The sequence below is a fragment of the Manihot esculenta genome, chromosome 17 (genome assembly GCF_001659605.2).
Source record: "Manihot esculenta cultivar AM560-2 chromosome 17, M.esculenta_v8, whole genome shotgun sequence".
Taxonomy (NCBI): domain Eukaryota; kingdom Viridiplantae; phylum Streptophyta; class Magnoliopsida; order Malpighiales; family Euphorbiaceae; genus Manihot; species Manihot esculenta.
Window position 1 is genome coordinate 25,384,107 of NC_035177.2, and position 72,089 is coordinate 25,456,195.

General features: G+C 38.5%; 5 protein-coding genes across 5 annotated transcripts; 4 read left to right on the top strand and 1 right to left on the bottom strand.

Annotated features, from left to right (window-relative positions):
* Window positions 1-10,445: 10,445 nt before the first annotated feature.
* LOC110605337 (protein LIGHT-DEPENDENT SHORT HYPOCOTYLS 10) lies at window positions 10,446-16,462 on the top strand. Its single transcript, XM_021743838.2, has 2 exons — window positions 10,446-11,175; window positions 16,139-16,462. The coding sequence occupies exon 1, from the start codon at window positions 10,580-10,582 to the stop codon at window positions 11,141-11,143; it is 564 nt and encodes a 187-aa protein (XP_021599530.1). The 5' UTR covers window positions 10,446-10,579; the 3' UTR covers window positions 11,144-11,175; window positions 16,139-16,462.
* Window positions 16,463-18,194: 1,732 nt separating this feature from the next.
* On the top strand, window positions 18,195-19,678 carry LOC110605336 (trihelix transcription factor ASIL1). The gene has a single exon (XM_021743837.2). The coding sequence runs from the start codon at window positions 18,593-18,595 to the stop codon at window positions 19,454-19,456; it is 864 nt and encodes a 287-aa protein (XP_021599529.1). The 5' UTR covers window positions 18,195-18,592; the 3' UTR covers window positions 19,457-19,678.
* Window positions 19,679-25,142: 5,464 nt separating this feature from the next.
* LOC110604628 (TBC1 domain family member 5 homolog B) lies at window positions 25,143-26,666 on the bottom strand. The gene has a single exon (XM_021742885.2). It carries the CDS (start codon window positions 26,300-26,302, stop codon window positions 25,763-25,765), a length of 540 nt encoding a protein of 179 aa, XP_021598577.1. The 5' UTR covers window positions 26,303-26,666; the 3' UTR covers window positions 25,143-25,762.
* Window positions 26,667-28,346: 1,680 nt separating this feature from the next.
* Window positions 28,347-29,551, top strand: LOC110605360 (peroxisome biogenesis protein 7). The gene has a single exon (XM_021743873.2). The coding sequence runs from the start codon at window positions 28,415-28,417 to the stop codon at window positions 29,369-29,371; it is 957 nt and encodes a 318-aa protein (XP_021599565.1). The 5' UTR covers window positions 28,347-28,414; the 3' UTR covers window positions 29,372-29,551.
* A 5,340-nt stretch (window positions 29,552-34,891) lies between these two features.
* Window positions 34,892-37,432, top strand: LOC110605338 (F-box/LRR-repeat MAX2 homolog A). The gene has a single exon (XM_021743839.2). The coding sequence runs from the start codon at window positions 35,200-35,202 to the stop codon at window positions 37,279-37,281; it is 2,082 nt and encodes a 693-aa protein (XP_021599531.1). The 5' UTR covers window positions 34,892-35,199; the 3' UTR covers window positions 37,282-37,432.
* The last annotated feature ends 34,657 nt before the right edge of the window (window positions 37,433-72,089 follow it).

Consider the following 72,089-nt stretch of genomic DNA (forward strand, 5'->3'; position numbering starts at 1 on the left):
AGAGGAGACAGGAGGGGTACACCTAGAGGTCTGATATCAGCTCTTCAGGCTCGTAGGTTGCTTAGGAGGGGATGTCAGGGGTATTTGGCTCATGTGAGAGAGCTTAGCAGTCAGGTTAGAGAGCCCGCCTCGGTGCCAGTGGTTAGAGAGTTTCTAGACGTCTTCCCAGACGAGCTGCCAGGTTTACCACCTGCTAGGGAGATAGAGTTCGAGATAGAATTGATGCTTGGAACTCGACCGATCTCTATCCCTCCCTACAGGATGGCTCCAGCCGAGTTGAAGGAATTGAAAGAACAGTTGCAAGAGCTGGTAGACAAGGGCTTCATCCGACCGAGTACCTCACCCTGGGGTGCTCCAGTTTTGTTTGTCAGAAAGAAGGATGGATCCCTTAGACTTTGTATCGACTACAGACAGTTGAACAAAGTCACTACCAAGAACAAGTACCCTTTGCCAAGGATCGACGATCTATTCGACCAGCTAGCAGGAGCGGGTTGTTTCTCCAAAATAGATCTGAGATCTGGGTACCATCAGCTGAGGATCAGAGATGAGGATGTGCCAAAGACAGCTTTCAGGACCAGATATGGGCATTTTGAGTTCCTTGTAATGCCGTTCGGGTTAACCAACACCCCTGCAGCATTCATGGACCTCATGAACAGAGTGTTTAGTCAGTACCTGGATCACTTTGTTATTGTCTTCATAGATGATATCTTGGTATATTGCAGGAATGTAGAGGAGCATGCCCATCATCTGCGGTTGGTTTTGCAGACCTTGAGGGAACATGGCTTGTATGCCAAGTTCTCTAAGTGTGAGTTCTGGCTGAGGAGCATTTCGTTCTTGGGGCATGTAGTGTCAGAGAATGGGATTGAGGTGGACCCCAAGAAGACAGAAACTGTGGCTAACTGGCCTAGACCCACTTCAGTGACAGAGATCAGGAGTTTCTTGGGTTTGGCAGGTTACTACAGGAGGTTCATTCAGGACTTCTCGAAAATAGCAGCTCCTCTGACCAGACTAACCAGGAAGAATCAGAAGTTTCTGTGGACCGACCAGTGCGAAAAGAGTTTTGAAGAGCTTAAGAAGAGGTTGACTTCAGCACCAGTTTTAGCTCTGCCATCTAGTGATGAGGACTTTACAGTCTTTTGTGATGCGTCCCGTGTGGGACTGGGTTGTGTACTGATGCAGAATGAGAGGGTGATTGCTTATGCTTCTAGGCAGCTGAAGAAGCACGAGTTGAATTACCCCACACATGACCTTGAGATGGCAGCAGTAATCTTTGCGCTCAAGATGTGGAGGCACTACCTCTATGGGGTAAAATGTGAGATCTTTACAGATCATAAGAGCCTGCAATACATCCTGAGTCAAAGAGATTTGAACTTAAGACAGAGGAGGCGGGTAGAGCTGCTGAGTGACTATGATTGCAAGATTGAGTATCATCCGGGTAAGGCGAATGTCGTGGCAGACGCCCTAAGCCGGAAGTCACTAGGCAGTCTGTCCCACATCACGGCAGAGAGGAGACCAGTGGTGAAGGAGTTTTACAAGCTCATTGATGAAGGTCTACAGTTAGAGTTGTCTGGTACCGGTGCTTTAGTGGCCCAGATGAGAGTGACACCTGTGTTTCTGGAGCAAGTGGCTCAGAAGCAGCATGAGGACCCAGAGTTAGTGAAGATTGCCAGGACTGTTCAGTCGGGCAAGGACAGTGAGTTCAGATTTGACAGTAAGGGGATCCTCCGCTATGAGAGTCGATTGTGTGTACCAGATGACATAGGGCTTAAAGGAGACATTATGAGGGAGGCTCATAATGCAAGATACAGCGTTCACCCCGGAGCCACCAAGATGTATCAAGATTTGAAGAAAGTTTATTGGTGGGCAGCGATGAAGAAAGAAGTGGCACAGTTTGTGTCAGCCTGCGAAGTGTGTCAGAGGGTGAAGCTGGAACATCAGAAGCCGACTGGAATGCTTAACCCGCTACCTATTCCAGAGTGGAAATGGGAGAATATAGCTATGGACTTCGTAGTGGGGTTACCGGCGACGTCCAACAGATTGGACTCCATATGGGTGATTGTGGACAGACTCACCAAATCTGCTCACTTCATTCCTGTCAGGAGTGGCTACTCTGTGGACAAGTTGGCGCAGGTATATGTGGATGAGATCGTCAGGCTGCATGGGGTTCCGGTTTCGATAGTGTCAGATAGAGGGCCCCAGTTCACCTCCAGGTTTTGGCGGAGTCTGCAGAATGCCATGGGTACTAGATTGGTTTTCAGTACTGCCTTCCACCCCCAGACGGACGGACAGTCCGAAAGGACCATCCAGACTATCGAGGATATGCTTAGAATGTGTGTGCTGGACTTTGGCGGTTCTTGGAGGCAACACCTACCTTTGGTGGAGTTTGCCTACAATAACAGCCATCATGCTAGCATCGGGATGGCTCCATATGAAGCTTTATATGGGAGGAAGTGCAGGTCACCTGTTTGCTGGGAGGAAGTTGGAGAAAAGGCCTTGGCAGGGCCTGAGCTTGTAGAGATCACCAGCAGGGTGGTACCCATAATCAGAGAGAGAATCAAGACTGCTGCAAGCAGACAGAAGAGTTATGCTGACATCCGCAGAAGACAGGTAGAGTTTCAGGAGGGGGATCTGGTATTGCTCAAGATGTCTCCAATGAGAGGAGTGGTTCGCTTTGGGAAGAAAGGTAAACTAGCCCCACGATACATCGGACCCTTTGAAATCTTGCAGAAGATTGGGAATGTGTCGTACAAGCTAGATTTGCCTGCTTCAATGGCAAGAATCTATCCGGTTTTCCATGTTTCAATGTTGAGGAAATTTGTGTCAGATCCGGGCAAGGTTCTTAGTGAGCCTGATGTGGAGATCCAAGAGGATCTCACCTATGTTGAGCAGCCAGTGCGGATCATAGACACCCAGATCAGAAAGCTAAGAAACAAGGAAATCCCGATGGTGAAAGTCCTATGGAACCACCACAATATGGAAGAGTGCACCTGGGAGACACGGGAGTCCATGCTTCAGCAATACCCTTATCTTTTCTGAGGTTTGTCCCTTGTGAGTTCTATGTGTTTTATGTGTATGTTATGTGTATGCCATGCTATGTGATTAGTTGAGAAACATTCGGGGACGAATGTTCTTAAGGGGGAGAGAATGTAATACCCGGCTAGACTCCGGTATCAGAATTCCTACCGTCCGGTGGAATCTCGGATGTCGGAGACCTCTAGAAGGGTAAAACCATGTTTTCATGAGATGTTTTAATGTTTTTGATGATTTTGAATGAAAAGGAAATGAGTTTTTGAATAAAAACAACCTTGGAGGAAAGTTCAGGTTCGGCCGCCGAACCTCAAGTTCGGCAGCCGAACATGGCATGCATGCGGAGGCACATTCGGCCCCCGAACGTGGCTTGGCCAGCCACTATAAAAGGGTCCCTTAGCCGAAAACGGGCGAGCTTTTCCCCATTTTCGGCCAAGGTGAGCTCTCCGCCGCCCCTCACCGATCTTTAATGCTTTTCCTCTAGATCCTTCAAGTTTTTCACTTGTTTTAACTTTGTTTTGAAGATTTGAGCTTTTGAGCAAAGTTTTGGAGCTTTGAGGTTCAAGAACTCAAATCTCTCCCAACTCCAAGTATGGTCGCCTCTACTCTCGATCTTCAAGAGGTAAGAGTCGATCTCTAGCTTATACTATATTTTAAGTAAGTTTTATGGAGTTCATGGGGATAGAATGCATGTTTAGGTTTTAGTTATGTTTATGGGTATAAATGTATGTTCATGAACAATGTGGCTTGCAAATGCTTGTGTATGTGTGTTGTAGTTGGGGTTTAAGTTAGTGTGAGACCCCTATGAGCTTGTATGCATGTTTTGGTTGAGCTAAATGCATGATGGTATGAATTTGAGGCTTTTGTGCATGTTTGAACCAAGTTTCTGCCATTTGGGAGAAACCAGGTTCGGCAGCCGAAGGGACTTTCGGCCGCCGAACCCTCTTGTGGAGGCAGCCTTCGGCTGCCGAAGCTTGCCCCCGAAAGGAGACTTTCGTCTCTGTCTGGGAGTTTCGGCCGCCGAAAGTGCCGCCGAACATGCATGAGTTTCGCCTCTGTCTGGGAGTTTCGGCCGCCGAAGGTGCCGCCGAACCTGCCTGACTTTCGGCTCTAGAGGGACTTTCGACCGCCGAACCTGCCGCCGAAAGTGCCCTGTCCAGCCTTCTTTTGCATGTTCTTGCATGGATGTTTTGAGATGTTTTAGGGGGTTTTTGGGGGATGTTTTTAGAGTTATGTTATAGTATGTTGGTCCCTCATTTGAGTCCACCTGTGTAGGTTTGGACCCGAGGAACCGAGGACCCCAGCAGTGAGTTCAGCTGCTTCTGTGTCTGTCAGAGCTAGCCAGAGGTGAGTGGAATGACTCTTATGCTTTTAAATAAATCAGTTTTGAGCATGTTCATGCATCACGGATGCCATGTGATATTCTAGGATGCTTGCATTAGAAATCACGAATATGTTGCATTGCATAATATGTTGATGATGTGGATGAATGTTGAATGATCCATTAGCCCTCATATGTTATGACATGATGATATGATATGGAAGTCCAGGTGTGGCCTGCACTACGCCCCTGGCACTATGTAAGAGAAAGACCGGATGTGGCCTGCACTACGCCCCCGGCACCATGGATTATGTATGTTATGCTATGTATAAGAGAAAGACCAGGTGTGGCCTGCACTACGCCCCTGGCATGATTGGATTATGTAGAGGGCTAAATGGTGACAAGTTCATCCTTGATATGATTAGTTGTGATGTGATGCATTTCATGTTATCATATGTTTTAAATGCTTTACTATTCTGCTCACTGGGCTCTAGTAGCTCACCCCTCTCCCAAATTCCCCAGGTTTGCAGGTACGGGTTAGACAGAGAAGTCAAGAAGAGTAATGAAGTCTTATGTATGTAATAGTTAGATAGTGGACATGACAGATTGTATAATGATGTATAGATATGTAATGTAAGGATATTGAGATTTTAAGTGTGCTTGACCATAGTTTAATGTAATCCCTTTTGAAACATGATCTTAATGTTATTGATATCCATGTTTAGCCAACTCAACTCTTGTTATGCCACCCATTGGGGGCATTGTTGAGATCCCACAGAGGGGTCGAGTTTATGATTATGTTTATGTTTAGTGCATGCACAGGTTGAGTTTGGCGTATGTTAAAAAAAAGGAAAAGGAAAAGTTTTAAATTTTTATGTATGATTGTTGATCATGTATGGGATTAAACAGGTTTACAGGTTGCATGTCAGGCTTGCTACGGGTCCCGGCGGCCTTAAGCCGATCTGGATCCTAGCGTCGGTAGCGGTCCGATTTTCGGATCGTTACAATCTTGTTCAAAGCTCACAACTCTTCAAAACAAGGAGAAAACTCATGAACACCTTAAAAGATTTGAAGAAAAACCATGAAAACAACCCAAGGAGAGCATGAACCTACCCTTGCACGAAAAGAGAGTGAAACACACTCTATTTCCGGTCAACGGGGCTTTTATAGGTGGCCAACCGCCTCTCCTTCGGCGGCCTAAGCTGCATGCAAAACCATGCAACGTTCGGCAGCCGAACTTCACATTCGGCCGGCGAAACCATGCAATGTTCGGCTGCCGAACTTATCCTTCGGCGGCCGAACCTGAAATTTTCTTCCTTGGTCTTTTCCCTTTCAAAACCCAATTCCTTTGCATTCAAAACCATAAAACACTTAAAAACATTTTGAAAACCTCTTTTAAACCCTTCTAGAAGGTTCCGACATCTTGGAATTCCAGATTCCAATAGAAATCCTGCCGGAAAATAAGAATTCCGATGCCGGATTCTAGCCGGGTATTACAAAAATAAACACGCGAAACAATAACAATCGAAATCAAATCCAAAAGAATAAAGAAGGCAATAAAGATTAAAGTAGCAACTATCCCACGAACATGTAAAATGGAGAAACGAAAAAGAATAGATCACCGGAGAATAAAGTCAGAAGCAAAATCAATGGAAAAAATACTGGAAAGTTCAGTTAAAGAAGGTCAACAGGAGCGATGATCACCAGATGTAGTGATAATAGTCCTAAAGGTTGAATACAACATTGCGCACTGAGCAATCCTCCCATCGGAAATTAGAATCAAATTCCTTAAAGAAAAAGTCCTTACAGAAAAATCTCCCTTACCAATATTGTTACTAGAGATTAAAGAAAAATAAATAACAAAAGACAGTTTATCCATCCATGATAAAAAAAAGACTCCAAAAAACAATGATTTTAAAAAAAATCATTTCATTCACGCTCTAAGATTATAAAAAAAGAAAAAACTCTACAAAAATTGAAAAAGCAAACAAAATAAAAATTAAAAAATAAAAAGCAAAAGCAAACCCTCACGGACGAAAAACTAAAATCCTTCTCCTTTCTCTCTCCTCTTTTAGAGAAAACTTATCTCTACGTAAAATTGAGAATGTTAAACAAGTATTAATTAATTTTCTCATTTTGTTGTTGATTTCCTTTTCAATACTGAAATTGCTGTAAGGATGGTAGATAATAAGACGTAAGAAACTCATAATTTTATATTATAAAAAAAAATATTTGATGCATAATACAATTTATATATTTAAATACGGAGTAAAATCAATGCTATTAAATTATTGTACAGTAGCAAACAACTAACCGCACAGACTGTATTCTATTACCACAGCTCAGCAGCTATACAAACTTGCAGGCAATTATCACATCAATTTTAAATTTGCCCCCAACAAAATAAAATTTGAAAAATAAATTTAATTAAATAAATTTTTATAAATTTTATATTATAAAAATTTTATTTTTTTAAACTGAAAATTAGGTATTGAGAGAATAGTACCTCAGATCTCTTAGATTTATTCAGATACACTTATCATCAGACTAAACCTGTGAGTGCTATAAATATCTTACTTTATATAAAATAATAATTTGCTGTCATTATTTTTATAATTATGTAGTAGTATGTATACATAAGTAGGGAAAAAACTTTTCATATGGATCAAAATTTCATAAAATATAAAAATGCTTCTTACATTAAATCATCTTTTTTTTATATATATATTCATTGAAAAGAAAAAGATATATATATAATTAAGAAACAGAAAATCAAAAAATATTGTAAAAAGGGAAAAAAAATAAAAATAAAGGAGTGAAGTTGACACCACATAAAGGAAGCATAAAAGGAAATGAATGAGAAAGGAAATAGAGAAGGACAAAGACAAAGTGATGAAACGTAAGAAAGGTAGATGTGCTTCCGACAATGACTACTTCTCTCTCCATTTTATCCCTTCTCTTTTACTTTGGATTCTCTTATGTTCGCCACCACTCTATTAATCCTTCTTTAATTTTATTTTCTCCATATATATATATAGTCAATAATTAACATTTTTATATTGATTCTTCGTATTTAATATATATAAAAATAATTTTAAAATTTATAGAGTATAGTTCTAAGAATAATTTTAAAAGTGAAAGGATTTTGTACTCACAGGTTTAGTCTGGTGAGTATTTCTGAGAGATCTCAGGTTCTATTTTTTTAATTTTTAATTTTTATTTAAGAAAAAGAATTAAAGGGTTTCAAAAGAGAGAATTTCTTTTAAAATTGCACATGTATAGTGGTTAAGGAACATGATTAAAATGCATCCAAATGATGATTCAATGTATTTAAGAGAGAAGCAAGGCATAAATTTTGGATGAAGTAAGAAAACAAAAGCAAAATCGTCTCTTCAAATTGAAAAAATGGGCAATTTGGGGCCATCTCTATCATACTTTTTCATTATTGTGGCCTTCAAAATCAAAAGTCAAGTGTTTCTTAATTCCTTCTTGTGACTGTATTATGCTCACTATCATGCTTAGCATGACTTAAATCTCATCTTCCTTGATTTTGATTTTCTTCCCAAACTCATTTTTGCTCAACCCCATTATTCTTATTCTTATTATTTTTATTTTCTTTCCAAGGTACAATGAAATCTAAAAGCTAATAATTCTTTCTTTTTGAATTTCAGTTTTAATTCAAATTCATAATTTTATACAATATCAAAAATAACTTAAATTAAGAAATTTTACTGATCACTTTCTCTAAACTAATCCTCATGCGAATTTTATCAGTAAATTAAGATAGGAATTTGAATTTAAAAAAGTCACCATTAATATAAATTAGTTTTTGTCATTATTAATTAAAAGATTAAATAAGATTAAATATCTTATTCTATATCTGTAGGTACTAATTTTTCTTTTTATTATTGAGCATAAAATGCCTGGGGCTATTATGTCGTATTGCCTAGGCCAGAGTATTAATTAGCACCATCATAGATATGAAATTAGTCCTTTAATAATTCAAATTTATAGTCAAATTTTCCTGCGTTATCCATCTTCAGGTTATTTTCTTTGCCATGTCTTGCTTTTCAATGGCTGGTTTCTGTCTGGAGTCATCATTGGTTGTATTTTCTGCTGTGGGTTGATCCAATTTTTATTGATTTCTTAGCGGTAGACTCAAGACTGTTCTTTGAATAGCACTAGCCTGATTTTCCTCTATTGATAGTTCAGTTTTTTCTCACCTCTAAATATTATGTTCTACAAAATAATTATTTTTTTCTCTTTGCTTTTATCTGCTAAATTTTTGCATCTCTTCTTTTACAAAGATCTTTTAATAGCTGATTTTTCTTTTTATATTTAAATCATCTCATGTTTGAACTTTACGAATTCGCTACACAATTTTATTTTCAAAAAGATGGAGGACATGAAGTGAAGCTCACCAAAATCGAGCCAGTGATCTGAATTGGAAAACAAGTGGTACGAGTAAAGGCATTCCCGTCATCATGAGCCATCAGAGGCATATACTGAGATGTTGGACCCATTTCACAAAAATGTCTCGCAAATTTGGATCACTCTTTCTTTTCAGTGTCTTGTATTTTCAACCTTCGATTATATTTTTATAAACTCACTATAATGGAATTATTCTTCTCTGCTTATTTACCCAAATATAGTAAATTTCCTTACCACAATTTGCTCATTGAGATTCGAGATCAAGCATATTGCCCACCAATGTACAAATCCATTATTAAAGTAATATTACGCTTAAATCCACTCGATTCAAAATAATTAATTTAAAAAATTAATTAACTATTTATAAACCCTTTTTAATTTTTTAGTAAATTCAAAATAATTAATTTAAAAAATTAATTAACTATTTATAAACCCTTTTCAATTTTCATGATTCATAGATGTAAGATTGCCTCAGTCTCTCCCACATAAATTTTCATTATTTTCTTATGAAAATAGCAAACTTGAAATTTCATTTAAATAAAAGTTACGTTATTCATCTGCAAGCTAAGCTTGCAATCAGTTAGTAATCATTTCTGCATATCCACCTTATGCGAACCTGAGCATTCCCAGGTTTATAATAATGGCCAGCTGCAATTTAATTTGTAATATAATAAGGAAAATAATTAAGAAATCAGGGTCTAGGGCTAAAAGAAGATCACAGCAGGAGCGTTATAATTACTTCATTCAAATATGATATAAAGTGATTAATGTTTAATATATTCTGGACCCATTTATATATACCCACTATGGAAAAATCCCTTCTCTCTCTATACATACACATATCCAACTGTCTATATGACCTTGAAATTCATGCAAGAGACAGTTTCTTTTTCTCTTCTTATTTAAAAGAAAAAAAACATTGAATGTGCATTTTGAAAAAAAAAAATCTGACAGAGAAATGAGCTTAAAATTTCAAGACAGGATTCATGAGGCATCTGTTGTATTGCTGGGTTTTTTCATGCCAACTCGAGTAAATTTTGAAAGGAACAAACAAATGAGGGAAAGAAAAGGACAGCAACTACTTAGAAAATATTACCCACGAAATAAATAACAACAAAAACCGATAAGGAAACCAATTCTAAACATCAGCTGTTCCGCTAAAATACCATTGAAAGATTAATCCACCAATGAAGTTAATTAAATTATTTTATGTGTAATTTTTTTTTATATTTATATATAATTATTTTATTATAAAATAGTGTTATAATATTTTTTTTTCGTCAATTACCCATAAAAAAATATTTAAAAAGTAAACACAAAATTACAACTTTAGAAAAAATTTTCATTTTCTTCAAACGTAGGTTGTGAAAATGAGTTACTAATTATAATCGGTTGCACCGACTAACGAGTCATGGATCGAGTTTCGGACATAATGCAATGATCATAATTTAAAGGGAAATAATGGTAATGATATTAATGAATTGATGATGGCATAAATAAATTATAAATAATAATTTTATTTAAAAAAAAAAAAATAGTTAGTGCAAAATAGTATCAATGGAAGAAAGAAATGAAAATTGAAAGGGAGGAAGAAAAAGAGAGAACAAAGCACTTTCATGGGACCCATGATATGTCTCCTGATAGACTCATAGATGTGATTTTCATCTTTCTTCCCTCTGCACTACACTATTCTTCTTTCACATCCTCTTCCTCTTCTTCTCTCTTCTTCTCTAACCTCGCTTTTTTTCCAATTGCTTGCTAAAATTACTCAGGAATTTCTCTGAAAAATTAAAGATAATTATGTCAGGTGACAGGCCTAGAGATTCCGCTGAAGGGTCCTCGCGATCCGGTGGTGATCATCATCATCAGCAGCAGCAGCAGCAGCAGCAGCAGATTCCTCAACCGGCTCCGTTGAGCAGGTACGAGTCACAGAAACGGCGAGATTGGAACACTTTTGGACAGTACTTAAAGAATCAGAGACCACCAGTTTCACTATCACAGTGTAACTGCAACCATGTCCTTGAATTCCTTAGGTATCTTGATCAGTTTGGGAAGACTAAGGTTCATCTACATGGGTGTGTGTTTTTTGGACAACCAGACCCTCCTGCTCCTTGCACTTGCCCTCTAAGGCAAGCTTGGGGAAGCCTTGACGCTCTAATCGGACGGCTGCGAGCTGCTTATGAAGAACATGGAGGATCACAAGAGACAAATCCTTTTGGAAATGGGGCTATTCGTGTATATTTACGAGAAGTGAGGGAGTGTCAAGCTAAGGCAAGAGGGATTCCATATAAGAAGAAAAAGAAGAAGAAGATTCAAATCAAGCCAAGAGAGGATGCAAAGCCCTCGATGCAGCAGCCAGCTTAATGATCAACTCCTTCCGCTTCTGCAGATGAATGGTAACTCTGCCTTAGCATTATATACAAATTGACACAAACACACACACATATACACAGATATGTCTATTGATTATAAATCAGTACTATGGTTTGCTCGAAAAGATGCAAAATGTACAGCAATCTTTATCTAATTAAATAACAAGAAAACAAACAGATCCTTGAAAATGGGATTATAACAATTGAACTAAAAATTTAAGAAAAAAACATCTTCAAGTAGAAAGAAGCCATGTATAAAACCCTAAACCCATATCGCAAACCCTAATCTGGGGATGAATATAGAGACTATAAGAATGAATAGTGAAAAAGAGATGGAGACTTAAGCTTGGATTGTATAGGGATCGATGATAGTTATGATTGATTTGAGTGAAAGAATAGACTCTCTCTCAAATCATGCAAACCACTGTTTATACGGTTTCCAAAATTAAATATATCTGAGTTGCTTACTTTTTTGTTTTTCCCCCTATTTTTGGCTTTTTTTTTTTCTTGATTCTCTGTGATTTTTTGTGCTCCCCATGAATGACCATGTGATATGTTGCATGTGATTTCATATCCTCTCATTGACGTCTCATATGTCTATCCCATACGTTCCCTATAATATTAATTATATTATAAACACCATTATCTCCAATGGCCATTTCTCCATAGATCGGTGCTTCTCAATTTTGTATATATAATTCTTTCTTTCTTTATATTGTGGAACAATTAATAATCTTTTATATTAAAACATTTACTTTCATTATTAGCAATCATTGTTACAAACCTCGTTTTGTTCTTGGTTTTCTCATGTAATTTTTTTTAATCAATGTCGGAGTGTCTGTTTGGAGAGGGTATTTTTTTGTTTAATCCCTTTAATTACTTGTTCCAATTTTGTTGTTGGTCTGTGTTCCACAGAGTCCAGTCATCATCACACATTGTTTTGTCTTTGATTTTATTCATAAAAAGAACAAAAGAGATTTTTTGATTTAATAGAGTTATTCAATATAATTAAGGCCTTTTTAATTAGATCTTATATAAAATTATCGTTTAATTTAGTTTTTTATAAAATCATAAATCGAATCATATTATATCGTTGGTTAATTTAGTTTTTTATAAAATATAAATCGAGTCATATTTAAACTAAACAATCGTAAAATTATCGTAAAATTACAATCGTTTTATATATAACAGTTAAATATTAACTAAAACACACTTAAAATTTACTACAATTAATAATTATACTCAATTTTAACTAAATAATAAGTGTTTAGAGAAGGATTTTTCTTGCTTTCTTGTGAATATTACTCTAGGTTAAGGTTGAGGTTGTGATCAGAAATCTTATTAAGAAAATATTATTAGAACTTTTTTGTTATAAAAAACTATTCAATTTACATGAAATTACCACTGTTATTATGATCAACATACAGTAAATTTAATTAAGTTAAATTTAATTAATTAATATAATTAAAAACAATTTTAACACCAATATCGATCTCAAGCAAACTCTTAATTAATGGCCACCTTATGAGATATGAAAACCAATTACACTCAAACCTTATTCATTTGTCCATAAAAAAGAATTCAAAACAATCACTTACGATAAAATTTAAAAATCGAAAATATATTTTATATAACGATTGCCTATTAATTATTGATTACAGTGAAATTTATATAAAATTTGTCATAATTAATAAATATAATATATAATGATTGTGTTATACAATTTTTGAATGATTAATTTCCGAAAAAAAAAAGTGTTACATTTAAGAAATTATTAAGCATATCTGAACCACTAAGTTGTAGTATTATTTGTATGCATATAAATATGGCATTTTTCTTAAATATGTAAAACATATTTTCCACTTATATACATATTCTATAATTTTCCAACACATCATATATACATTTATACAATAGAAACAAATATTTTGAAGTTCAAAATTAAATAAAACTCTTCTATGACTATTTTTAACTTCTTGTAATTACATAAAAAAACATATAAAGATATTTATAAAAATTTTAAATTTTGATAAAATAATTCAATTTTTCAGAGTAAAGAAATTATATTTGAAGTTTGAAATTATAATTGGAGGAAGTATGTCCCAATTCCAATTAACCGTAGGATGTTCTGAAATTTAGAAAACACGATTTACAGTGCGAGTGTAAGCTTAGTTTAGAAAGATCACGTTTTCTCTTATCTTTTTTTTATTTTTTATTTTCTAGCGATGCATAACTGTCACCCCTTATTCTTTTTTTCTTATTCTTTAGTGACGCATAACCGCCACCCTATTACAGTGCCACCTGTTTCTATTATTCAGATCCATACATACGGACATACCAGTATACTCATTTTTGTCAGGCGGCTATTTAAAGGATCAATAAGAATGGACAGGCAGATATGCCTGTACAGAATGACTATTATGCATCACGATCCATCCAAACTAAGTTTTTTCACACACATATAATGAAACAGTTCGACCAAACTGACTCAAATAACTTTTGGACCTACTTTCCACTTGCCCAAAATGGTTAATCTGGCTATTATATAGAATTCCGATTTGCTGTAAACTGCCGATGTGGGACGCGGTACAAGCAAGCAGCTGAATCTTACACTCTCTCCTGTTAAATTTACGACGTCCTCATCGCAACTGAATCGGATACAATTGCTAAATCAGGACCAGACCTTTGAGTATTATGGTTCGCTAGTATCTCGGGTGGCTCCACCTCGTTTTATACGGATAGCCCTTTCCTTGCAGGTTCACTAGTTTTGCACAATTTTTCTGAGGTCAGGGTGGCTCTGATATCAATTGAAACAGTCCGACCCAAACTTATCCAAATAACTTTTGTATCCACTTTCCACTTGGCCCCAAATGGTTAATCCAAATTATTTAGTAGTTTCGTGCTGACTATTATATACAATTCTGATTTGCCGTAAACTGTTGTTGAGTTCTACCCTCAATCTTTTTTGGATTGCCCGTTGCTTTATTTGACTCAATGAGATCAGAAACAAAGCCGTTAAAGTCAATTCTTACAGCTATATCCAATGGGATGCTGATAAAGAACTATTTAGACTCCGTCAAGAATTTTAACCAATGTCGTTTGGCTAAAACGAAATAAAAAAAAAGATAGGATAGAAAATGAAAAGTCTTATTGAAATTCCTCAAAAAATTGAAAAGTGAGTTTCTAATAGTCAATGGAGCCTATTTATAATAAAAACAAAACTCTAATATACAAAATTATGAAAATATCCAAAATATTCAAAAAAAAAATAAAATACAAAATTGACCTCTAAACAATGGAATTTTGATATTGAACTTTGTGACAGGTCTATAACTCTTGTCACACTTTTCGTCTCGAAATTATCTTTCTGAAAAACTATCGTGAATCTCTATCGGATGTCGGCAGTAAAAATTAAGTCCAATCTAAATCTGTCATAAAATTCAAAACTAGTTGCTCTATGTCACATATGTTTGTCTTGATGTTGTAAGAATTTATTCGAGTTAGGTCCTATATGGAGATTCGATTACTCAGCATTTCCCCTCGTGAATGAGTCCTCAGACTTTTGAAGCTTTGTCAGCCCCAGTGCTTCAAAACGAAAGAGTAGAATTAATTGATTTTTAATAAAAACAATGATCTAAACTACTAAGTGGGGATTTCTTCTACTTAGAGAATAAATGACTTTGCAAAATTAAAAAGTTTTGCATTAAATTGCATAAGGTTTAATTTGAGCATAATTAGGCCTTTTTAAGTTGGTATATGATTGTTATTTAAATTTAAACTTTAAAAATAAATATAATATCAATAAATTAATAAATATATCACCTCACCCACCTGCAGGTTTGTCTCACTTGTCTTTGCTGATGAGCTGATAAATAAATCGTTATTGGCCTTCAATAAGCCAAATTTAGGCGAATATGCATGTATCTGCCATAATTACCTCTCTTTCTCTTTCTCTCCCCATTGATAAATGCCAATTCTAACGTATAGTGGGTCCACATAAACTTTTATATAAATCCTACTAAATTTCTACATTATGGATTTATCTACTGAGATAAATGTCGGTATGCTTTTAATTTAGAGATAGAAGATAATTGTTATTAATTTGTTAAGATTTTTTAAAAAAATTTGATTCAAACGTGAACCTGAGATGAATTTGGAAACAAAATTAACTCATAACTAAATAATTTATTATAGAGGTTTATTTCTTTCCATGGAATTACTGTTTTAGGCATATATTTATAGCAGTTTAAGCATTTTCTTCGTTGGATTTGGTGCGTTGCTCATGTATTCTTGCTTATATCAAATTTAAAGTCCAATCCTTTGATGGGAAAAATTGTGAAAAGATTGGAGAAGGAAAATTTAGGGAAACAATGTTAATGTATTATTAGGTAGCTATAACACTGAAGGCAGAAGTAAATATACAAAAGAAACAAACTGCAGGCTGAGTACAGACATGCATGTCTAGCTGACATAGGCTACCATGATGAAAAAGTACAAGATTTTATGATAAAATAAGAATAGTCTTTCTCTCCAACATCATGCCTATGCTCACTGAGCTTCAAGCTTAAACAAGTAAAGCTCGCTTTTTTTTTTTTTCTAGTTTTTGTTGTTGATCTATAATATCCCTTTTCTCTTCTTTTGGTTTCATTGAATATATATATAGATAAAGGGAGAGACTACGTTGAAGAGGTTTTTGATATATAGTTTTGGAGGAGGATTTCAGGGATGGAGTTAGGGTTTATGAACAACATACTTGCTCTTTTTTTGTTTTTTTCATAAATAGTTCAAGAAAATAACCAAACCATGCTAAGGCTAGCTAGCTATAGGCTGTAGAATTATTATGAACTATATGCATGCAGAATACAGTGGATATTTGCTGAAGAATGAACTTAGATATAATGTTGCAGTAAAACGAGGAGCATATAGAAATGGGAAATGCAGATGAAGAAAATTAATAAACTCTTTGTCTCTGTTGTGAATCTTGCAGGGTCGCAAAGAATAGGTCGGCTGGACGAAGATGCTGGTTATAGAAATGGGAAATGATTCTCTATCCTCTCAGTGAGTATTAGTTCTCCCATGGCAGTAGCAGATATCCATATATTTGTATGTATACATATTATCAAAGTGCAGAGTGAGCTACTTCTGAAATAATATTGTGGTAAGTTGAAAATGGTCTGAAAAGGATTTATAGATTACAGGAATTTCATTACCAAGCACTTTGTAGTTTGTAATGGCCTTATTAATTACGCACTAGACATATACGATGATGTTAGAATCCTTTAAAAAGCATGAAATTCCTCGATTTCTTCTACTCTACTTCTTTGCAGCAGACCCTCTCATACTGTGAAAAGTGCAGAGTCGGCTTCATTGATGAAAAGTAATTATTGGTTCTTGTAGATAAATAGTTTCCTGCAAAAAGTCAATGATCTATAAAATATAGCAAATAGCCCATCTTTGCTAGATGGACAAAAATTCTACTATAATGGAAGAAAAACGAGACCTTAAAGAAAGAAAATAATCCAAAAAAAACGGAAGAAAAAGAAGTGAAGAAATGTAAATGTGCCGAGTATCCATGAAAATTAAATTAATTTAATTTGAATGTAAATTTAATTTATATTAGTATTATTTGAATTCATTTTAAATTTAATTAAAAATTAATTTAAATTATTTAAATTTTTTTAAATTTAATTATTATTATTTAAATAAAATTTAAAATTATTTAATTTTATATATTTTAATTAATAATTTATATAAAAAATATTTTTTATTAATAACTTTCATTTAAAAAGTTTAATATTTTTAAAAAACATTTAAATTTTAATTTTTAAATAAAAAAATATATAAAAATTTATAAATATTATTCTAAAATATATTTTTTATATTAAATTAATTATTTATATAAATAAATTCGAAAAGTGAATATTGTATGTATAAAATTTAAATTTGATCCGAATCTACAAATAAATATTATTTTTTTAAATGTGAATCTATTCTAAATTTAATTATAATTATTTAAATTTATCTTGTTAAGATTCAGTTAGATCGAGTGCTCGATCCGTTTCCATTCCTAAGACATGTAATTTAATATAAGGAAGGGAAATAATTATTTTGATTTTAATAAATATATGATACATCCATAGCTACAATAAATTAATGAAATAAAATCACTTTGAAAGGGCAATGAAATTGGAGGCCTTGTCAGATGGTCGATGGGTCCTTAAGTACATCAGCCTCATGCAATCAATAAAAATGGTGATTTTGTTTTATAGTTATTATATTAAAATAAAATAATTTTAACTTATAAAAGATTAAGCTTTATAAAATTTATATTCTTTTTCATAAATATATATAATTCATGATATATATTAAAATAAAGTCAAACTGATGACTCGACAATTCAATATATGTAAAAATATAAGATAATAAATAATATTATTTTTATTACACAATAAATAGTTATTTAGATTGTTATTGATTTAGAAATGTTATTTTATGATATTGATTTTTAATGCTCTTTAAATTAGTTCAAATAAATATTTTACAAAATAACTATATATAAAATAAAATATATTAGCTTTATAAAATTGAATATTTCTTATATTATGTAATTCTCAAAAGACCTATAAGATAAACAAGATTAAGGTCTAAACTCTGAGTAAGTCAGACGACTCCATTCCGTTGAATAGTCACAGGTGGAGCCACCTGCAGCAAAGTTTCAAAACCGCAACGCTTACACAAAATCAAACCAACAGGTACTCGACAGTTGTCAGTGGAGCCGATAAACTCCTCCGGCTCTGGCACCCGGCGTACATTGCGGTTCACGACTTCAACCCCACATAGATGCGACCGCCCTTCTCATTCCCTTTTTGTCCTTATATTATTTTTAATTTTAAGCACATTAAAAAATGATAAATTTTAAAATAAATAATTAAGTAAATATTTAAATTTATAATGTTAGAATGCGTTTCTATGCAGTTTAAAAAAAGAAGTTAAATAAAATAAAAACATTATTATTATTATTATTATGAAAATGAAAGGCAAGGAGTTTTGGGAAGAAAACTATAGAGATGTGGGAGTCATAAACAATGGTTACCAAACGGAGACGGAATTTGGCCGCTAAGACAGTAACGTGGTAGCCGAGCCAAATCCCGATGACGCAACCCAAGTCACCCCACCTATTCCCTCTTTACTTCACGCGCTTGTCCACGTCCCGGCGACCCAACCCCTATCTTTTATATCCCCTACTCTTGCGCCCCATGCGTCCGGCGCGTCACCTTCGCCGCACCGACCCCGTTTTCTTGTTTTTTTCTTGGTCAGAGATCCCCCTTTACTCTTTCATCTTATCTCTCACATCAATATCGCACGAACCGATAATAACCTAATACACCACCACCACCAAGAAGAATAGGACCGCCACCACCACCATCTCCATTGAAGAGAAATGGGTGATCTCACAGATACCTTAACGCCGTCCACCACCCCTCACTCCCGACCGTTACCTATCCGCGAGGATTGCTGGAGCGAGGAGGCTACCTCCACTCTTGTCGAAGTTTGGGGCAAAAGGTATTTGGAACTCAACAGAGGTAATCTCCGTCAGAAGGACTGGCAGGAAGTTGCCGATGCTGTCAACGCCAAACATGGCCATACGAAGAAGACTCACCGTACGGATGTGCAGTGTAAGAACCGGATCGACACCATTAAGAAGAAGTACAAGATCGAGAAGGCTAGGGTTACGTCCTCTAACGGAACGCTAACATCGTCGTGGCCTTTCTTCGAGAGCTTAGATACCTTGATCGGATCTAATTTTACCGCTAAGAAACAAGCTCCTCCGTCTCCTCCGGTGGCTTTGCCTCTGACTTCATACAGGAGGACTCCCTCTTCCACTCCGCCTACGGCGGCAGTGGCGTTGCCCCAGAAGAGGCCGTTGGATGATGGCTATTTCAGGAGGAATTACTCCGCCATGGCTGCGGCAGCTGCAGCCGCAGCTGAATCGGAGAGTGAAGAAGAGTTGGAGGAGGAAGAGGAAGAGGGAGGAAGGGAGAGGGAGAGGGAGAGGGAGAATGAGGAAGATGAGGAGGGAGAGGGGATAAGAAGATTAGCTCAAGCTATAGAGAGATTTGGAGAGGCTTATGAGAGAGTGGAGAGCGAGAAGTTGAGGCAGATGTTGGATTTGGAGAAGCAGAGGATGAAATTCGCCAAGGATTTGGAAATGGAGAGGATGAGGATTTTCACCGAGACACAGATTCAGCTTGAGAAGATCAAGAAAGGCAAGCGATCTGGGTCCAATGGTGAGAGAGATTATTAAGATTGACTCTGATTTACTTTGATCCTTTACTTTTATGTAAATTTTTGTTGTAAGTTAGGGCCTGGAGATTTCATGAATGAATATTATTGTGGATTTTATGCCCAATTGCTAATACCAGAAGAATCTTGGACCTCGTATGAATAGAACAATGCAATGGAACCTTGCCCTTAAAATTTAGGCATGACAAGTTAAGATTAATGAAATTCATAGATGTTTGCACAAGTTCATTATTTTGACATACTTTTCTATTCTTTTGAGTTTATGTGGAATTGATTTCCTCTGTTAGAATAGAGTCTGGAGACACTCATGGATATTTTTTTTCAGGGATGTTAACTAGTTTTTTAAAAGATTTTCTTTGTTTTTGAGTTGTTGAATGGTCAAAAGCAGATATTTTTTTTTAAGTAACTACATATAATTAATGCTGCCATCCAGATCATGTATGGGTGGATTTTAAAATGTAACATGTTCTCAGTTTATGCACTTGATGCTGTATAATTTTAAAATCTTGCAAGTACCTAAACCCTCACTCTTATCCCACTTGTTGTTGCTTGATATTAATCAGTGAGAGCTGATCTAGCTCCCTATCAGCTCTTTTAGCGTGGATAAGAATAAGAATTCCTTTATGTATAGGGGTAAAGTTCCAGAGTAGCCAATGGGTAGGTGATTTGAGCTTTTAGAGCAATCAATTCCATGTGAAATGGCTTTTGGTGGTAATATTCATTGGTGCACCGCTTTTTTTGCTTTGATGTATGTAATTTAGCATTTGCTTGTTGTTTGTAGTGTCCCTGTTAATAGTGATTGATGTCTATCATCCATATTTTTTCCTTGCTGGGTGAGGGTTTTGAGGGAGTATCCCCTTTGATTGTGTAGGGTTTTGAGAGAGTATCCCCTTTGATTTAGCAAAACTAAGGCAAGAAAATTCACCCTAAATCCAATGTTGTCATTTCTTTAACAATGTAGGTAAAATAGCCAAGCCATGTTAATTACTTGATTCCTGCACTTCCTATATTATTGTTTCTTCTATCATTTTTTTTTGGAGTGTGTACTGTTGAATAGCGCTTGATTAGTATTTTAAACGGGCAATAATGTATATGTTGAATAATTTCATGAATTGGTTGTGTTCTATGAGCGATAATAGGTGGATAACACCAGTCCAATTCTAATTCTAATTCTAATAATCTTGTCACGCCATGGTGGTCTAATCGTTCTCTAGTTGATATAGGAATTACATCCTAGATTTTTTTTTAGATGTTATTGCTATATATCCATATCTATTATTTTCTTTGATGCAAACCATATGGGTGTATTTCTTGATGGTGAAAAGTATAATAGCTGTGGGCTTCTATCAGCCTTGAGTTGATGAGTTGGAATTATCGAATTTATGTTATAAATTAGATGTGTATAAACATGCTGTCATATTTTTTTATTTTTAAATCTTTGTCCTCCTACACTTAAATAACATGCAAATCCTTGACTTCTCATTTCTTTATCCAGCCAGTCAGTAAACGTCTCAATTGTCATTTCTTGCCTATAGGCCCCAACTTACCATGGAAGAAAACCTTTATGCTTTGGATTGGATGGCTGATTTGAAACAAAATTCTTTGTTAGGTAATGGGTACTTTATTTTATAGAATTAGGTATTGTTGTGTAAAAATTTTGTTGGAAACTAGAATCTGAGCATATAGAAGTAGCAGCTAGTTTATATAGGGTTCGAGAAAATTTTTTTTTCCCCCAATTTATATAGTCTGTTTATCTAGACTATGGAGACAGTGGAGGTCGTAACAATGTCACAGGAGAATGGATGATTGCGTATATGATGATTAGTTTTGTTTGACAACCCCATCTGCAACTCTGGTTTCCAGAGGCTGTCAGTATATTTCTAATCAAGATGTTAATTACAAAAGCTAAGGGGTATGGAGAAATTCACGCTTAATCTGGAATGATTTGGGAATTCGGGGAAATATTTGGATTTGAGTCACCACTGTGATGAAATATGCAAGCTCCAGTAATCATCTGTGTATGTTGAGCTAGTTCACTGTCTTGAGAGCGTAACCCTGCACTGCTGCAATTTTTTTTGTAGCAAGTTCGCTTACCACTCTCTTTAGCTAGTTATGTCGGAAGATGTTCGTTAATTTCTTAATCACATATGGTTGAGAAGAACATGAACTTTGTTAATTGCAAACCCCAGAACAGAGCATCCTTAACTGACCCTCGCCACTCTGTCTGAAGCTGAATCGAATTTGAATACTCCATGAGAAACAGACAATGTTAGTTGAATCTACACAACTGTACTCCAATAACATCATCCATGAAAATGAAACCGACCCCATGAGCTCCACCATGGGAAGGAACAGATTTGAACTGCAACTACACCGTCCATTTACTTAGAGCCACATGATTCAACCTTGGTCCTCCCAGAGGAGTCGTAAAACACATATGAACTTACCTTTATTCTCAGCCTGCAGCTGCTCGGTTCAGAATTTTCTTGCATGGATTCCATCCATATGATGTATGACGAGTCTCATATTTAGTAGCATAATTTTGGATTGGTACTTATCGAACTTAATGCATCTTTCATTCCACTCAGCATCAGATTTCTTACTAATCTCTATACTACCAATCATAGTTGCAAGAAAAATGGACAAATCATGGAAGTGAAACTGAAAAGTAGGGTGTAGATTAAACCAGTGGTGAGTGAATGAGCCCATCAATCAATCTCTCTCCCACATGTTGTACGAGGCAAAGGGACGACAAAATAGTTGAACCATTTTCAATCCAACACTACCCACTTTATGAAAAAGGAAGATGCAAGATCTAAAGCTACATTTCTAGCAACATAGAGCATATAAAAATAAAATAGAATTATATAATTTCCATTTGAAAATCGTTGCAAGTTGCAAAAAGTAGGAGGCGCCGCTGCTTGAATTATTGCATTTCTATAATTTCTAAGATTATGCACCACAAAAAGAATACTCTTTCTTTGTTTTCTTTTATTTTCTATGAACATTTTGGCCAATCAGAGTATGGGTTTATTTGAATTGGTTCTGAAGGTTTTTTTTTTTTTTAAGGGAAAAAATTGTTATGGAAAAACGTTTGAACTTTGATGGCCTATAGTGATATGCGTCCTTGTTTTATTTGGGTATTATATATAAATGCATGAATCATGCAAAATTATTGGGATCATTTGTGTATGTTATCTTTTTGGATATTTTGCTCTTACTTACACGTTATGGGTTTTGTTTAAGGATTTTTTTTTTTAAATTGATTTGATTTTAATTTAGATTTTGAATTTGAAATATTATAATTTGACAAATTTCCACATTATTTTAGAAAAAATGTTTGATGTTTTTGTTATTTTGTTTTATTGCAACTTTTAAATGAATTTAATTAGTTTGAAAATAGCAGTATTAATTTATTATCCCTAAAGTTTTTTTTTTAATTTTCTTTTTCACTTTATTAATTTTTGTGGGCTATCTAACTAATAAAGATAGTCGAATAACTGAAGCACTTCCTTCCATGGTGCATCCTCCCATGTCTGTCGGCAAACAATGGACGAAAGAAAGAATACAAAACAGTTAGTTAAATAATGTTCCTTTCTGCCTAAACTCTTCTTTTTAGTTCATTATTATGGCAGAACAATTAATGAAGAAAATTATCCCTTTTCCCATTTCATAAATCCCATTAAAATTAGATTGAAAAATCCTAATCAATGATTTCCCAATTTGAAATTAACTAATATTTCAGTTAAAATTTATTACTTGAAATTGCAATATAAAATAAAGTAATTTCAGTAAATAATCTCGATTTCACTTTTCTAATTATTAAATTACTTATTCTAATATTATTTGATAAAACTTGATATATTTGAGATTCAAAAAATAAGATATACGATATGCGAATAAGTTTGATCGGGGAAAATCATATCCCTTCCCTTTTATCTTTTTTTTTTCTGCTCGTAACGTCTAACCGTTTTTTTATTATAGTACCACATGTCTGTCACTTAGATCTATACATGGAACGTGTTATAATCCCTTCCCACACCAGGCGGTTATTTAATTCTCCTGGCGCGTATGCTGGTAGGGCTGCAAAGTGACTGAACTCGCTTTCCTTACCTTCTGTCACATCACTGGACCAGATTTTTCAAGGGAAGAGCCCCGTGCGTAATCAATCCGATCCATTTCTGATCACAAGACTGGATCGTGCGTTGTTGAACTGACCTACTTGTATACGGCCATGGACTTTAGACCTTATCTTGCTCCGGGGCTAGACAATCATCAAAACTTATAACTCTTTTTATAGAATTAAAGTCATTCTCAACTCATTTAATTCGGACTAAATCTTTTTCATATTAAATCGATTTATTAAACAATAAATTATTTGCAGTAAATATTTAGTTTATTCATAAAAATTAAATTTTCAATTTTTGCTATAAAAGAAAACTATTGAAATACTTATTATAACACTGGTCAGTAAAGCTTGAAACTCTCTTAAAAGATGAAAAAGGAAACAAAAGCTATGTGGGTTTGAACAGACTATTTTAGTGCTGCAACTCTGACAAAGCATGGGATGATTTTGGATTAGATTTACATCCCAATAGTACCAAAACATTGTCATATTTTGAGAGCCCAGATGGTGGGACTTAGGCAAAAAAATATTTTGTAAGAGGAATTTTCACACTATCCAACCAATATAGAGGTCAAAATCTACTGTAAATCACCTTTACAGATGCAGATGACAGTGGCACCATCTAATAAAATCATCTTCTCATCATCATCATCATCTCTAAGAGAACAAAATGCTTAAAGACATGCCCACTTTTTAGTGCATTATTAATTATTCTATGGTGGAAAGTTATGTGGGGACTATTATTCCATCCACCATCTTAAGTCCCTCTGATCTTCTAATTAAAAAAAAAAAGAAAAATCCTTTTGATTACAGGGAAAGTTCTTGATGGGTATGTGCTCTATCAAAGTTTATATGCTCTAGCTATTGATATATAATATTTGGGGGAGGAAACCCATTTGATCTATTTATTCCTGCAATTTGATCATGTGGTTTTCTACATTGATTATCATGAAGCTGAAACATTGCCATTTTTCAAAATATTTATGTTTAGTTTTTTTCTTAAATTAAATTAGGTTAAAACACATTTTCTTCTATAAATCCTGGATGAAAATACCTGCTTTTGGTCAAATACCAAGAGTGGTTGATAACATGGGATATGCATTACCAAATTGGAGATTTTGTTTCCTTTGCCTTTTTTTTAAATTTTTTTTACAGTATTAAAGAATAAAAAAATTTAATTTTAATACAATTATTATTGAATTTAATAATTAAATTTGTATATATATAAATTCGATGTATCTAGTTAATGTACTATTGTACAAAAAAAAAATGTACAATTGTATTCTAGACAGAGCCTCATTGCACTTTATTCTTCTAACATGAATTATTTTGTGTTTTGTCTTTAGAAAGAAATTAATTATAACAATAACTTAATCCGTTGATCTTTTCAGAAAAAAGTTAAATAAAAAAAAATGAATTATTTGATGAGTGATGCAAGCATTTTATCATACAAAGACCAATACCTTGAGCTGCATTAAAAAATATTCCTTGTATAAAAGATAAAAAAATAAAATCATGGGCAAAATTGTAAGAGAATTGGATGGTAATGTAACAATCATCATTTCACAATCATCTTTCAATTCTTATTGAAATAATTTCTTGGTACTTTGTACAGTAGAAATGGGATCTTCTCAGAAACAGTTTCTCTCCTTTAATTCTTACAAACAGATCAAGTACCCAGAAAAGAAAAGAAAAGAAAAGAAAAGAAAAGAAAAGAAAAGAAAATATTGCACATATATTTCTCTCTCTCTCTCAAAATATTACCAAAAGTATATAGCTTTCTCTTCATGGATTTCTGCATTAATAAAAAGCCACACTTGTATTGAAGCTCTCAAGGCAATTACTTATGGCCTTGATCATTCATGGAGTAGCAAGATCCTACCACAACTGTTTAAGATCATCATCACCACCATCAATTTCCAAACCTTGACCCATATTCTGCATCATTTTCTTTGCTTTTTTTTCTTTTTCTTCTGTGCCTCTATATACACTAAAAAGGGGAAATTTCAAAAAAAAAAATTGAAAGAAAAGGAAGAGGAAGGTGGGGAAAAGGAAAAGGAAAATGAATAAATATAGGGATGGAGTTCTTGAACCCTAATGGATAAGAACCTCAGGAATGAATAGCATAATGAAAATAGAAAAATCATATGCAGCTCATTACAAACTCATCAAGAACCTTCTTCAACCATCATATGGGGTCTCAGATATGCTCTCTAAGTGTGGTCTCCATACCCCAACACGGCCTCTTCTTCTATCTCTCTGAGTTGATATCTTCTCTGAAAGTATCTCACTCAAATATCGATCAGAAATAAGAAGGTCTGTTGACATTGAGATGGAGTTGTTAATGACGTTATTGCTTTCACTGTTGTTGTTGTTGTTGTTGTTGTTATTCTCTCTTCTTTTTCTTCTGTTGGTGCTGGAGTTTCTTGATCGAGGAGGCTTCTTAGTCTCCGGGGTTGATGGAACTGGCATGAGAAAATAGATCTTTCCACGTTGAAGCTCTGCATCAGGAGGAACTACAACGATCTTTGGAACCACCCCATCATCGCAAGGAGACGAAGGTTTTTTCAAGACATGTTTTGGGTATGCTTTCATGATCTCGCTTGCTCGGATTGTGCCACTGATCTCTTCAACGCGGCCATTAGAGTGTACTATTCTAATAACATCAAGAGCTCCACATGGTAGAATGCAAGAGATGCAACATCTAATGGTGTTTTTCATGGCTACCCTCTCTCTCTCTCTCTCTCTCTATGAGTTCTTCATAGAGAGAGGAATAAGAAGGAAAGAGTTGTAGAAAGGAAAGAAATATATGGAGAGAGAAAGCAAGAAGACTTTAATTTTTTTTTTCCTTCCTTCTTTTTCTTTTGGGGTTTGGGTATCTTTAGCAGAGAAAGAGAGAGAGAGAGGGAGTGGGAATCAGTCACTTAAAGAATTTTGCATCAAATGATATAAGCTTTTAATTATTATGGTCTCTCTAATGTAACTTTTTCTGCTTTATGAGGATGCGGGGGAAGATGGAATTTTGCTCCTTCCTCACTTGCTTAGGATGAAATCCATGGCATGAATAATTGCACCTCCCTCTGTACTTTGCCTTTTGGATCCATCATTTAGGGCCCCCATCCCTTGTTGCATCACCAAGTTTGATAATTTTGAGGGGTTGGATTTGCAAGGTTGGAGGGCCATGGATGAACACATGTTAGTGCATGATTGGGATGGCCAAGTAAGCAAAAGATGTGATGAGAGACAAGTGTTTCAATCAAGATTTGACATGTGTCTGACTTGAAGTGAATCAGCCAGTGAGATTAGGTGGAGAGGCTTATGAGGTGGGGTTCTTGAGGTGATGGCATAGTTTGGAGTGAAATGGGTTTTGGGTGAGAAAGAGAAGTGGGGAATTCTGGGAAAATGGGGAATAGAGAGAAAATCTTCTTTTGAGAGAGAGGTTTGTGATCTTTCAATATCCCCAAGCAAGATCATGTGGGTTGTGGTTTTCGTGAGAAAGTGAAATGTGTGATAGACTTCTTTCACTTTTTTTTTTTTTTTTTTTTTTTTTTTCTCTTTGTGGATTTTAGGTAATTTGTGAAAATGCTTGCTCCTTTGACTCAAGGCATTGATAGTAATACTCTACTTGGCTTTTTTTTTTTTTTTCACAAGCCAACAAAAAAATATACTCTTGCTTGACTAGAAGTTTTTTTATTTTTTTCTAAAAAGAAAAACTCACCCTTCAATTGTTATCTGTTCAATAATTCAATATTAGATAAGGCAATGTAAAATTTTAAATTATTTTTTCATTTGCAGAGGTTACAATGTGTTTGCATAGATTGAAGAGAGGTTCTATAAAATAGGTTAATTTTAAAATTTAATAAAATTTATAATTTTATTTTTATTTTTTAATACTAAATAATTTAGTATAAGAGTTTTTATTTTATTAATAAAATAATTCTTTCATTAAATTCATTCCTCCCAAATATAACTTAAAAAGGTAGTAAAACCAAAAAATTCAAGAATTAGATAATGATAAGTAGGAAATTAGGGAAAGATTTTTCTTTGGATTACTATTGTGAAAGATTTGATGTCCATAGTTGAAAAAGTGAGACTACATAGAGAATTGGCAGAAGAAGACAAGGTAGTTAAAACTGTTTAACTGGTTGAAGTTGCTTAGTTAATCTTTGGTAATGTCCCATCCAATCCAAAACATGGCCCATCCATTAAATGGTTGGGATGTTGATGTTAGTGGGCAACATGTGATGGCTAGAAGAGAGGGTCCATTGCAGGAGCTGCTTTCAATTCCCTATTTTTGCTTTCCATCTCTTATAATTTTTATTTCTAAAATTATTTAATTATTTCTGCTGCATTTGCAGTTTAGCTCAGTAATTGAAGGCATTTAGTTAAATTTTAATGAACAAATCCAAACATTATTGATGAGGCTGCTAGAGGAAGCCTCCAAAACTAGCCAGCTTGAATTCTAAATTTGCGGGATTTTGTCCAAATTCTATTATTAGGAACAGGCAAATTTTTTCCATTTAAAATATAAAATATAAATAAAATTTTTATATAAAAAATAACTAAATATTTATAACTTGAGTTTATAATAAAATAAGGTTCTGGCTAAAGAGGAAGCCTACAGTGCCAAAATTGCCCAAGTTATCAAATAGGGCCCTGACCTTATCGTGGGCCTTGAGCCCAAATTGTGATTGTTGTGTTTGAATTTTAAGCCCATCGTTTTCAGCCCATCAGCCTCAATGCATATTCTTATGGATTGGCTGATCCGACTTCATCTCTCGACTTCCCCTTTCCTGAAGCTCCAACCGTTACCTCACCAAATCCTCCGACGCAATGCCACTCTTCAAAACGCCCTTCAACGGCTACTCCGTTAAATTCAGCCCCTTCTACGAATCCCGTCTCGCCGTCGCTACTGCCCAGAACTTCGGCATCCTCGGAAACGGCCGTGTCCATGTCCTCTCCCTCCCCCCTTCTCCTTCTCTTCCCCTTTCTGAACTTGTCGCCTTCGACACTGCTGACGGCGTCTATGATCTTGCCTGGTCTGAATCCCACGATTCTCTCTTAGTCGCTGCTATCGCTGACGGCTCTGTTAAGCTCTTCGACACCGCTCTTCCTCCAACCCAGAATCCTCTCCGATCCCTCCAAGAGCACACCCGCGAAGTTCACTCCGTTGACTACAATCCCACTCGGCGAGACTCCTTCATCACTTCCTCTTGGGATGACACCATCAAGCTTTGGACTCTCGATCGTCCTGCTAGTATTCGTACATTCAAAGAGCACGCCTATTGCGTCTATTCCGCCGTCTGGAACCCTAGACACACAGATGTTTTTGCTTCCGCTTCCGGCGATTGTACGGTCAGAATTTGGGATGTACGTGAACCGGGTTCAACAATGATAATTCCGGGGCACGATTTCGAAATCTTGTCTTGCGATTGGAACAAGTATGATGATTGTTGTATAGCAACGGCGTCAGTGGATAAGAGTATTAGGGTGTGGGACGTGAGGAGCTACAGGACACCAATTGCTGTGTTAAATGGGCATGGATATGCGGTTAGGAAGGTGAAGTTTTCGCCGCATCATAGGAATTTGATGGTTTCTTGCTCTTACGATATGACAGTGTGTATGTGGGATTTTATGGTGGAGGATGCATTGGTTGGGAGATATGATCACCACACGGAATTTGCAGTTGGGGTGGATATGAGCGTTCTTGTTGAGGGATTGCTGGCTAGCACTGGTTGGGATGAATTGGTTTACGTTTGGCAGCATGGAACGGACCCCAGAGCACCTTGATAGGGAAGTGTGTTCTACTTGTTCTTGTATTAGTTGCTAGCTAGTTTCTCTGAAAGTTGCATTTTCTATAGACCAAAAGCATTGGTGTGTTGTTTGTTGGGAATAATTATCCCATTCCGATCTTGCTGAATGATTCCCTTGTATATCATTTTTAATAAAGCAAAAAGATTTATACTTTTATATGGACTCGTGTAGTTGCATCTTTGTTGAGTAGGTATTTCTATTAGATTGAAGATGCAAACATTTTTTTTTCTCCACAGTTTGTTTTGTGCATTTTGTTTCTCTAGAATGGCATGTTTTCTGCTATGTTCGAGATGTAGGCTTATGGTTTATGTGGAATTTATGTGATTCATGTTATGTAGCCTCTGGGAGTTGTTACTATAAGGAATTACATGGTAGGAGGCAACAATTACATGTGAATTAATTATTAATTAGCTGTATATATAATCCATCTGTATGTTTAAGTATATGTAGGTTGATTCTGGGGTAGCCGGGTTTTTTCAAAGTAAATATTACATTGTTAGTCATTATCATTAGAAATGTAACTGACAGCCTGTGGATAAAAATCTGAGATAGATTCCTTTGGTTGGCCAACTGAGGAAGCTGTCAGATTCTCAGCTCCATGCAATTGTTCATTATATCATTTTTTTTCTCTTCAAAGTTAAAAGGTAGAACGTGAACATGGAGATTAACAATTGGTGATCTTGCTTTTTGGCGATTCAAAAATGCACTTTTATACTTCAGTATATTAGCATCAAATTGGATTATGTTTTGGTAGTTCATTACGGAGGTAGTGATTGTCATTTCATGGGAGGTAAAGAGGTGCTAGAATGAATGTAACTATGATGAAAATGTAAAAATATGCAGAAGATGGAAAGCCTATCGAAAGGTCAAAGCAGATTGCATTTAACCTCACTGCTCTGTTTTGGTTTTAAATCTTGTATGCTAGGCCTGAGAAATGGTAACCAAAATTGCATCTGCCTACTTCAACGTTGCAAGAAGCAATCTGCCTGAATTAATTTCAACTCCTATTTTCATCTAAGATTTAAGTGTTCAATTTTTCCAGCTTTACCGATTGTGATTTCACCAGTGTTGCAACTTATGCCCAATTGGGCCTTTGCCTCTTCCCTCCTATTATTTTCTTTTTTTACTTTTTTTTTTCTTGTTTTGTATTTTTCATTCTCTTTTCACACAGGAAGTGTAGTTCTTCGAACTGTGGAGGAGTTTGATGCAACCCGCCAATCTTCTACTTGTAATGCTTGCAACCCGTGAAGTAGTGTATTCCGAGTCCATTTCCGCAACATTTTTACTGGGGTGGGTAGTAACCCGCCTATTGAAAGTATGCCAACGAGTAAAGTATAGGATCAGCTGAACAAAGCCTGGGAAGAAAATAGAGGCTAAAAGTAGCAAGACAGTGAACCAAAGACCAACATGCTCCAACGAAGTGCAGTGATGTAAAATGGAGAACCAAAATATCAACAAAGCTTATCTCAACACCATAAGCCAAGCAGTAAGCTAGCAAACAAGTAAGGCTACTCCACATGGCTACTGGATGTGTATCAAATGGAGAGCAATCTTTTCCCTGATACATGAGTTCCAGAAAGTTGAGGACTTGCATGATGAAGGCGAAAATAGCATGAAGGGAATTGGGTATACACTGATGTTGCTGGAAGTAGTTTCTTGCAGTCATAAATGCAATGTTAAGTGAAAGTTGTCTCTGTGGGAAGAACCTTTCCGATGAAAGGCTTGTTCTAGCAATAGTGTCCATTTGAGTGAGACCACTCCTCCGTAAAAGTCAACTTCGCCTTGATTTGGATGTATAACTTTTACGTCAATATATGGTGTTGATCAGGTTTAAAGAAAGGAAAAATTTCTTGTTCTGAATTAAACTTTTGAAGTCTTTTATAGGTGTTTCTTTTTGGACTCTTACAGTGAAACCTAGGTGTCTGTTAGCCATTATTAACATTAATTTATCCCTGGTTAATCACTATTCTGAGCTCCCATCGCTCTATGCTTTAGTGTTATGCCTATGTGCAGACAGACAAAATCTGTCGAGACAAAATAAAATTAAGGACAAGTTATTTGAAATAATCAGTTTCCACAATGGCTTAATACTGAAAAATAAAAAAAATTCATAATAAATTTTAATTTATTAATACTGAAAAGTAAAAAAAATTCTCCATAAAAATGGATTTTTAAAGGCAAAGGAAAGGGACAAACTACAATAAAATCTCCATGTGGGGAGAACAGAAAGATTTGGATAATCTTCATACTATTTTTATTAATATATATTTATATTAATCGTTTTTATTTTCCAAAGTTCTGCTTGATAACAAAAAATTATATTGATGTAGACGTTTGGTAAAAAGATCATGATTTCTTCACATGAAAAATTAATGAAAATTAGCATATATTTATATTCTTTTTAATTTATTTTTCATCCACAAGTTTTGTTGGCTGAAATGAAAAGAAAAGCCAAAGTGGTGAGTGGGTTAGTACGTGGGAAGTACAAATACAAGGTTGATCATGATTGCATACTTAATGGAAAAGCAGTCGGTGGCTATTAATCTTCTTCTGCTTTATTACCGTATTTGTGGTCACAGAATATAAACTTCTTAATCGAATCCTACTTACAAAGATGTTTATGCTTGTCTAACCCTATACCTCTGAATCAAAGTTTTAAGAAAAAAAAAATCTTTCGAATTTCAATATAAATTTAATTTAATATGTAAAAAGAATTTAATTAAAATATAAAATTCACTGCATTGCAAGATTTTTTCTTATATATTTTTATTAAATAATTATAATTATTATTATTCTGACTAATTTAATTTAATAATAAATACATATAAATAACTTTAAAAAACCTCAAATTCTACTCTATTCGATTATCAATTAAAAAAAATTATAATTATTATTTTCTTTTCAGCAGAGAATGCATGTTCAAAATCATTTAAATAATTTAATAAATAAGTAAATATTTATCTTATAGTATAAATAATTAAAGCTTTACAATTCTTTATTTCTTCAATTATTTTCTTATTTTGAAAAAAGGATATTTTCCTTACTTATAATCAGTCTCACCAGTAGAAAATGTGAAACTTTTCTTGAATCGAAAAAGCAGGTTGAAGATATTCAAGATGAACATATTGGGTTGGTATGGCTTCACGACGAAATCGAGCCGAAAAATTTGAACTGAACTGAACTCAGGAAAGAGAAAAAATTGAACTGAACTCGTTTCAGCTAGTCCCAATAAATATATAAATAGTAATAAAATAAAAAAATTAATTTAGAATACCAAAAATATCTTAGAAATCCCCTAGCCCAGACGAAAAGCCATTTGAGAATCGGACTAGTTATCAGACATTTCAAAAGCCACTGTGTCTGAGACTAAGTAGACAATTGTTGTTTACTTCAAGAATGAATCAGTCGATAATCGTTGTTGCAACTTACAAGACAATAAAATCTAATTGCTAACGCTAGCATTCTCGTAACCCGATGCTCTATTGTTAGGATTCCATAATTTTTTAAACATTTTCCATTTTAAAAAACAATGCAAGGAAAATTAGAACAAAGATACAAAAAAGTTATATATGGAAAGTCGCAATCAAACAAGAATAAAATAAACAAATTATGATATTGATAAAAAAAATTATTTAAATCTAATTCATATTAAAATTTAAAATATAAATAAATTATCAATTTATATAAAAATTAAATGAAATTGGTCTATTTATATTTTAAATCTACCCTAAATTAAGAGAAAAAAAATTACAAGGAAGCATTGATTAAGGATAGCTGAAAAATCACCAAGATTACCTGTTAGTTATATTTATATTTAAAAATTATTTTTATTAAATATGTCAAGTATTTTAATTAAATACATAACTATTAAAAATTTTAAATACTTATAAAAGCTTTACAAGTTAAGCAAATTAAAGCTCTCTCTTTATTACAAGAATTTCTATGGTTGTAGAGAGTGAAAGTCAATTTTTCAAATAATTATTGTGATTAAACAAGAAAAATAATTATAAAATGGGAAGAATTAGACAAGTGGCATGATTGCAGCCAAGAGATATGGGTGAACCATGCATGAATACCAAAATCCAAATTTATCTGGGAAAGGAAAGGAAAGGAAAGAAAAAGGAAAACCAAAGAAAGAAAGAAAAGAAAAGGGGACCCTGCACTCTCAGGAAAGGTGAAAATTTTAGAAAAAAGGGAGTGTGTGAACTGTGAAGATGAGGAAGAGACCAGTTTATGGCAAGTGGCAACCCATCAGCCACTTATTCTGGCGATTCAAATCTTTAAAAACACCAGTTTCAGTGGCCGTATCTTTATCTTCTTTCCTACAGATGTTCTCTCTCCTTCTTTGCCGCCTTCCTAAGGCCACCAGTTTTAGAATTACACGGTTGATGACGCATGAGGCCCCCTATCTTTCTTCGGTACCTCCGGCCGCCACCCGTTCCATCTTTTGTATTTTTATCTAGAACTCCGCAGCTCTTCTGTTTCTCGCCGTCTCTAATTATAATTATATTTTGAAGCGTAATTTATTCAGTCTTATTTTTTAAAAGAAAATTTATAAATAATGTAACATAATAGTAAGTAATAAAACAAATAAAAAAAATTAAAAAAATAAAGAAAAAAAAGCCAGCTATCCAACATCCAGCACCTTAAATCGGAGGAGGCCAACGACCAAAACCACACGTAACCCTGTCGCTTTTTTCTTCGCTGTCTTTCTCTCTCCACTGCCAAAGGTTAATATCTCATTTCTTTCTTGTAATATTTATAAACTGAGATACTAAACGGTAAATAAAATTATTACTTTAATTATGTCAAGCATATCTTGTAAATAAAGAATAAAAGTATCATTTTTTAGGAGAAAAAGTATTAATATCCTAAAATATTTTGCCGCTAGGTCCACCACAACATGATATGCACGAGACTTTCTTTCTTAATGCGGCCCCCACCATTGACCCCAGTGGCTTTTGTTAAAATTCCTTATTCAGGAATTAATTAATAATATATTAAAAATAATGATGGAAAATAAAAATTGATATTATAATAATAAATAATAATTAAATTTAACTTTCAAATTTATGTTGGTTACTAAATTGGTGTAAGCGAAAATTAAGAATTTAAAGCTCAATTAAAATTGAAATTGTTTAATTAGTATGTTTTAAATAAAAATATTTAAAATAGATTTTTTATAATAGTAATTTATATTAATAAAAGCATTTATTAAATTTTTTTATTATACTAAATAGATAAAAATTTATACATTTATGATAATAACAACAATTAAACAATTGAACCTACCAGTAGTATAATAATTGAAAACATTTAATGCTGACATAATTATTGGACGACTAGGGAGTAATTGGGTGTTCGACACCCACCGCAAGCAGAAAGCTCCCTTTTATTTCTCAAATGAAGGAGAAATCCGGTTTAGTTCCAGAACAGACCGGGATTTGGTCCGACCGTCCGGTCCGGTCTGGTTTTGAAAACTGTGCTCTTTATATTCATTTTCTAAACACTTTGTCAAGATTATCTCTCTCACTGAAGTCACCTGTCACCATTCATGAATCTTTCAGCTTCACCCTCACAGAGAGTAGGCCGCTTTTGGTAAGTTTTCCGTCTTCTTTATCTTCATCCTCATACCAGATCTGCCTTTAATCTCACCCCACAAATCTCCAGTTTGCGAAGTTCTTGAAGCTTATCTTGTCTTCAGGTACGATCTTCATGGTCCCTGCTATAAATATCTGCAGATCTAGGGTTCTGGTTCTACATATATTGTCTTTGAGTAGCTCTCCATAGTACAGTTGAGAAAAATGGCTAGAACCCTAAGCAGTGATGTTCATTTTCATGATATTCCAGATGCAATTGTTTCCAATATATTTTCTTTGATTACTGATACTCGCACTCGTAATTCTATGTCCCTTGTTTGCTTGAAGTGGCACTTGATAGAGCGATCCACTCGCACCTCTCTCACTCTCAGAGGCAATATCCGCGACCTCTTTCTCCTCCCAACTTGCTTTCGAGCTGTTACTGATCTTGACCTCTCTTTCCTCTCCCCTTGGGGCCATCCGATTTTTGATTCCTCTTCCAATCCTAAACTTCTTGCTCAGCTTATTCATAGGGCTTTTCCATCTGTTGTTTCTCTCACTGTTTATGCTAGGAATCCTTCCGCTCTTCAGCTTCTTGCTCCTCAATGGCCTGGTTTAAGCAAAGTTAAGCTCGTTCGTTGGCACCAGAGATCACCTGCCACTCCGGGTTCTGATTTTGTTGCAGTGTTTGAGCATAACCATTCACTTAATTCGCTTGATCTGTCCCATTTCTATTGCTGGACCGAAGATCTGCCACCAGCCCTCGAAGCATACCCTTCTGTTGCTGCTTCTATAACCCATCTTAATGTCCTTGCCCACTCTTCTGCTGAGGGATTCAAGTCTCATGAGCTTCTTGCCATTTCTGCTGCCTGCCCAAATCTTTGTGAATTGCTTGCAACTTGTGTATTTGATCCTAGATTCATCGGTTTTGTTGGGGATGAAACCCTGCTATCTCTTGCTTCAAATTGTCCTCGCCTTTCCCTTCTTCACCTTGTTCGCACTGGTTCCTTATGTGATGCTAGGGGTGACCCTGATGATGAGGGATACACTTCAGAGGATGCTAGAATCAGCCATTCTGCGCTTGCAGACATGTTTGCTGGATTGCCATTACTTGAAGAATTAGTTCTTGATGTTTGCCACAATGTTAGAGATACTTGGCCAGCATGGGAAGTGCTTAATTCCAAGTGCCCAAGACTTAAATTCTTAAAGTTGGGACGCTTTCATGGAATCTGTAGGGGAATAGATGCTAGGCCGGATGGGATTGCTATTTGCAGCAGATTGGAATCATTGTCAATAAAGAACTCTGCTGACTTGACTGATTCTCATCTGATATCGATCTCCTTTGGCTGCCCACGACTTGCCAAGTTTGAGGTCCAGGGTTGCAAGAGGATTACTGAAATGGGGATGAATAAATTGGCCTCCATTCTTCAAAAATCTTTGGTTGATGTTAAAATCTCTTGTTGCAAGTACCTAAATGCTGTGTGCTCCTTAAGGGCTCTGGAACCAATTCAAGACAGGATACAACGCTTGCACATAGATTGTGTGTGGGAAAATGTTGAACAGTTTGGAGAAGTAGCTAGCTTTTCAGGTGAAGCTGCTGACCTGAGGCATTTCTCATCAGAAAAGAGAGGTGGTATTTGGGAAGACACAAGCCCATGGAAGAGAAGAAAAACTTTCAATGATAATGGAATTGATTACCAGTCCAGGACTTGGGCGAGGTTAGAGTTTCTTTCCCTTTGGATACCTGTTGGTGAGTTGCTGACTCCATTGACATTGTCAGGGTTGGAGAATTGCCCTGTCCTGGAGGAAATTAAAATCAAAGTTGAAGGTGACTGCAGGCATCGACCAAGTTCCACCAATGCATTTGGGTTGAGCTCTCTTGCATGCTATCCTCGGCTTTGGAAGATGAGTCTGAACTGTGGATCTGCAATAGGGTATGCCTTGACAGCCCCTTCAGGGCTTGTGGATTTAAGCCCTTGGGAGAGGTTCTACCTGAATGGGATTTGTAACTTGAACCTGACTGAGCTTGATTATTGGCCTCCACAGGACACAGATGTTAATCAAAGAAGCCTCTCTCTCCCAGCAGCTGGATTGCTGGCTCAATGTGGAAGCCTAAGGAAGCTATTTATTCATGGCACAGCCAATGAGCATTTTATGATGTTTCTGTTGAAAATCCCAACTCTCAGGGATGTCCAGCTTAGGGAAGATTATTACCCTGCACCTGAGAATGATTCTTGCACAGAGATGAGAATTGACTCATGCTCTCGATTTGAGGATGCCTTGAATAGGCGTCATATCCCTGATTAGAGAATTGGGAGTTCTCTAGATTTTGAACAGCCTGTAATTTTTTCTTTGGCCAATGGGGAATTAAATAAAATTGAAAAGTCAGGTATGCCCTATTTGGAGTTTGAATTATGGGAATGTGTAGATAAATAAATGTAAGCTATTTAAAATTGAATGATGATCATTATAGGGATGGTAACGGTCGGGTATTTTTGGGTACCCGATTGGATCTAACATTAGAATGGTAGAATGATTTAGCGGATTTGAGACGGATTCGAATTCAAATTTAAAAAATAATATCTATGTATTTGGATTTTATACACGGATATTTAAATTTGTATATATAAATAATTAATTTAATATAAAAAATATATTTTATAATAATATTTATAAATTTATATATTTTTTATTTAAAAATTAAAATTTTTTTAAAAATATTAAATTTTTTAAATGAAAATTATTAATTAAAAATATTTTTTATATAAATTATCAATTAAAATATATAAGACTAAATAAATTTAATATTTATTCAGATAATAGTAATTGAATTTAGACGGGTTTAGATAATTTAAATTATTTAAATTAATTTTTAATCGAGTTCAAAATAAATTTAAATATTATTAATATAAATTAGGTTTAAATTTAAATAATTTAATTTTGCAGTTATCTTACCTATTGACATCCCTATATTAACATGCTAAGTTTTGAAATTTTTGTGTATTAAATATCTAACTATGCTAAGTTTTGAACTTTTTGTGTATTGAATATCTAACTCAGAAGTTGAAAACAAGCAAAACGAGGATAACGCAAATGGACAAAGGAGCAAGAATCTTGGATTAAGAATTCCCACAAAATTGGTAATCAATTTCTTAGGTGATTACGGATTTGTTTCGCATTACTTTTAGAGATGCCGTAAGGAAAATAATTTTTAAAATTATTATTTAGAAAATATTAAAAAAATTAATTTAAAATTATATTTAATATAACTTAATAATAAAAACACGAAAATAACAAATTAATTTTTTTCTAAATTATTCTTTTTTAATAGCTATTTTTTTTCCTAAATACGTATATAATGGTTCTTTCAAAAAATAACTTTTTATCATTGAAGGAAATATGAGTAGAAAAATAATATCTTTGAAATTATTTAGAAAATATTAAAAAATTAATCTAAAATTATATTTAATATAACTTAATAATAAAAATACGAAAATAACAAAATAATTTTTTTTTCTAAATTATTCTTTTTTAATAGCTATTTTTTTTCCTAAATACATATATAATGGTTCTTTCAAAAAAAACTTTTTATCATTGAAGGAAATATGAGTAGAAAAATAATATCCTTGAAATAGGACTATTTAGTTATGTAAGGAGTTTTAATAATAATGTTTGATTAAAATAAAATTTAGAAAACAAAGGTGAAAGCTAAATTTCTTATTAAATTTTTAAAAACATCTCAAACAATTAAATAAATGATTATTTATAATAATAAAAATCATAATGTAAAAAATTATGAAAAATTTTAAAAAAATAATTAAAATGAAATTAATTATATAATTTTTATCTCGAACTTTGTGAATAAACCTATAATCCTTATTACACATTTAAAAGTTGTACATTTTGAAATTCTTTTTTCGAAAAGTTATTGTGAATCTCTGACGGACATCCGTAGCAAAAGTTAAGTCCGGTTTAAGTCTGCTATAAAATTCAAAACTAATTACTCTGCATCATTCTCTTCCACTTATAAGAATTTGATCTTGAGTTGTCATCAGTATGGTAGTACTGAAATAGATCCACCATGTTAAACGTCTTAAAAATTTTTATATAACCTGAGAGGTCAAGAACATAGTCATTGTCATTAATCCTCTAAACAATCTGAAATGGACCAATTTTCTTTTGATCAACATTTTCTTATCCTCCACTATATTTCTTACGCATATACACCATAACTTGATCATCGACATTGAAGGACTTGAAATGCCTATGTTTATTTGCTGCAGCTTTATACTTGTCATTGGCTTCCGTAAGATATTGTTGTACTTGCTTGAAAACGTTCACATGCTGTTTTGCCAAGTTGTTTGCTACAATTTTGTTATGAAAACTTGTAAGAAGAGCAATACGGTCAATTGTATACACTGAAATTTTTTCTGTAGACAACTGCAAAAGGTGACATCTTTGTAGCGCTGTGGACAGAACCGTTGTAAACACACTCTACTTGGGCAAGAGTAAGAGCAAGATCCCAAACAATTTTCTTATTACTGCAAATGCAACACAGAAGATTGCTAAGAGTGCGGTTTATTACTTCAGTTTGGCCATCAGTTTGAGGATGAGAAGCACTATTGTATCAAAGTTCAGTTTCAAAACGCTTCTATAAAGCTACCTAAAAGTGAGATAGAAACTTCACATCTTTATCAGAAGTAATGGTCTTAGGAATGTTATGTAAATAAACAACCTCATGAAAAAATAATTTTGCAATATGAAATGTTGAGTGCATGGAAGACTAAGAACAAAATCCACAGTCAAGTCCTCCCAAGGGTATTTTGGAATAGGTTATGGAGTCTATAAGCTCGTATTCTGAGCATGACCCTTTTGAGTTTGATAAACTGGGCATCTCTGTACCATCCAACCTGTATTGTTTTTCAATTGTGGCCAATAAAAACACTCTTCTAAACCAGCAATAGTTTTGTCGCACTCCAAATGACCACTCAAACCTCCACTATGGATCTCTTGAATTATTTTTTTTTTTTTGCAGAGAATAACGAGGAATGCATAATTTGTTCTTCTTAAAAAGAAATATGTCATGTATCAAGAACCCATCAACATACTGACGAGCCTAGACCTTCGCTCATATACCATAAAATCATCATTTGCAGCATATAAATCTTTCAAAAATTCAAAACCTATGACCTCCTAACTAATTGTATTCAATAAAGCAACCCTCCTACTCAAAGCGTCTGTCATCTTATTACTATGGCCAACCTTATGTTTTATGACATTATGAAAAGCTCCAAAATAAGCTACCCATCAAGTATGTATCTTATTCATATGTTTTTGAGTTTTAAAGTAAATCAAATATTGATAATCTGTGTGAATAATGAACTCCTGCCCCATCTTATACTGTCTCAAATTTTAAAAATCCGGAACACTACATATAATTTCTACTCAGAAGTAGACCACTTCTTTCTAGCATCATTTTATGTCTCACTAAAGAATACAATAGGGCTATTAGACTGCGATAACACACCGCCAATCCCAAATCCACAAGAATCAAATTCAATCTCAAACAGTTTATTAAAATCAGGTAGCGCAAAAATTGAGGCAGAAGTAAACTTATCTTTGATCACCTTAAAATTTTTGTTGGCAGAGTCGGTTCAAGTAAATTTCTGCACTCTCTCTTTCTTCAAACAATCTGTGATAGGCCTATTAGACTGCGATAACACACTGCCAATCCCAACTCCATAAGCATCACATTCAACCTCAAACGGTTGATTAAAAATCAAGTAGCGCAAAAATTGGGGCAGAAGTAAGCTTATGAAATAAAGTAGTAAGTCCATGAAAGATACGAACTTATGAAATATTTTTGGGAATAGGCCAGTTCCGTATTGCTTCTACCTTCTTCTCATAAACATGTATCCCTTCTACACTAACAACAAATCCAAGAAACAGAATGCGCTCCATCATATAGATGCATTTTTTTTAAAATTAATAGGCAGCTCATTTTTTTGCAAAGCTGTTATAACTTGGCAGAGGTACTGTAAATGTTCTTCTTCGCTGCAACTAAAAATCAAGATGTCATCAAAATAAAAAACCACGAATTTGCATAAGAAAGGACACAAAACCTGGTTCATAAGTCGCATGAATGTGCCAGGTGCATTTATCAAATCAAACGGCATAACCAGCCACTCGTATAAACCTTCTTTAGTTTTAAAGGTTGTCTTCCATTCATCTCCTTTCTTAATTCGAACTTGGTGATAGCCATTTTTAAGGTCGATCTTGGAGAACACACTTAGACTCTGATAACTGATCCAGCATGTCATCTAGGTGAGGAATAGAAAATCGATATTGAACCGTAATCTTATTGATGGCTCTGCTATCCACGCACATTCTCTAAGTTCTATCTTTCTTTGGAATCAATAAGGCAGGGATTTCGCGAGGGCTAATGCTCTTTTGAATGTGCCCATTCTTTAGTAATTCTTCAATCTGTACTTGAAGGATTTTGTTCTCTTTTGGACTCATTTTGTAATGAGGCAGATTCAGCAATTTGAATCCAAGAATGAGATCAATCTGATATTAGATATCCCACAAAGGTGAAAGCATTGAAGGCTCTTCCACTTGTTAGTGTATTTGCTCTAGGCAATTATCTTGGACCTTTTTGTATGTCTTTTGGTTATTAATATTAGAGGTTTTTATCATCATTATTATTTATTTGTATGTTACATAATAATGATTATCATCCCTGGTTACTTATTATTATGTTGATAATAATAAAATATAGCTAGTATGATTATTGATTGATAATCATGAGATGGTTATGTATATGTTGATATAATTCAATAATCATAGATACTTGTTAGAGAACAAAGTATTAGATGGACCCGCATTGAGATCACTACATGGGTTATTGTCATAAGTGAATCTCAAAGTAGTTATGTCTTAATCATTTGACTTGAAATTGTCATAGTTTCCAACATAAGGACTATTATGTTTTGACATAATCAAACATTGTCTTTAATCGGACAGTCATAAAGGTTATGATTGAGCATAATAGAAATTATGTAGAGGATATTAAACAATCAAGATAGGATTTGTCCCTCTCTTTGAGAGAGATATCTTCTGGGCCCCTCGATAAGTGAGACTGAGAAATGCATGGCTGTGCTCAAATAAATTGATAGTATGATCAATATCATTTGAATTTATCAGTCTACTTAGAGATCGAGAAATCATAAGTTTGAACATTATAAGTTTGACATTGACCATGACTTATGTTCAAACTAGATATCGTGTGATAAAGGGAATAATACATGTTCTATTTTTTAGGCTTTATCGGACTATTGATCCTCATATTAGTTGGGTTCTGAACATAACTCTTTTGGGAAAAGAGTTGTGGGAAAACAAAAGACTGAAACATATAAATACTCCTTCTACGAATTTAGGAGTGATGATGAAACTTTTTAGAAAATTCAGTCTAACAGTTGCAGATTGTGGAGCACATAATCTATCCATCATTAAGAGAGCTAGCACTCTAGAATGATAGAAGACGTTTGTGTGGATACCATTAAAGGTGTTCGTTTGAAAAGGCAGCACCATCAGTCCGGCATTGTATCTTCTCGATGAGATTAACAGGTTAGTCTCATGTCCTTCTTTTGAAATAAACGAAGCACTCAGATTCTGGAAAAGGAAATCAGAGATTTTATTTTTTTTTCCGCTGCGTAATTTGGGTTGCAATAATCTCTGGATTTTCCTATACCACTATCCTAGGAAACTCCTCCAACAGCTCTCTAACGGGTAGTGGTAAAGATGGTGCATTCTCCACTTTACCTTTTGTTCTCACCAATAATGCCAGTATGCCTCCAGATTTCTTAACTGTGCCTGATAGCCTTTGTACTCCCATAAAAATAGCAGCAATAGTTTTTTCGTTCACTTTAGAATGTTTCACAAAACTAAATGGCAAAATAGTAATCTTCTTTTTATTCCATGAGAATATGTATGAATTCTCCTTCCTTTTATGCAAAGCATCAACATCAAAATACTAAGGACGACCTAACAAAATTTCACAGCAATCCATATCCATAACATCACAACTAACAGATTTCGTATAAGATTTACCTATCGAAATAGGCATGCTGCAGATTCTGTTGACTTCAATTGTCGAACCTTCCTTAATTCACCCAACTTTATATGGTAAAGAGTGAGGCTGTGTAGACAACTGCAGTTTCTCTACCAATTACTTAGCTATCAAATTCTCACAACTGCAACTATCTATAATTAGCCTGCAAATCGCTTTTTCTACTTGACACTTTGTCTAGAAAACCTTTCTTCTTTGCGTTTTATCCTCCTGTTTCGTCAAGTATAAAGTTTCTGATAAGCATTGGTTTTGTCTCCTTTGTTTGTTGTATTGATGACTGTCTTTTTCTTACTGTATCTCCTTTCTTCCATAGTATTCTAATGCTTACTAGAATTCATAGTCCTAGAAGGCTGTTCGCTGTAATTTTCTCTATACTATTGAGTTTCTATCGAACCAGAATTTCTGTAATTAAAATTCCGGTTAGACTGATGTCGAGGCTGCCATTCAACACGTTCTTCTGCTCTTTTTGCCATCTTAATGACATCTACCAAAGTGAAAATCACAACTACTCCCATCATACAACGAATTTTGTGATTCAGTCCCCTCTGATAATGAGCAACTTGCTGGGCTTCATTCTCATAGTTATCATACCTCGCTTGCAATATCTAAAACTTTTCTGTATATTTATTCACCCTTTGACTCCCTTGAATATAGTTATTATATCAGTTATACAAAATCTAGGCGTGATTAGTAGGCAAGAATCGATGTTCAATCATCTGCTTCATCAACAACCAGTTTTATATAGATTCCAGCCTCCTGTGATAGCGTTCGTTTTGAATAGAATTTCACCATACTGCTACACCATCCTTTAATTTATAAGCTACAATCGGAACCTTCCAATCCTCTTCCACGTTCATAACTTCGAAAAATCGATCAACTTTTGCTAACCAATTAAGGACAAATTCTACATCCAACGAATCAAAAAAGTTTTGAAAGTTTATCTTTATCTTGTAACCTTTGTAATAATCCTTTTAGGGATTTGCGACAACAGGATTGGCGATAACAGAATTTGTGATCATAGAATTTGAAAGTGACTGTGGGCGTTTAGCTACGGCGAGTTGGTTGTTACTCCGTTATAGGGCTAGTTATCCGATCATCTCCCTCAATTTTGCCAAGGATGCCTTAATTGCAGCAAGACGCACCTCTTAGTTATCGGCTATGGATGAAGTTCGCTCTAATACCAATTGAAATAGAATTGTTTAGGCTCCATCAGGAGTTTTAACCAATAACGTTTGGTTAAGACGAAATTTAGAAGATAAAGACTAGAAACTAAAATTTTTTATTAAATTTTCAAAAATTGAAAAGTGTATCAAATAGTTAAGATAATTATTATTTATAATAATAAAAATTCTAATGTAAAAAATTATGAAAAAAGTATAAAAAAATAATAAATACAAAATTGATTCTCTAAACGATTAATTAATGAAATTTTTATCTCGAATTTTGTAACAAAGTCTATAACTCTTATTATACTTTTAAAAATCATGAGTCTTAAAATTATATTTTAGAAAAGATAAAAAATTAAAACCGATTCAAATTTATCATAAACTTATGGCTAATTTGCTCAATCAATTTTTGAGAAATGCAGATGTACTCAAATTCTTGTTTCAGAGAAAGCCTGAATAGCAATGAATTGTTATCCAATTTGATTGTTGGAGAAAACCTGAACACCAATGAAGAGGTATTCAATTTGTAGTCTATCAACCGCTTTGCTGATGGAAATTTGGCAGCTTCTAGTCAAAGTATAGTTAAACTTGATCACTTTTTATTACCCAATAACATTATAACAACACTCTAGACAACAAAATATCGAAGCAAAAACTATTCCTTTGTAAAATTTCAATTCCAGCACGATAATTTGTAAGAAAGGCAAGAATTGGACAGAAATAGTACTTGTCTTCTCATAATAGAAAGGTCAAGATTACTAGGCTTGTCTTGTTGCAGGGGTTCTCGAACGCAAACTGGAGAAGATCAGAACAAATTCTTCCAGAACATCAGACATTTAGCATTTGACAAAAATTATCTTCTAGGCCCTGGAACTTGAACTTTAACTTTAACAATGTTCAAATCAGAAACAAAAGCTGCAATGGGATAATTGAAAATTTGGAGGAGACAGGAAGTGTACTTTGGAGCTGTCAGACCCTCCACTTTAATCCTTTTCATGTTTTTATGGTATGTAACAAGAAAAAATTAAAAAAAAAAAAAAGATAATTCCCATTCTAGCTGTAATCTGAGGTCACCAAGTGGCATCTCGATTCGTGAGACCTAGATTTCATTGTCTTGTTTCAAGAATAAGTGATTAAACAAATATATACTTTTATATTAATTTATTTACTATTATAAGTGATTAATGATAATTTAACGTGATTTATTACAACTAAAGTACCATTATAATTTTTTTTCCATTTGTATTATTCACATATGATACACCGAGTCTTAGATATCAAAACTATAACTGAGCCATGTTGAAAAGGTTAGTCCATAATCTATTAAAATTCAATACGTAGCCCTATCCCCTAGTATGCCGTCGAGGACTCGCTCGGACAGGCCGGATAAGGTAGAACTTAGACTCATGTGTAGGAGGTCCAACCCAATTGATTTGATGGATCCACAGGGCAACAGACCACTGGACATCCGAGATCATGTCCATATGGCTCCGAAAGGAATTAAATGGCCACCTGACGATGGAAAATGACACTGTACGTCCGTACATGCGGTCCAGCGTGACAATGACAGGATGTACAGATGCAGGACGATGGTTACACGTTACCAAAAGACAAAAAGAAAAAGAATAAAAGAAGGAAGACATAAGCCAAACGGACCAAACTTATCAAAATATGTCTTGATCCTACCCTTTATTGGATTTTAGGACATCAATTTGTGCCGTCTATGGGAATGAAGGAGATCTTTTCATTATCAGAGTTCTCATTCTCATCCCACCCACTGAGATTCACATGGCCAATTACGTCAAAACCATATCAAAAACACCCTAAACGACCTGAGCTCTACTCAGGAAAGACCACAATTCTCATTTTCTAGCCCTACCGCCCCATTGAATCAACCACTCGTGTTGTTTAACTCTTCACCAAGCTCGGCAGGGACCATGCCTCGAACCACCTTATCTGACCAGGAGTGCCAAAACATGGCCCTCCAACTATAAAACATTACTCACTAGCTAGGCCAGATATTGCAGCAAAGGGGACTCAATACCCCATTGAGCGTACCACTCGTAACCGAAGGGTTCAACATCAATGAGTCCTAACCCACGTTAAACCATCAAGCCTCTCAATAGAGCAGCAGGAAAACAGGTGATGGAGATGGAGAAGCCAGCCGAAGGAGTGAGGCAATGGCTAGAGCAAGAGGCCAGGTAGTAAGGAAGCTTCTCGAGAATGATGGGGCTGAGAGCTACTCTTCCAAACCAACAGAAAGGTTGGAGAGTGAAGAGTTAGAAAGAAACTACCGAATGGAGAAAAGGCTCAGGAGAGAGGAGGTAGATATAGATCAAAAGTTAGAAAGGCTGAGAGAGCAAATGCTAACGGAGTTGAGAGCACGAGACAACATCAGTCCCTTGTTGCCAACCTCATCCCCATTTGTGAGATGGGTACAATAGAAAACTATCCCTAAAAAGTTCATGATGCCGACGATGGCTGCCTATGATGGGACGGAAAACCCCCGGGAGCATGTCTTGAACTATAAGACGTTCATGGAGCAGAAATTCACTCAGATGCCTTGATGTGCAAGGTTTTGTCCACCACCTTAACCGAACCAGCCCAAGTATAGTTCAACAGCTTGGAGACCGGTAGTATTAAGAACTTCATAAACTTGGTCAGCGTGTTCATCAGCAGATTCATTGTTAGGGTCCCAGCTGTAAGAAAGACAAGCTATTTAGAAATGGTTCGACAAAGGAGGAACGAATTTTTAAGGGAGCATGTGGCCATGTTTAACTCAGAAGCTTTACAAATACCCGAGCTTGATGAAGCAAGAGCTGTGGAAGCTATGCAGGAAGGCACCACCTCCCCAGAGTTCTTCAAATCACTATGTAGAAAGCCACCTACCACCTTGGTAGAGCTGATGAAAAGGGTAGAAAAATATATAAGGTAGGACGACGCCTTAACCACAAGCAGATTTGTCAAGGAGGCAGGAGATAGAGGAAGGGCTGGGGAGGACAAGAGGCAAGATAGGCCAGAGAGGAGACAAGACCGGGGGCTTGAAGTACTAAACAGACACCGATGGCAGAGGAAGGAGCAGAGACCCTATAAACCTCGGATCCCCGCAGAGATCACTCCTCTGAATGAGTCTAAAGCTGAAGTGCTCGTGACGGTCCAGGACAAAGACTTTATACAATGGCCCAAACCGATGAAGGCAGAATCAAATAGAAGGGACTTGGATAAGTACTACCAGTACCATCGGACTCATGGCCATGATACGAACGACTGTTACCAGTTGATAAATGAAATAGAGAGGCTCATCAAGAGAGGACATCTCAGGAACTTTGTAAAAAAGCCAGAGGGCCAGAGACCATAATAGAACACAACTGGGGAAAGGCCTAGGAAACAGATCAGGGTGCCGATGAATGACAGCTCCATAGCAAGCCTAACATGCATCCTGTGAACCTGATTACTCCCATACATGATCAACAACATACATAAAAATTACAACTTTTCTTTCATTCATTCTCTCATACACCAACTCAACCTGTGCATGCACTGAACATAAACATAATCATAAACATTGGCCCCTCTGTAGGACCTCAACAATGCCCCCAATGGGTGGCATAACATGTGTTGAGTTGGTTTACATAAGCATTACAAAACATCTAAGATCATGTATTAAAAGGGATATCATACACATAGGGTCAAGCACAATCTTTAATCCTCAATGTCATTACATTACATAACTATTCACAACTCTACATCATTATACAATTTGTCATGTCCACATTCTAGCTATTGCATACACAAGACTTAATTACTCTTGCTGACCTCCTGGTCTACCCTGTACCTGTAAGCCTGGGGGTTAAGGGAGAGGGGTGAGCTACAAGAGCCCAGTGAGCAGAATAATAAAACATTTGAAACATATGATAACATGAAATGCATCACATCACACCTAATCATATCAAGGATGAATTTGTCACCAATAGTCCTCTACATGGTCCAACTGTGCCAGGGGCGTAGAATGGACCTCACTGGTCTTTCTCTTACATAGTCATAACATAGCATAACATAACATTCCAACTATGCCAGGGGCGTAGAATGGGCCTCACTGGTCTTTCTCTTACATGGTGCCAGGGGCGTAGAATGGGCCTCACTGGTCTTCTGTACCGTATCATCATCATATCATAACATATGAGGACTAAAGGATCATTCAATATTCATCCGCATCATCAACATAATATGCAGTGCAACATATTCGTGAGTTCTAATGCAAGCACCCTATTATATCTCATGGCATTCATGATGCGTGAATCATGCTAAAACTGGTTTATTTATTTAAAAGCATAAGGGTTATTCCACTCACCTTTGGCTGAAGCTCTACTGACTCAGAAGCAGCTGAACTCACTGCTGGGGTCTTCGGTTCCTTGGGTCCGAACCTACACAGGTGGACTCAAATGAGGGACCAAACATACATGAACATAACTCTAAAAATATCCCCCAAAAATCCCCTAGAACATCATGAAATAATAATAGAAAATCATGCAAAAGAGGCCTGGACAGGGCACTTTCGGCGGCAGGTTCGGCGGTCGAAAGTCCCTCCAGAGCCGAAAGTCAGGCAGGTTCGGCGGCACCTTCGGCGGCCGAAACTCCCCGACAGAGGCGAAACTCATGCATGTTCGGCGGCACTTTCGGCAGCCGAAACTCCCAGACAGAGACGAAAGTCTCCTTTCGGGGGCAAGCTTCGGCAGCCAAAGGCTGCTTCCACAAGCATGTTCGGCGGCCGAAAGTTCCTTCGGCTGTTTCGGCCGCCGAACCTGGTTTCTCCCTTAGTGGCAGAAACTCAGCTCTTCTATGCACATACGCCTCCCAAACTTTCCAATCATGCATAAACCTATTCTACAACACACATACACAAGCATACAAGCTCCTAGGGGCTTCAAACTATCTAAAACCCCATCTACAACACATCAAACATGCATTTGCAAGCCACATTGCTAAAAAACACAACATAAACTCAAAAACCTAACTATGAGCTAAACATGCATTCTACCCCATAGATCTTCATAAAACCTACTTAAAACATGTAATGAGTTCAAGATCGGCCCTTACCTCTTGAAGATCGAGAGAGGGACGACCAAAACTTGGAGATGGGAGATTCTCAACTTCCTTGGGTCTCCAAGCTCAAAACTTGCTCAAAACTTGAAAATCTTCAAAACAAGATGAAAACTTGTGAAAATCGTGAAAGATTTGAAGGAAAGGACTCAAGATTGGTGAGGGACGGCGGAGAACTCACCTTGGCCGACAATAGGGAGAAAAGCTCGCCCGTTTTCGGCTAAGGGATCCTTTTATAGTGGCTGGCCAGGCCACGTTCGGGGGCCGAACGTGCCTCCGCATGCATGCCATGTTCGGCGGCCGAACTTGAGGTTCGGCGGCCGAACCTGGACTTCCCTCACTTATGCTTTCGAGGGCCTAAAGCACACCCGAAATGCCTGCATGTTCGGCGGCCGAACTTGAGGTTCGGCGGCTGAACCTAGTTTTTCCTCCAAGGTTATTTTAATGCAAAAACTCATTTCCTTTTTACTTAAAATCATGAAATACATTAAAACATTTTAAGAAAACATGTTTCTACCCTACTAGAGGCTTTCGACATCCGAGATTCTACCGGACGGTAGGAATTCTGATACCGGAGTCTAGCTGGGTATTACATTCTCCCCCCCTTAAGAACATTCATCCCCGAATGTTCCTCAACTAGCACATAGCATGGCATACACATATCATACATACAAAGCACATAAAACTCACAAGGAACTAACCTCAGAAAAGATAAGGATATTGCTGGAGCATGGACTCCCGTGTCTCCCAAGTGCATTCTTCCATATTGTGGTGGTTCCACAGGACTTTCACCATCGGGATTTCCTTGTTTCTCAGCTTCCTGATCTGGGTGTCTAGGATCCGTACTGGCTGCTCAACATAGGTGAGATCTTCTTGGATTTCCACATCAGGCTCACTAAGAACCTTGTCCGGATCTGACACGAACTTTCTCAACATGGAAACATGGAAAACCGGATGGATTCTTTCCATTGAAGCAGGTAAATCCAGCTTGTACGACACATTCCTAATCTTTTGCAAGACTTCAAAGGGTCCGATGTATCGTGGGGCTAGTTTACCTTTCTTCCCAAAGCGAACCACTCCTTTCATTGGAGACACTTTGAGCAATACCAGATCCCCCTCCTGAAACTCTACTTGCCGTCTGCGGATGTCTGCATAACTCTTCTGTCTGCTTGCAGCAGTCTTGATCCTTTCTCTGATTATGGGTACCACCCTGCTGGTAATCCCTACTAGCTCAGGCCCTGCCAAGGCCTTCTCTCCAACTTCCTCCCAGCAAACAGGTGACCTGCACTTCCTTCCGTACAAAGCTTCATATGGAGCCATCCCGATGCTAGCATGATGGCTGTTATTGTAGGCAAACTCCACCAAAGGTAAGTGCTGCCTCCAAGAACCGCCAAAGTCCAGCACACACATTCTGAGCATATCCTCGATAGTCTGGATGGTCCTTTCTGACTGTCCATCAGTCTGGGGGTGGAAGGCAGTACTGAAATCCAACCTAGTACCCATGGCATTCTGCAGACTCCGCCAAAACCTGGAGGTGAACTGGGGCCCTCTATCAGACACTATTGAAACAGGAATCCCATGCAGCCTGACGATCTCATCAACATACACCTGCGCCAACTTGTCCACAGAATAGTCACTCCTGACAGGGATGAAGTGAGCAGATTTGGTGAGTCTGTCCACAATCACCCATATGGAGTCCAATCTATTGGACGTCGCTGGTAACCCCACTACGAAGTCCATAGCTATATTCTCCCATTTCCACTCTGGAATAGGTAGCGGGTTAAGCATTCCAGCCGGCTTCTGATGTTCCAGCTTCACCCTCTGACACACTTCGCAGGCTGACACAAACTGTGCCACTTCTTTCTTCATAGTTGGCCACCAATAAACCTTCTTCAGATCTTGATACATCTTGGTGGCTCCGGGGTGAACGCTGTATCTTGCATTATGAGCCTCCCTCATAATGTCTTCTTTTAGCCCTATGTCATCTGGTACACACAATCGACTCCCATAGCAGAGGATCCCCTTACTGTCAAATCTGAACTCACTGTCCTTGCCTGACTGAACAGTCCTGGCAATCTTCACTAACTCTGGGTCCTCATGCTATTTCTGAGCCACTTGCTCCAGAAACACAGGTGTCACTCTCATCTGGGCTACCAAAGCACCTGTACCAGACAACTCCAACTGTAGACCTTCCTCAATGAGCTTGTAAAACTCCTTCACCACTGGCCTCCTTTCTGCCGATATGTGGGATAAACTGCCGAGTGATTTCCGGCTTAAGGCTTCTGCCACAACATTCGCCTTACCCGGATGATACTGAATCTTGCAATCATAGTCACTTAGCAGCTCTACCCATCTTCTCTGTCTCAAATTCAAATCTCTTTGACTCAGGATGTACTGCAGGCTCTTATGATCTGTAAAGATCTCACATTTTACCCCATAGAGGTAGTGCCTCCACATCTTGAGCGCAAATATTACTGCTGCCATCTCTAGGTCATGCGTGGGGTAATTTAACTCGTGCTTCTTCAGCTGTCAAGAAGCATAAGCAATCACCCTCTCATTCTGCATTAGTACACAACCCAGTCCCACACGGGACGCATCACAAAAGACTGTAAAGTCTTCCTCACTAGATGGCAGAGCTAACACTGGTGTTGAAGTCAACCTCTTCTTAAGCTCTTCAAAACTCTCTTCGCACTGGTCGGTCCACACAAATTTTTTATTCTTCCTGGTTAACCTGGTCAGAGGAGCTGCAATTTTTGAGAAGTCCTGAATGAACCTCCTGTAGTAACCTGCTAAACCCAAGAAACTTCTAATCTCTGTCACTGAAGTGGGTCTAGGTCAGTTAGCCACAGCTTCTACCTTCTTGGGGTCCACCTCTATTCCATTTTCTGACACCACGTGCCCCAAGAATGAAATGCTCCTCAGCCAGAACTCACACTTAGAGAACTTGGCATACAAGCCATGTTCCCTCAAGGTCTGCAAAACCAACCGCAGATGATGGGCATGCTCCTCTGCATTCCTGGAATACACTAAGATATCATCTATGAAGACAATAACGAAGTGATCTAGGTACTGGCTAAACACTCTGTTCATGAGATCCATGAATGCTGCAGGGGCGTTGGTTAACCCGAACGGCATTACAAGGAACTCAAAATGCCTATATCTGGTCCTGAAGGCTGTCTTCGGCACATCCTCTTCCCTTATCCTTAGCTGATGGTACCCCGATCTCAGATCTATTTTGGAGAAACAGCCTGCTCCGGCTAGCTAGTCAAATAGATCGTCGATCCTAGGCAACAGGTACTTATTCTTGGTAGTGACTTTGTTCAACTGCCTGTAGTCGATACAAAGCCTAAGGGATCCATCCTTCTTTCTCACAAACAAAACTGGTGCACCCCAAGGTGAGGTGCTTGGTCGGATGAAGCCCTTTTCTACCAGCTCTTGCAACTGTTCTTTCAATTCCTTCAACTCAGCTGGAGCCATCCTGTAGGGAGGAATAGAGATCAGTTGGGTTCCAGGCATCAGTTCTATCTCGAACTCTATCTCCCTAACAGGTGGTAAACCTGACAGCTCGTCTGAGAAGACGTCTAGAAACTCTCTAACCACTGGCACCAAGGCGGGCTCTCTAACCTGACTGCTAAGCTCTCTCACATGAGCCAAATACCCCTGACATCCCTTCCTAAGCAACCTACGAGCCTGAAGAGCTGATATCAGACCTCTAGGTGTACCCCTCCTGTCTCCCCTAAAGACAACCTCTGACCCATCCTTACCTCTGAACCTGACTACCTTGTCCCTGCAGTCCAAGGTAGCACCATGGGTAGATAACCAGTCCATCCCTAGAATGACGTCAAAATCTGTCAAGTCTAGAACCACAAGGTCGGCGGAAAGGCATCTTCCCTCAACAAAGACTGGACTGCACTGGCAGACTGACTCTGCCACTGATGGATCACACTTGGGTCCACTAACCCAGAGAGGACACTCTAACCAGAGATCATCAGACCCAACCTCTCAACGGCTCTCGGAGCAATAAAAGAATGAGATGCACCAGGGTCCATCAAGGCATACACATCTGAACAACCAATGACTAAGTTACCTGCCACCACGGTGTTAGATGCATCTGCCTCCTGCTGAGTCATCGTGAAGATCCGTGCTGGAGCTGACCGACCTTCGCCTCTGAAACCCGCTGAAGAAGAGGCTGCTCCTCTCCCTCTACCTCTGCCACTGGCCTGAGTCACGGCTAGAGCTGCTGGCTGAGCCACACTACCAGAAGCTGTCTGCTGAGACTGTGCTCCAAAAGCTGCCCTAGGACACTCCCGAGCCATGTGTCCTTCTTGCCCGCATCTGAAGCAGGCTGCTATCCCAGCCCGGAAAACTCCCCTGTGTGGCCTACTACACTTCGCACAAACTGCATTATCCGCACCAGAGCTCGAGCCACTCCCTAGTCCCAGACTGGACTTGACCTTGTTCCAAAACTTGTTCTTCTTCGACTTCTTAGTGGTACTGCTCCACCTCTTGCTACCTGAAGCTGCTGCACTAAAAGAAGAAGAGCCTGGGGTCTTAGAACCAGAAGGCTATGCCACTGACTGCTTAACTGTCCCCTGAACGATGACACTGGCCTCCATTTTCTGGGCCATGTCCACTATGGCATGGAAGCTCTCCCTATCTACTGACTGGATCAAGGAGGAATATCTGGAGTGGAGTTTCATGATATACCTCCTTGACCTTTTCTGGTCCGAGTCAAGGTTTTGCCCTGCAAATGGCAACAGCTCCAAGAATCTGTCTGTGAACTCCTCTACACTCATATCATCGGTCTGCCTCAACTGCTCAAACTCTATCATCTTCAGCTCCCTTGAACTATCTGGGAAAGCCCAACCTGCAAACTCGTTTGCAAACTCTTCCCAAGACATGTTGTCCACCCTCGGGTTCACATAATTCTTGAACCACTCTCGTGCCTTCTTACACTTAAGCGTGAACCCGGCCATCTGAATGGCTCTACTGTCATCAGCCCCAATCTCATCTGTGATCACCTTAACCCTTATAAGATACACAAATGGGTCATCCCCTTTTTCATACTGAGGAGCACCCAGTTTCATGTAATCGGTCATCTTGACCTTGCTCCTACTGGCTGAGCTAGGTCTAGAAGGTTGAGTAACTGGGGCTGCTGGTTCTGTAGGTGGTGGAGGTGGTGCAACATTTTCTGAGGTAGGGTTTGCTGGATTTGGATAGTAAGGTGGGGGTGGATACATTGGGTATTGTGAATATGGTGGGTAGTAGGGTGGGTATGGCATCTGTGTGGGATAAGGGGTGAAGCTAGGGTAATCCGATGTACCTCCCATCGAATACCCAGGATTTTGTGAGAAGTGTGGGTAGTGGGGTGGCTGAACAAATCCCGAGGCCTGAGTGCCTCCTTGGGACTCTCCCATTCCCTCTTCTGACATGCTAACTCCCAGACTGCCATCCCTCCTCTGCTCTACATCCATATCGTCCCCCATGTCTTCTGACATTCCTCCCTGAACTGTTCCCCTCACTGATCTGCTCCTACCCAGATCCAGAGACCTTCTAGGGTCTCTTACTGCTCTTTCTCTGTTAGACCTACTAGACATTGCCCTAGGCAATGTAGGAGGATGGGCGCTCATGCCCTCATCCTCAGGTGGCACTCCAGTCAATCGTGCCGATCGACGAGTTTCTCTCATCCTGTTTTCTGAAAGGCAGCACATAACAAGCAAACATTAGCATCATATGGTTCATGTGGGCACACATGAACCCTCATCACATACATCACATATCATTAATGCACATGCATATAATCATGGCATTTCACATCATCATGCAAGACAGGACTCCACATCCTATCCTAGTGGACATGATCTTCCTATTGTGCTTGACCTTCTATAACATCTATGAGCCCGACACTCTATGTCCGACCATATGAACCTAGGGCTCTGATACCATTCTGTAACGACCCGAAAATCAGACCGCTACCGGCGCTAGGATCCAGGTCGGCTTAAGGCCACCGGGACCCGTAGCAAGCCTAACATGCATCTTGTGAACCTGATTACTCCCATACATGATCAACAACATACATAAAAATTACAACTTTTCTTTCATTCATTCTCTCATACACCAACTCAACCTGTGCATGCACTGAACATAAACATAATCATAAACATTGGCCCCTCTGTGGGACCTCAACAATGCCCCTAATGGGTGGCATAACATGTGTTGAGTTGGTTTACATAAGCATTACAAAACATCTAAGATCATGTATTAAAAGGGATATCATACACATAGGGTCAAGCACAATCTCTAATCCTCAATGTCATTACATTACATAACTATTCACAACTCTACATCATTATACAATTTGTCATGTCCACATTCTAGCTATTGCATACACAAGACTTCATTACTCTTGCTGACCTCCTGGTCTACCCTGTACCTGCAAGCCTGGGGGTTAAGGGAGAGGGGTGAGCTACAAGAGCCCAGTGAGCAGAATAATAAAACATTTGAAACATATGATAACATGAAATGCATCACATCACAACTAATCACATCAACGATGAATTTGTCACCAATAGTCCTCTACATGGTCCAACTGTGCCAGGGGCGTAGAATGGGCCTCACTGGTCTTTCTCTTACATAGTCATAACATAGCATAACATAACATTCCAACTGTGCCAGGGGCGTAGAATGGGCCTCACTGGTCTTTCTCTTACATGGTGCCAGGGGCGTAGAATGGGCCTCACTGGTCTTCTGTGCCGTATCACCATCATATCATAACATATAAGGACTAAAGGATCATTCAATATTCATCCGCATCATCAACATAATATGCAATGCAACATATTCGTGAGTTCTAATGCAAGCACCCTATTATATCTCATGGCATTCATGATGCGTGAATCATGCTAAAACTGGTTTATTTATTTAAAAGCATAAGGGTTATTCCACTCACCTCTGGCTGAAGCTCTACTGACTCAGAAGCAGCTGAACTCACTGCTGGGGTCTTCGGTTCCTCGGGTCTGAACCTACACAGGTGGACTCAAATGAGGGACCAAACATACATGAACATAACTCTAAAAACATCCTCCAAAAACCCCCTAGAACATCATGAAATAATCATAGAAAATCATGCAAAAGAGGCCTGGACAGGGCACTTTCGGTGGCAGGTTCGGTGGCCGAAAGTCCCTCCAGAGTCGAAAGTCAGGCAGGTTCGGCGGCACCTTCGGCGGCCGAAACTCCCCGACAGAGGCGAAACTCATGCATGTTCGGCGGCACTTTCGGCAGCTGAAACTCCCAGACAGAGACGAAAGTCTCCTTTCGGGGGCAAGCTTCGGCAGCCGAAGGCTGCTTCCACAAGCATGTTCGGCGGCCGAAAGTTCCTTCGGCTGCCGAACCTGGTTTCTCCCTTAGTGGCAGAAACTCAGCTCTTCTATGCACATATGCCTCCCAAACTTTTCAATCATGCATAAACCTATTCTACAACACATATACACAAGCATACAAGCTCCTAGGGGCTTCAAACTATCTAAAACCCCATCTACAACACATCAAACATGCATTTGCAAGCCACATTGCTAAAAAACACAACATAAACTCAAAAACCTAACTATGAGCTAAACATGCATTCTACCCCATAGATCTTCATAAAACCTACTTAAAACATGTAATGAGTTCAAGATCGGCCCTTACCTCTTGAAGATCGAGAGGGGGATGACCAAAACTTGGAGATGGGAGATTCTCAACTTCCTTGGGTCTCTAAGCTCAAAACTTGCTCAAAACTTGAAAATCTTCAAAACAAGATGAAAACTTGTGAAAATCGTGAAAGATTTGAAGGAAAGGACTCAAGATTGGTGAGGGACAGCGGAGAACTCACCTTGGCCGACAATGGGGAGAAAAGCTCGCCCGTTTTCAGCTAAGGGACCCTTTTATAGTGGCTGGCCAGGCCACGTTCGGGGGCCGAACGTGCCTCCGCATGCATGCCATGTTTGGCGGCCGAACCTGGGTTTTCCTCCAAGGTTATTTTCATGCAAAAACTCATTTTCTTTTTACTTAAAATCATGAAATACATTAAAACATTTTAAGAAAACATGTTTCTACCCTACTAGAGGCTTCCGACATCCGAGATTCCACCGAACGGTAGGAATTCCGATACCGGAGTCTAGCTGGGTATTACAATCAATATGATATAGGAGGGACTGGAGGTTGTATGAGTCAGAGAGGGAAGAAGAGAAGCCGAAATGGGGAGGGGAGCAACACTGAAGTAATGCAGATTGTGGAAAACTCCCCAGCGACCATCTCTTTCTCTCCAAAGGATGCTTAAGGAGTGTAGATGCCTCATGACGATGCCTTGGTCATTGAGGCCGTCATCCATAACTTTCAGGTCTGAAAAGTTCTAATAGATGATAGTAGCAAGGTAAATCTACTATTCTACCTGGTCTTCCAGCAGATGAACATGCCCGAAGAGCAGCTGGTTAGGGACCAAGCTCTAGTCAAGGGGATAGGGGGAACCCTAATGGTGGTGGAAGGGAAAGTAAAGGTGGCCCTCACCTTAGGGAAGCCACCCCTGTCCCGAACTCACTCTGCAGTATTTTTAGTGATAAAGCTACCCTTGAACTACAATGCCATCTTGGGAAGACTGATGCTATATGAATTTGAAGCAGTGACTAGCATTTGATATCTAACCATGAAATTTCTTATGGAGGCAGGGATAGGTATAGTCCGGGGAAGACAAGAGGAGACCAAAGCTGTGTACCTGGCCATAATGGAGTAACCAAGCACCCAGCTAGAAGAAATAAACTCCAAAGTTATAGAGGTCCGATATGAAAATAAAGAGGCTAGGATTGAACCTGTAGACAAGCTGGAGACCTTTCCATTATCCAAGGAAGAAGGCGATAAGGTCTTCAGCACCAACTCGAGCCTAGAGAAGAGCCAGAAGGAAGCTGCGATGGCTTTAATTAGAGGACATGCCTCGAGCTTTGCCTAGAAACCCTCAGATATGCCAGGGATTGAACTTAAGATAATGACCCACAAGTTGAACGTCCTCCCCGGGGCCAAGCTGGTGAAGCAGAAGAAGAGTCTCTTTGAGAAGGAAAAACAACAAGCCACAAGAGAAGAAGTGCAGAACTTAGAAGAGGCCTGATTTATTAGGGAAGTAATATACCCATAGTGGTTAGCCAACCTTGTGTTAGTGAAAAAAGCTAATGGGAAATATAGGTGTGTATAGACTTCACTGATTTAAATCAGGCCTGCCCAAAGGGTTGTTATCCCCTCCCAGATATTAATAAAATAGTCGACTCTATGGTTGGCTTTGACTACTTATCGTCTTTAGATGCTATGTCAGGATATCATCAGATCCTTATGGACGGGTCGGACGAAGAGAATACCTCCTTTATAACTGAAGACGGAACATACTACTATAGGGCTATGCCTTTCAGGTTGAGCAATGCTAAGGCAACATATCAATAGTTGATAAATAAAATCTTTAAAGATCATATAAGGAGAAACGTGGAGGTTTACATTGATAACATGGTAGTTAAAAGCCAGACCTTTCAGCAACACCTGACCGACTTGGATTTTGGGTGTTGTAGCAATACAGGATGAGGTTAAACCCAACGAAATACGCTTTCTTCATTAAAGGAGGGAAATTTTTGGATTACATGGTCATTGGGAAGGGCATAGAGCCAAACCTAGAGAAGGTAGAGGCCATACTGACTATACTTGAGCCAACTTGTGTGAGGGATGTCCAGAGGCTTACAGGAAGAGTAGTAGCATTCAACAGGTTCATGTCCAAGTCAGCAGAGAGATGCCTACCTTTCTTTAAGAAGCTAAGGAAGGTCTTGAACTTTGAATGGTTAGAAGATTGTCAAGCAGCCTTCAAAAACCTTAAGGAGTACCTTAGTTCCCACATGTGCTTAGTAGTCCTTTGGCAAGAGAGGAACTATTGATGTACTTGGCTGCATTCGAACAAGGAGTGAGTGCCGTACTGGTGAGAGAAGAAGCAGGGATCCAAAAGCCTATCTTCTACGTCAACAAGGTACTTAGAGACGCCGAGGTCAGGTGCATGAATATTGAGTAGCTAGCATTCGCTTTGTTGTTGGCAGTGAGGAAGTTTAAGATGTATCTGGAAGGCCATCAAGGAGTAGTGATGACTGACTAGCCATTGAAAAAGATCTTACACAAGCCCGGGACTTCAAGACAAATGCTAGCATGGCCTATAGAAATTAGTTTGTACTGCATTATATACAGACCTCGGACGACAATCAAAGCCTAGGCCTTAGCTGAATTTATAGCTAAGTGCTCTTTCAACTCGGATAAGAAAGATCTGGATGACACATTGCCGAGTTCAGTAGAAGAAAAATATGGGGACCAACAACCGCATGAATTTAGGTGGAACCTATTCATAGATGTGTAGGCCTGGAAAATTTGCAGCTAAGGCTGCCGATTACCAAGCAATAAAAGAGACCCTATACCAGAGGGGAAAATCTAACCCGTGGTTGAGATGTGTAGGCCTAGAAGAGGCAACAAAGTAATCCAAGAGGGGTTTGCGGAGTTCATGAGGAGGCAACCACACTAGCGAATAAGATTTTTCGACAGAGATATTACTGGCCTACGATAAAGAAGGAAGCCGAGGAGTTTATAAAGAGATGTAATATTTGTCAAAGATTCGCCAATGCTATCAATAGCCCAGCTATGCCACAGTCAAGCATATTGAGCCCATGGCCGTTCTTACAATAGGAGATAGACATCTTGGGCCCTTCCCTAAGACCGTGGGGCAGAAGAGATTCGTGATTGTAGCTGTGGAGTACTTCTCTAAGTGGCTCGAAGCAGAAGTTGTACCTACCAACATCACCCAGAAAGTAATAGATTTCATATGGGGTAACATTATATGTCGATTTGGAATACCTAGGACGCTCATATCAGACAACAGAAAGCAATTCGACTGTAAATCTTTTTGAGATTTCACGAGAAACATGGGTATATGGCACAAGTTCTCCTCAATAGCTCATCCGCAAATGAACGGCCAAACCAAAGTGATAAACTGAGCTATCCTCCAAGGGCTGAAGAAGCGGTTAGATGGTGCTAAAGAGAACTGGGCAGCCGAGCTAATAGCATCTTGTGGGCATGCCGGACTACACCTCAGACACCAATAGGGAAAACACCATTTGAGCTAGCATTTGGGACAGAGGCTGTAGTCCTCATAGAGCTATAGATCCCTACTCACCGGGTTCAATTCAATGATGAAATCACCAACAATAAGAAATTGAGAAGCAACCTGGATGCCCTAAAAGAAATCAAAGATGAGGCACAAGTGCGAACAACTACTTATCAATAGAAGGCAATTCGGTATTACAACTAGAAAGTCCGTGAGAGGAACTTGAAGGTTTGAGGAGCTAGCCTTGAGAAGATTAGAAGCCACGGGAAAGAGAGCTGCTGTTGGAAAACTAGCGCTAACTTGGGAAGGCCCATTCAGAATCACCAAGGTCATCACCCAGGGTATACCGAATTGAAGACCTGCAATGAAATCTAGAACCTCATGCCTAAAACATCCAGCACTTAAAGAGGTATTTCCCATAAAAGTGTACAATGTAACTGATGAGCTTAAAATATGAATAAAGTTATCCTCTTTTCTACTCCCAAAGTACTCTTGATTAGGTATTGAAGACCCCAATGAGGTCGGTGACTCGTCTCAGAATAAGACCGCCGGCACCACAAAACCAGTTGGGGAGACAAAGCCCTCAATGAGGTAGGTGACCGATCTCGGAATAAGACCGTCGGAACTACAAAACCGGTTGCGAAGATGAAGCTCCCAATGAGGTGGGTGACCAATCTCGGAATAAGACTGTCGGTACCACAAAATCGGTTAGGGAGACGAAACTCTTAATAAGGTAGGTGACCGGTCTTGAATAAGATCACTAGCACCGCAAAACCGATTGAGGAGATGGAGACCCCAATAAGGTGGGTGACCGGTCTCGAAATAAGACCGCCGACACCATAAAATTGGTTGAGGAGATAAAGCCCCAATGAGGTGGGTGATCGGTCTTGGAATAAGACCACCGGTACCATAAAACCAGTTGGGGAGACGAAGTTCTCAATGAGATAGGTGACCAATTTTGAAATAAGACCGCCAGCACCACAAAACTGGTTAAGGAGATGAAGACCCCAATGAGGTGGGTGACCGATCTCGGAATAAGATCGTCGGTGCTACAAAACCAGTTAGAGAGATGAAATCCTCAATTGAGAAGATGAAGACCTTAATGAGGTGGGTGACCGGTCTCGGAATAAGACCGCTGATACCACAAAACCGGTTGGGGGATAAAGGCCAATGATGAATACCACATCAGCAAGGCTACAAGCTCAAAGAAAAGCAAACTGAGAAATATGGGGCCGACCTCAAGAAAGGATCTTGGTACATATAAGACTCAAGAAACAACGCAAAAACCGATTCTGACCTTATAAAAAGAGCTCAGATTATACAAGAATATAAGCAAAAATTTGATTCTGACCTCATAGAAAGAGCTCGGATCATACAGGAGTATAAGTCAAAACTTGGTTTCGACCTCACCAAAGGGCTCGGATTGCAGGAAAACAAGATTCCAAGCCCATGAAAGAGCCCGGCTTGTAGAGAAACTAACTTAAGGCATCAGGCCGACCTCATGATAGAACTCGACACATAGAAAAATTAACCTAAACTATTCTTGTTGGACCTAAATGTTCTAATCCTTGTTTTGATGATAAATAAACAATTGGTGTGCTACTAATAATCTTCAAAATTGTTTGTGTTGAGCTTGTAGGTACCTTATTAAAATGAATAAAATCGCTTCAGTCTCAAAAGTGAAAAGTGCCAATTTTGGAAGCATACCAGAAGAAAAGGATCATAATGTAATTTTTCTTTGCATTGTCAATTTATGCATTTTGAATTTCAGTTAATTAATTGTGATGGCTCAAGGTTTCTTTCAATCCCAAAATTTTTTCTAAATATGGCCAAGTGTTAAGTAATTGACTTTGAGGGACCAAAATGAAATTTTTTAAAATGAGCGATTTTGAAATTATTTTTTATCAAAATAAAAGATCTAAAAATATAGGTTGCAAAAATTCAAATGGATTGAAAAATGGATTTACATAGGCTAAGTTATGATTTTTCAAATATTTAAAGAAATAATTTTTTCCCCTTAAAGTCCAAACTTTGGCTTCCTAAAGTGAAAGACAGAGACAAAAGTCCTACATGTTCGGCTGCCGAACATGGACTTTAGACTGAAAAACTTTTGTTTTCAACATACCTCCTAAAAGCAAACTTCGGCTTCCTAAAGTGAAGGATAGAGGTAAAAGTCCTACATGTTCGGCCGCTGAACATGGACTTTAGGCCACCGAACTTCTGTTTTCAACATGCCCCCTAAAAGCAAAACTTCGGCTTCCGAAAGTGAAAGACAAAAGCAAAAGTCCCATATGTTCGGCCGTCGAACATAGACTTTAGGGAGCCGAAAGTCTAATTTCAAGAATGATATTCTTCACCTTAAATGGTTCAGCTCCGAACTTTAACCTTAGGCCGCCGAACCTGAGTTTTTTTGAGCACGACCTAACAATTATTTCTATACACAAACGAATCTATTTGGATTTAATATATCCCCAACGGCCATATTTATAACAGAACCATAAATATAATGTGTTTTTGATATGAAAAGGTTACAACAACCATCTAAGTATACACTTATTGAGATTAAATCCTTTTTCACTCTCTCTCTCAAAATCTTGAGCCATAGCATTAATTCTTTGAAAGCCTGTTTTGATTTGTAATTGGTTTAAGTTTCAAGATTGAGTGAAGGTTGTTGAGTGAATTAATTATGGTGGGTGTGATTTTGAGCAAAGGATTGCTCTTGTGAGAAAAAGAGATTTATAAAAGAGCAAGAGTTTTGCTCTAAAATTGCAAAGGGTTTTAATCTTCACCCAAAGAAGATTAGATAGTGGAGTTGAACTCTCAAGGAGGGTCTTGAGAAGAGGAGGTAGGCTTAAGAAAGCTGAACCTCTATAAACCATTGTGTTGATTTTTCTTCACCTTCCTTATTCCCTTTTTAATTTCTGTCTCTTTACCTTAATTTTTTTTATAAACCCAATTCACCCCTCTTGGGTTACTTTAAGGGATAAAAATTCTAATGCCAACTTCATAAAAGAGTACTGCTCATTGAAAAACTAATCTAGGGCTTGCAAAACTAAGGCACAATGTCGACCCTGAAAAAGAACTCAGTGCTCCTAAAGGTCAAATGAAAACAAAGCGAAGGCAAAATCAAAGTAAAAGTAAGCCTTATCACTAAACTCCAAAAACAAACTCTCGAATGACAGAATATAAGTAAAGGAAAAATATATAACTTGAAGGCAATATGAACTGAGATAGAGAGCTGTATGAAAATTAAATGCGATAACATACGAAAACCCAGTCAGCTAAAAACTTCAAAGGAACAGAAAAATACTAAGACATTCAATAAGCAGAAAACACAATATAACAAGTAAGATGCTTTACAAGCAAAATAAGCCAACGAGTAATCAACCTAGTACAATTCACAGGCAATACACATAAAAAATATCCTAAGTATGAGCATACAAGTAAATTTAATAAAAAAGAAAAATAAAAGCAGACAGAGGGGAAACAGGAAAAACTCAAAATCTTTATTAACTGTTGGATGAGTTACAGAGGCAGCAGGGGAAGTGGAAGTAGAATTGACTAAATCATTTACAGGATTATTCTCTATAGTAGTTCCCCCCTGCAGTCTAGAAGGCAAATGAGGAGTGTTCTTAGGCAAAGGGTTGTCATCCTCTCCATAGCACGCCTCGTCACCGTCAAAATCCACTTCAGGGGCTCACAGGTCAGCTAACAGAGTGGAGGGGGCATCCCTAGCTGCTTTAAGGCCTTGGTTGAAACCCGAAGCGAACATACAGAAGGCCTCTTTGTACACTCTTTCCTTCAGCTCCGTAGAGGCCTTATACTCCGTTAGTCGCGCTTCACAAGCCTGTTGGATTTTGTCCTTTAGCTCCACAAAGTCCTTGTACTCTTGCAAACGCTCCTCATAAGCTTTCTGGTCCCTATCCTCTATAGCTCGGGCATCCCTTAGTAATGAAGTACACCTCTCCTCTAGGGTAGAGACCTTTTGGTGGAGTTGTTGCTGCTGAAGGCGGGACTCCTCCACCGTTGAAGTCATGCCTTTCAGGTCCTCGATGTGTTTCTTGAGCTCCTGCTAGAGTACAGTAGTATGAGCTAAGACCTCATCTGTAACAGCCCGCTTACCGGACCATCACCGGCACTAGGATCCAGATCGGCTTAAGGCCGCCGGGACCCGTAGTAAGCCTACTGTCAACTCTGTGTACCTGATAAATCCCATACATGATCACACTTAAGCTTAAAACTGGTACTTATTCTTTTTTTTTTTCTTTCTTTCTTTCTTTGCTTTTCTAACCTTTCTTTTCTTGAAACTTTTCTCATCAACTAAGCCTGGACTATGCATGCTCTGTCTGTATGCACTCGAAGAGTGATACCTGCTATGGTACCATACAGTAACTACAGAGATAGAAAGACTACCATGCACCAAGCCTAGCGCATCATAACAACATTATCTCAATCATAAAATGATCATGTACAAAGGGATAAACATACACTAGGGCCAAGCACAATTCTATAACTCAATACATAACTGATTATTACATCATTTCTATACATTACATAAACTCTGTACTGTACATCATTATCATGTCCACTATTCTATACTATTACATATGCCTTTACCCTTGCTTTCTCTTTCTCTTCTCTGAGGCCCTGAAAAAATGGGGTTAGGGAGAGGGATGAGCTGCTAAAGCCCAGTGAGCGGAATCTATAAAAAATCACATTTAAAACATGCTATCATATGATGCATCACTGCACAAACAGTTCACATCTCGGATTGGACATGATCCCAAAACTCCCTCTGTCAGTGCCCGGCCCCCAAAGGAGCTCACACAGGTCTTTCACTAACTACTCATGGTGCCCGACCCTATAAGGGCTCTCACAGGACTCATCCAAGGTAAATGCCCGGCCCCAAAGGAGCTCACACAGGACATACAATAAAGACAGACTTATGGGCTATTGAGATCGCCTCGGTCCAATCCACATATACAAGTAATAATGCAATGCATCAACTTGGTGAATACTAATGCAAAGCATCCTACATAAACATGGCATGAATGATGCATGAATCATGCTAAAACAGTTAAAATAAAGTGCTGTTCCACTCACCTCTGTCAACTGCTGAGCAGTCTCTGTAACTCTAACTCTGTGGGCCTCCTTGGTCTCTCGGGTCCGTACCTACACAGGTGGACTCAACTGAGGACCAAACTTACTTAAACATAACTCCTACTATCTCCCCAAAACCCCTCTAAAACATCATAGGCATGCATGGAAAAATGGGCAAAAGAAGGCTGGACTGGGCACTTTCGGCGGCACTTTCGGCGGCCGAAACCCCTCTCCAGAGACGAAACTCATGCATGTTCGGCGGCACCTTCGGCGGCCGAAAGCCTCGTCCAGAGACGAAACTCATGCACTTTCGGCGGCCGAACTCCCTCTTTCGGCGGCCGAAAGCCTCTTTCTCACCCAAAAGCCTAGCTTTCGGGGGCAAGGTTTGGCAGCCGAACTGCCTCCACAAGGGGTTCGGCGGCCGAACCTTGCTTCGGCGGCCGAACCTGGATTCTCCAGAAAGGCAGAATCCGAGCACCACTTATGCTCTCAGCCTCCAAAATCCTATCAAACACCCATAACATGCATACCAACACTTCTCAACTAACATATAACATAACTCATGCATATAGAGGCCTAAAAACTAGTTCAAGCCCCAAAAACAACAACAAAACGCATATGATCAACATATGCTCAAACTCATGCTTATACCCCAAAACATGCCATAAAACTCTCTTAAAACTTCTAAAACTTGCTTTAAACATAAGGGGAGGTGAGGATCCATGCTTACCTCTTGAAGACCTAGAGGATTGATGATCCAAGCTTGGAGATGGGGAAAAACTCAATCAAAATCTCCAAGTGCTCAACTTTGCTTCCTTTTGCTCAAATCTCTAAAACAAAGCTCAAATCAAGTTAAAACATGCAAGATTTGAGGAAAACATGAGAAATCACACCAAGGAGAGCTTGAACCTACCTTTGACCCGTTAAACAGAGTGTTTAACACTCCATTCTCGGGCAAAGGGGCTTTTGTAGCGACCAACCGACTCTTCCTTCGGCGGCCTAACGTGCATGCAAAACCATGCAACTTTCGGCGGCCGAACTTCACCTTCGGCGGCCGAACCTGGCTTTTGTCCCCTTGGCCTTTTCATTTCAAAACTCAATTTTCTTAACTCAAAACATGCAAACATGATAAAAACACTTAAAAAAACATCTTAAAAACCTTTCTCATACCCTTAGGGCAAGCTCCGACATCCTCGAATCCCGACTTCCAACGGAAAATCCGCCGGAACGTAGGAATTCCGATACCGGGGTCTAGCCGGGTATTACATTCTCCCCCCCTTAAGAACATTCGTCCTCGAATGTTCCTCTCTAACTCAAAACAAAGTACAAACAGAACAGAACATAAAGCACATAACACTCACCTCAAAAGAGATGGGGGTACTGTTGGAGCATAGACTCCCGTGTCTCCCAGGTGCACTCTTCGATGTTATGGTGGTTCCAGAGGACTTTCACCATCGGGATCTCCTTGTTCCTTAGCTTTCTGATCTGGGTGTCAATGATCCGCACTGGTTGTTCTACATACGTGAGATCACCTAGGATCTCCACATCTGGTTCGCTGAGAACCTTATTCGGATCTGACACAAACTTCCTTAGCATCGAAACATGGAAGACTGGATGGATTCTTTCCATAGACATAGGCAAATCAAGCTTATACGACACATTTCCGACCTTCTGCACAATCTCAAAAGGTCCAATGTACCGCGGAGCCAACTTACCTTTCCTCCCAAAACGAACCACCCCTTTCATTGGAGACACCTTCAACAAGACCAGATCCCCCTCCTCAAACTCTATGTGCTTTCTGCGAACGTCTGCATAGCTCTTCTGCCGGCTAACAGCAGTCTTGAGTCTCTCTCTGATGATGGGCACCACCTTGTTCGTGATCTCTACTAACTCAGGCCCTGCTAGGGACCTTTCTCCAACCTCTTCCCAACAAACTGGTGACCTGCACTTCCTCCCATACAGAGCTTCATATGGGGCCATCCCTATGCTAGCATGATGACTATTGTTGTAGGCAAACTCCACTAAGGGTAGATGCTGCCTCCAAGATCCGCCAAAATCTAGCACACACATTCGAAGCATATCTTCTATGGTCTGGATGGTCCTCTCTGACTGTCCGTCAGTCTGTGGATGGAAAGCAGTGCTGAAGTCTAATCTTGTGCCCATAGCCTCTTGCAGACTTCGCCAAAACCTGGAGGTAAACTGGGGTCCTCTGTCAGACACTATAGAAACAGGAGCCCCATGCAACCTCACAACTTCCTCAAGATACACCTGCGCTAGCTTGTCCACAGAGTAGCCACTCCTGACAGGAATGAAGTGAGCCGATTTCGTCAGTCGATCCACAATCACCCATATGGAGTCTAGTCTGTTGGACGTCGCCGGTAACCCCACTACAAAATCCATGGCTATATTCTCCCATTTCCATGCTGGAATCGGCAGTGGGTTAAGCATTCCAGCCGGCTTCTGGTGCTCTAGCTTCACCCTTTGACATATCTCGCAGGCTGACACAAACTGTGCCACTTCTCTCTTCATTGCTGGCCACCAATACACTTTCTTCAGATCTTGATACATCTTGGTGGCTCCAGGGTGAATGCTATATCTCGCATTATGAGCTTCTCTCATAATGTCTCCTTTCAAACTAATATCGTCTGGTACACATAGTCTATGCCCGTAGCGGAGAATCCCTTGGTCGTCGAATCTGAACTCTTCGCTCTTGCCTGACTGAACAGTCCTGGCAATCTTGACCAACACTGGATCCTCATGTTGTTTCTGAGCCACCTGCTCCAGAAACACGGGTGTCACTTTCATCTGTGCAATCAAAGCACCTGTACCAGTTAACTCTAACTGTAGCCCTTCCTCAACTAACCTGTAGAAGTCCTTCACCACCGGTCTCCTCTCTGCTGTAATGTGAGATAAACTGCCTAGTGATTTCCGGCTTAAGGCATCGGCTACAACATTTGCCTTTCCCGGATGATACTGGATCCTGCAATCATAATCACTAAGCAATTCCACCCACCGTCTCTGCCTCACGTTTAAATCTCTCTGACTCAGGATGTGCTGTAGGCTCTTATGATCTGTAAAGATCTCACATTTCACCCCATAGAGGTAATGCCTCCACATCTTGAGTGCAAAGATAACAGCTGCCATCTCAAGATCGTGTGTCGGATAGTTCAGCTCGTGCTTCTTCAGCTGTCTAGAAGCATAAGCTATTACTCTGTCATTTTGCATTAACACACAACCTAATCCCACTCGGGACGCATCACAGAACACTGTGAAGTCTTCATCACTAGTAGGCAGAGCTAACACCGGTGCTGAAGTTAATCTTCTCTTTAGCTCTTCGAAACTCTCTTCACATTGGTCAGACCATGTGAATCTCTGGTTCTTTCTGGTTAATCTGGTCATAGGAGCCGCTATCTTAGAGAAGTCCTGAACGAACCTCCTGTAGTAGCCTGCCAAACCCAAGAAACTCTTGACCTCTGTCACTGTGGTGGGTCTAGGCCAATTGGCTACAGCTTCTATCTTCTTGGGGTCCACTGCTATACCTTGATCTGACACTACATGCCCCAAGAATGAAATGCTCCTTAGCCAGAACTCACACTTGGAGAACTTGGCATATAAACCATGCTCTCTCAAGGTTTGCAAGACTATACTCAGATGATGGGCATGTTCCTCTGCATTCCTGGAATACACCAAGATATCATCTATAAAGACAATAACAAAGTGATCCAGGTACTCTCTGAAAACTCGGTTCATGAGATCCATGAATGCTGCAGGGGCGTTAGTCAACCCGAACGGCATCACTAAAAACTCATAATGCCCATATCTGGTCCTGAACGCTGTCTTAGGTACATCCTCTTCCCTGATTCTCAGCTGATGATAGCCCGATCTCAGATCTATCTTAGAAAAACAACCTGCTCCTGCTAGCTGGTCGAATAGATCATCGATCCTGGGTAGAGGATACTTATTCTTGGTAGTGACTTTGTTCAACTGCCTGTAGTCGATACAAAGTCTAAGGGATCCATCCTTCTTTCTGACAAACAACACTGGAGCACCCCAGGGTGAGGTACTTGGACGGATGAAACCCTTGTCTACCAACTCCTGTAGCTGCTCTTTCAACTCTTTTAGCTCTGCTGGTGCCATCCTGTAGGGAGGAATAGAGATCGGTCTGGTACCAGGCACTAACTCAATCTCGAACTCTATTTCCCTATCAGGTGGTAGTCCTGGAAGCTCATCTGGAAACACATCTGGGAATTCTCTGACTACGGGCACTGAACTGGGGTCCCTAACCTGACTGTCTAGCTCTCTCACATGAGCTAGATACCCCTGACATCCCCTCCGGAGCAACCTACGAGCCTGTAGGGCTGATATCAGACCTCTAGGCGTGCCCCTCCTGTCTCCTCTGAAGACAAACTCAGATCCATCCTCATCTCTGAACTTAACTACCTTGTCTCTACAGTCCAAGGTAGCACCATATGCAGATAGCCAATCCATCCCTAGAATGACGTCAAAATCTGTCAACTCTAGAACCACAAGGTCAGCTGGAAGGCATCTACCATCTATAAACACTGGACTATGTCGACAGACTGTCTCTGCCAACGATGGATCACACTTAGGGCCACTGACCCATAGGGGACACTCTAACCCAGACGTCATCAAACCCACTCTCTCTATGGCTCTGGGAGCAACAAAGGAATGTGAAGCACCAGGGTCTAACAAAGCATACACCTCAGAACACCCAATGAGGAGATTACCTGACACCACGGTGTTAGAAGTGTTTGCCTCCTGCTGTGTCATCGTGAAAATCCGCGCCGGAGCTGACGGACCTCCACCTCTGGGACCTGCAGATGAAGAGGCTGACCCTCTCCCTCTGCCTCTGCCCTGCGTCATCACTGAAACTGGTGGCTGTGGCATGCTAGCTGGAGCTGTCTGCTGGGATGGTGCCGTGAAAGCTGCCTGAGGGCACTCACGAGCCATGTGTCCCTCCTGGCCGCACCTGTAACATCCTGTAATCCCAAAGCGACAAAATCCTCTGTGCGCTTTACCGCACCTACTACACACTGGAACCTCTGAACCTGAACTCATGCCACTGCCCAATCCCAGACCTGCTTTAATCTTGTTCCAGAACTTATTCTTCCTCGACTTCTGAGTGGAACCACTCCACTTCTTACCACTGGAAGTTGCTGCACCCTGTGAAGAGGGATCTGACTTACCCCTACCTGGGGTCTTAGAACCTGAGGACTGTGCCGGCTGCTGTTTCACTGTACCCTGTATAATGGCACTAGCCTCCATCCTCCGTGCTAAATCCACCACGGTGTGGAAACTCTCCCTCTCGGCTGCATGGATCAAAGAGGAATACCTGGAGTGCAGTTTCATAGCATACCTCCTAGCCTTTTTCTGTTCCGTATCATAGGCCTGTCCTGCATACCGCAGCAACTCCAGAAACCTGTCAGTAAACTCATCAATACTCATATCCTCTGTCTGCTTGAACTGTTCAAACTCTATCAGCTTTAGCTCTTTCGAACTATCTGGAAATGCCCATCCGGCAAACTCATTAGCAAACTCCTCCCAAGACATGTTATCCAACCTAGGGTCCACATAGACGCCAAACCATTCCTTCGCCTTCTTACATTTTAACGTGAACCCTGCCATCTGAATGGCTCTGGTATCATCTGCCCCTAGCTCATCTGCTATCATCTTGACTGCTTTAATGTACTCAAACGGATCATCTCCTGATTGATACTTAGGAGCATCTAACTTTAGGTAATCTGTCATCTTTACCTTGCTCCTCACAGATGGGCCAGGTTGAGGTGTTTGGATAACTGGGGCTTCTGGTTGTACCACTGGTGGTGGTGGGGGAGGTGCAGAACTTTCTGGTGTAGAGTATGCTGGACTGGGGTAAAAAGGTGAGGGTGGATACATGGGATATGGTGGATATGGGGGGTAATACGGTGGATAAGGCATATATGTGGGATATGGGTGAAAACTAGGATAATCCGATGTACCTCCCATCGAATATCCTGGGCCCTGTGGGTAGGGCTGATAGTGGGGTGGATAACCATACCCCGAGGCCTGACCGCCTCCCTGTGATGATCCCACATCCTCCTCTGTCATGCCAACACCTAACCCTCCATCCCTTCTGGGATCCACTTCCATCTCTTCCCTTGTATCACTCGATCTTCTTCTCTGTTCTGTCTCCCTCCTGCTTTCATCAAACGACCTTCTAGGGTCCCTTGATGATCTTTCTCTGCCTGCCCTTTGGGACATAGCTCTTGGCAAAGCAGGGGGACGCCCTTCCATACCCTCATTCTCGGGCGGAGCTCCAGTCAATCTAGCTGATCGACGGGTTCCTCTCATTTTAGCTTCTGAAAACATAACATACACTTTAGCATATGATCCATGTAAAAACATAAACCCTCAACTCATAGCATAGCATATCATAGCAAGCATTAAATGCACATGCATAAAATCATGGCAT

Coding starts and splice junctions, on each gene's coding strand:
- LOC110605337 (XM_021743838.2), top strand. CDS start 10,580: ATGTCAGGTGACAGGCCTAGAGATTCCGCTGAAGGGTCCTCGCGATCC.
- LOC110605336 (XM_021743837.2), top strand. CDS start 18,593: ATGGGTGATCTCACAGATACCTTAACGCCGTCCACCACCCCTCACTCC.
- LOC110604628 (XM_021742885.2), bottom strand. CDS start 26,302: ATGAAAAACACCATTAGATGTTGCATCTCTTGCATTCTACCATGTGGA.
- LOC110605360 (XM_021743873.2), top strand. CDS start 28,415: ATGCCACTCTTCAAAACGCCCTTCAACGGCTACTCCGTTAAATTCAGC.
- LOC110605338 (XM_021743839.2), top strand. CDS start 35,200: ATGGCTAGAACCCTAAGCAGTGATGTTCATTTTCATGATATTCCAGAT.